This window comes from Podarcis pityusensis (genome assembly GCF_964106645.2).
Source record: "Podarcis pityusensis genome assembly, chromosome: 5".
NCBI lineage: Eukaryota > Metazoa > Chordata > Lepidosauria > Squamata > Lacertidae > Podarcis > Podarcis pityusensis.
Window position 1 is genome coordinate 88280950 of NC_138032.1, and position 61184 is coordinate 88342133.

At 47.3% G+C, this 61184-nt stretch overlaps 1 protein-coding gene across 1 annotated transcript; it reads right to left on the reverse strand.

Moving 5' to 3' along the window:
* Positions 1 to 38374: 38374 nt before the first annotated feature.
* Positions 38375 to 55259, reverse strand: HIF1AN (hypoxia inducible factor 1 subunit alpha inhibitor; the record flags this gene model as incomplete). Its single annotated transcript, XM_081005612.1, is given in 10 exon segments — positions 38375 to 40567; positions 42510 to 42620; positions 44382 to 44445; positions 45472 to 45578; positions 47240 to 47385; positions 48427 to 48575; positions 50766 to 51016; positions 54771 to 55102; positions 55105 to 55195; positions 55197 to 55259. Coding segments are annotated over 10 exon segments (1359 nt in total). The 3' UTR covers positions 38375 to 40522.
* Positions 55260 to 61184: the final 5925 nt, after the last annotated feature.

Here is a 61184-nt window from a genome sequence, read left to right on the forward strand (position 1 = left end):
CCCGCCTGCCTTCCCCCCGCCTGCCCCGGGCGATCTTAAAATGCTGGCGGGCGGGAGCGAAGCGTTCGCTGCCGACCCCCAGCATTTTAAAATCTCCCCGGGACAGCAGAGAAGTCTCTGCTGTCCCGGGGAGATTTTTAAATGCTGGGGGTCGGCAGCGAACGCTTCGCTCCCGACCCCCAGCATTTTAAAACGCTGTTTCGAAGCGGGGCGGGGGGCGGGAACACCTGCCCCAGCCGCCCCACTTCGGAACGCTGTTCCGAAGCGGGGCGGGGGCGGGAACACCTTCTGAAGGCGGGCGGGGGGCGAAAGTCTTTGTCCCCCCTGCCTGCCTTCCCAGGGGCTTTTAAATCGCCCCGGACAGCGGAGAAGTCCTCCGCTGTCCGGGGCGATTTTAAAATGCCGCCCGCCAGCATTTTAAGATCGCCCGGACAGCGGAGAAGTCCTCCGCTGTCCTGGGGTTTTTTAAAATGCTGGGGGTGGGAAGAAAAGCCCTTGTCCCCCACCCCCCCAGCCTTCAGAGGAGGTCCGGGGACAGACTGTCCCCGGACCTGGTCTGAAGGCGGTTTCCCTAGGAACGCATTGATTGATTTTCAATGCATTCCTATGGGAAACCGTGCATCGCAAGACGAAAAACTCGCAAGACGAAGAGACTTGCGGAACGAATTAATTTCGTCTTGCGAGGCACCACTGTACCGGAATTCTCCTGTAGGCCAATCAGGTTGCGGATTCACTTCCACCTGGAGCTGGATTGGGTGGCTCCTGCGGACCAATCATACTGCTGCATTGTTCTAGGACCAATCAGACTGCTGCATTTTGGATCCTATTCAACTCAGTACATAACATAATCCAAGCTCGGACCCTATGACGGACTTTTGTTCTCCCCCCCCCCGCCCACACACACACCCCTTCCTTTGGTTTGCTTTATTTCCCATCCTTGTGTAAAGTCATCCCTTCCTGGGCACAGAAAGCCCCCCACAGATGCCAGCTGGCTTGCCCTCTCCCACAACCCTTCTAGAGTTTGGCAGAGGGATGTGTGCATGTTGGCGCATGAAAAGCCACTGTTATCTTCCACATTTAAAACCTGGCTCCCCCCGGATTCATAAGCGATGCACACACATTGCAAAGGATCTAATAACTTGATCAAAGACCCATCGGAAACAAAAACAACAGGGTGCATTTTAGGCTCTCATTTGCACCGTGGATACACCATCTACCTTGGGACTAGCCAAAATGGTGCCAGCCAGCAAGCCATGTATCTAGAGAGGGTCTCCTCCCTAGCGGAAGCTGAGCCTCGAAAAGGCATTTTCTTGCAGCCAATAGACCAGATTGCCTTGTGTGCTTGGTCGTGGTTGGGGTGCTTGCAAATGGGACCATGGGACCCTGAAAGGCTGGTGACCCCTGGTCTACCTGTTCAAAGATGGGCAGTCAAGTCCTTAAGCACGGGTGGCGCTGTGGTCTAAAACACTGAGCCTCTTGGACTTGCCAATCAGAAGGTTGGCGGTTCGAATCCCCGCGACGGGGTGAGCTCCCGTTGCTCTGTCCAAGTTCCTGCCAACCTAGTAGTTTGAAAGCACGCCAGTTCAAGTAGATAAATAGGTACCACTGTTGCGGGAAGGTAAATGGTGTTTCCGTGCGCTCTGGTTTCCGTCACGGTGTCCCGTTGTGCCAGAAGCGGTTTAGTCATACTGGCCACATGACCCGGAAAGCTATCTGTGGACAAAAGCCAGCTCCCTCAGCCTGAAAGCGAGATGAGCGCCACAACCCCATAGTCGCCTTTGACTGGACTTAACCATCCAGGGGTCCTTTGTTGTTGTTGTTTAGTCGTTTAGTCGTGTCCAACTCTTTGTGACCCCATGGACCAGAGCACGCCAGGCACTTCTGTCTTCCACTGCCTCCCGCAGTTTGGTCAAACTCATGCTGGTAACTTCGAGAACACTATCCAACCATTTCATCCTCTGTCATCCCCATCTCCTTGTGCCCTCCATCTTTCCCAACATCAGGGTCTTTTCCAGGGAGTCTTCTCTTCTCATGAGGTGGCCAAAGTCTTGGCGCCTCAGCTTCAGGATCTGTCCTTCCAGTGAGCACTCAGGGCTGATTTCCTTCAGAATAGATAGGTTTGATCTTCTTGCAGTCCATGAGACTCTCAAGAGTCTCCTCCAGTACCATAATTCAAAAGCATCAATTCTTCAGCGATCAGCCTTCTTTATGGTCCTGCTCTCACTTCCATACATCACTACTGGGGAAACCATAGCTTCTACTATACGGACCTTTGTTGGCAAGGTGATGTCTCTACTTTTTAAGATGCTGTCTAGGTTTGTCATTGCTTTTCTCCCAGGGGTCCTTTACCTTATTCTTTTTTTTTTTTTACTTTCACGTGCTGTGCGGACCCTACATACCCAAGCATTTGCCTCTAACAGCCAGGCACCTGACGCCCCTGTTAGGCTGACCTGTAAGCTCAGGTGACCAAAATTCAGAGTCCAGCCTTCTAGATGCTCAGGGCAAAATTGTTTGCCTGCCTGGTGGCTCCCTGCTTTGGCCACAGATACCTGCTGGTGCATTGGGAACCTCTGGCAACCGCCTGGTGCAGAAAGACAAGCCTTGTTGAGCGTGGCTGAGTAATCCTGTCAGTGAAGCTGCATGAATTCTCATTCCGAAGCAAGGCCCACTGCCTCCCCGAATCACCCCATTAAATTGCTAATATCTTATTGTTTTTTAAGATTCTGCAACTTGCTGGGAAATGTTTATAATTTTTTTCCTCTCCCTGCCTGCAGTCACTGTGCCTAATGCCCAGTCATTGAGTGCCATATGTGTTTATATGCACTGCAATTTTCCACTTGATTACATTTTACCACAACCACTTTGAGCCACTCTGCAAAGGAGGCAAAACATCCATAACGCCCACAGCAGCCCAGGCAGATGAAGCCCAAAGATGTGAGCATCTTGGACGCCATGGCTGCTGGGCCTGCTTCAAACCCCCAAGGCTGGAGGAGTAGAGGGGGGGTGAGGTTACAGTAGACGACCAGCGACGGTCATGGAAAAGCAAAAGTCTGTAGCCTCTCCAGGTTTGCAGTTAAAACTCAGCTTTCCGCCCCCTCTGCAGTAGCATAAAAAGTCAGGGAACAACACTGGATTTAAGCAGGAAAAGTTGATGGCCTCATTATAAGCTTTCCAGCAGCTCCCAGTGGTCTAAACTCGCCCAAATAGGAAGGAGAATCGGGGCCAGAGCTCTGTGAAAAGAAAACAACGGAACAAAGCACACCATTACTCTTTTCCCCTAATTTACTATCTGGGAAAGCTTTTCTGCCATTCTTTAAAAAAAATAATTCAATGCATTAACGATGTTAACCTCAAGATAGATCCACCACAGAATGAGATTTTTCCTTTCCTTGCAAGAATATTTTAGGAATCACACAGTGCCGAGAAGACATCGTTTTAATTTTGCTCAACGTCCAGGTAAGCGGTTCTTTTTTTCAGCGCTCTGATCCTAAAGGTGGTTCTCCTTAGTTTTTTCCCCCCTTGTTTTTTTGTTGTTGCTCTACAACAGAGTAGCAAGTAAAATGTGATTTTCAAGAATAACCGAACGGTTTGCTTCCTGATTTGTCTTCCTGGCAGCCCATATGCACTTCTGCCCAAACTGAGGGCTCGCAGTGATCTCCCGATCGTGACTTTCAGCGTTTCGTCAAGCTCTGTACATTTCAACATCTCCTGATCGATATTGCGAAGCGTAGCCAGATTGTCACACTTCTCTGGGTTATCAAGGGGAAAAAACCTTCTACTTAATACTTGCAAAGATTTTGCTATCTTCTGTCGTAAGAAGGACATATTTTCCTGCTTCCTGAAGCTTCATCGAGTACCGCAGGGGTCGGTTGGTCTTATGAATCTGCGGTCAGTTGGTCTGTAGTTTTCCCCTCACAGAGTTATCGTTTCCAGAACCTTAGCAAACTACAGTTCCCGTGTATATATATAATGTTAGGGGAAAATCTAGGTGTGAGGCTGCTCAGTCACCCAGCTCGCGGAATAAAGGAAGGAGTCCAGCCCACCGGAGCAAATAGCTGTAGACCAAAGTTTATTGCGCAATAGGTTCAAAGAGCAAATTTGAACCCCGAGGATGGGGTGACAAAGACTTTTAAAACTTTCCCACCGTATCCCAGAATACAGTTCGTATAACGTCATTGCTACATCACTGACATGTCACAAAAGGGGAGGGGTTAACCTTGGCAAACATGTCCAGACAAGTCCTTGGTACAAGATTAGCATAAGCAGACATGGCAGAGCAAGACTCAGGTATAAGATTAGCATAGACAAAAATGTCTTAAGTACCCACCACCCAAAAGTACAATAGAACTTCCTTGGCATGTCTGGAGCCTGAGGCGAGTCAGGTGATGAGATTTGGCTTCCTTTGGCTAACAATGAGCCAATGGGAACTTCCTAGAGTCCTTTTTTAAGGGGAAAATAGCTTTGGAATGGAGGAAACTGGCAAAGGAGATGATTTTATATTATTTTTTAAAGCTAGGTAACTTCCCCGAGCTGTCAAGGATACATTCAGGCATAATATGTGTAATATTTAACTTTAAAGATGTGCCCCCCCCATAATTTCTGTAACTATATATATATATATATATATATATATATATATATATGGAGGAGGGGTAGTCATGTGCTCTAAATATGTGCTGAATATGTTTTTAATGTGTTGGTTGGGTCTGCCCATCTCTATAGGGGTGGGCATATAGGAGATCTAGCAACTAAGTTTGTCATGCCTGAGACTGACTAGATTTCTACTTTGAACTTGACAAGGAGCTGCACTGCCCTCTGCTGAATGGAAGGAGAAAACCGCAAACACACATTCCTCTTCTGTTGCAGGATAAGCTGTCAACGCAGTTCCAAGGCATGAGAATTCTACCACTTCCATCTATTTCTTACCATGTGCAGGTTGGCTGGCAGTTATGCAAGCAGTCACTAAGCTACCTCATGGTCAATGGCTGGCTGCGTACAACCAAGTGGTCAGGCTTTCTGCAAAGGAGGAAGAAATTAGGAATAAAAAAAACCTCAGAGTTGCAACCAGGAGCCACAATTGGGCTCTCCTGGGTGGCGCTGTGGGTTAAACCACAGAGCCTAGGACTTGCCGATCAGAAGGTCGGCAGTTCAAATCCGTGCGACGGGGTGAGCTCCCGTTGCTCGGTCCCTGCTCCTGCCAACCTAGCAGTTTGAAAGCACATCAAAAGTGCAAGTAGATAAATAGGTACCGCTCCGGCGGGAAGGTAAACGGCATTTCCGTGTGCTGCTCTGGTTCGCCAGAAGCGGCTTAGTCATGCTGGCCACATGACCCGGAAGCTGTACGCCAGCTCCCTCGGCCAGTAAAGCAAGATGAGCGCCGCAACCCCAGAGTTGGTCACGACTGGACCTAATGGTCAGGGGTCCCTTTACCCTTTACCTAGCAGCGCTTACAGATTTCCTGAAGCAATTCAGCCAGCAACGCTTGCCAATACACAGATATGATAAAGTTCTGTAGGTTGAAATCTCTCTCTGTAGCCATATATATTGTTCCTAGCGGGAAGCCGATGACCTTGCACACCTTGCCTCATACATTTTTATAAAGGAAATTAAGCATTGGGGGAGCCTAGCCAATTCTGAGACATAATTTAATGCATTCAAATGCAAGGTCACGCATTTAAAATTGAGATGGCAGTGTTACATCTATAGGAACAGCAAACTGTCTCTTGGAGGGCAGCCTTTCCTGGGAGAAGCTGGTCTCAGCAACGGACAGGCAAGCAAATGTACTCCCAGGGCATAGACTCAGGGTAAGCTCTGGCAGTGCAGCAAATTTGGGCATTGATCTCTCTTATCTGTAAAATGAGGGAAACTGACATCTACTTTATAAGACAGAAGTACTGTTTCTGGGGGACAGGGGGCAGGCTGGTGTGGGGGACTCACTGGTCCTAAATGGGGGTAAAGGTAAAGGGACCCCTGACCATTAGGTCCAGTTGTGGCCGACTCTGGGGTTGCGGCGCTCATCTCGCTTTATTGGCCGAGGGAGCCGGAGTACAGCTCACGTGGCCAGCATGACTAAGCTACTTTTGGCGAACCAGAGCAGCGCACGGAAACGCCGTTTACCTTACCACTGGAGCGGTACCTATTTATCTACTTGCACTTTGACTTGCTTTCGAACTACTAGGTTGGCAGGAGCAGGGACTGAACAATGGGAGCTCACCCCATCGCGGGGATTTGAACCGCCGACCTTCTGATCGGCAAGCCCTAGGCTCTGTGGTTTAAACTGTGCCCAAAAAGGACTGGGTGCACAGCCTGGGGGTTGTTTTGGACCCACAACTGTACATGGAGGTGCGGGTTGTTGTTGTTACGCAACTATTCTGAGGACGATTAAGACAAAGAGCTGTGCACATTAAATGCACTGCATACATTAATCATAAGACCAAAAGGAGAGAAGTTTACTTATGACATTGATATGACCATTGCAAGAGGACCCTAGAGATTCGCTCACATTTTTGAAAGATAATGAAGGATTAAAGGAGGGTTGGGTTGGGTTGGAGAACCTTTGGCCCCCCAGATGTTGTTCCACTCCAGTTCCCATCAGCCCCGACCAGCATGACCAATGATCAGGAACGACAGGAGTTGTATTACACAGTCAAAAAAATTTCAGATGTTAGAAAACAGGAGAAGTTCTTCAGCATCTTCAGATTGCAGAATCATGAAAGGGGAAATCAGATAGATCTTCAAGTTCAGGTTTTCCTCCTTAACCAGAGCTTTAAATATCTGCTCACTCTACAATGGAAAGTTGAGACATGGTGAGGATCCTGCATGAGGAGACCACATTCCATGCCCTGCAATATTGTTACAGACAGGTAGATTCCTTTTCCAGGCACCTGAAGCTCATGATACACAATAAAACCCTAGTCTTATAAGAAGCCACTGCAGATGATTCTGTGGGGCTCCTCTGTCTCACCTCAGCATCTGAAATAAAAAGAACACTTGTTTCCTTGACATTAAAAGGTAAAGGGACCCCTGACCATTAGGTCCAGTCATGGATGACTCTGGGGTTGCGGCGCTCATCTCGCTTTATTGGCCGAGGGAGCCGGCGTACAGCTTCCGGGTCATGTGGCCAGCATGACTAAGCCGCTTCTGGCAAACCAGAGCAGCGCATGGAAACACTGTTTACCTTCCCGCTGGAGTGGTACCTATTTATCTACTTGCACTTTGACGTGCTTTCAAACTGCTAGGTTGGCAGGAGCAGGGACCGAACAACGGGAGCTCACCCCGTTGCGGGGATTTGAACCACTGACCTTCTGATCGGCAAGCCCTAGGCTCTGTGGTTTAGACATTGACATTAGACAGCTCTAAAAACCACAAAATAAATAAGTAAAACCTAATGTGATCCTGGAACGTCCCACTTTTCCTTAGGATATCCCTATTTCCATGGGAGAACTGTTGGAAGGGACGCCTCCATTTTCACTGGAGAATTGTTGGAGGGTATGGAATAGGACGTTCCTGTTTTCATCGGAGAAATGTTGGAGGCAGGGCTTTCTTTCAGCCGGGACTCACCGGACCTGAGTTCTGGCACCTCTCAGGTGAGTGCCATTGCCATTACAGTGGTAAAAAGGTAAAGGTAAAGGTACCCCTGCCCGTACGGGCCAGTCGTGTCCGACTCTGGGGTTGCGCGCCCATCTCGCTTAAGAGGCCGGGAGCCAGCACTGTCCAAAGACACTTCCGGGTCATGTGGCCAGCGTGACAAGCTGCCTCTGGCGAGCCAGCGCAGCACACGGAAACGCCGTTTACCTTCCCGCTAGTAAGCAGTCCCTATTTATCTACTTGCACCCGGGGGTGCTTTCGAACTGCTAGGTTGGCAGGCGCTGGGACCGAACGACGGGAGCGCACCCCGCCGCGGGGATTCGAACCGCCAACCTTTCGATCGGCAAGCCCTAGGCGCTGAGGCTTTTACCCACAGCGCCACCCGCGTCCCTATTACAGTGGTACCTCAGGTTAAGTACTTAATTCGTTCCGGAGGTCCATACTTAACCTGAAACTGTTCTTAACCTGAAGCACCACTTTAGCTAATGGGGCCTCCTGCTGCCGCCACGCCACCAAAGCACGATTTCTGTTCTCATCCTGAAGCAAAGTTCTTAACCTGAAGCACTATTTCTGGGTTAGCGGAGTCTGTAACCTGAAGCGTATGTAACCTGAGGTACCACTGTATAAGAGAACAAGGGTTTGTAGTGCATTCTGGCACCTCTTTTTCTAGAAAAAATATCACTGCTTGGAGGGTATGGCACGCGTACAGAGATTTGTTCAAAGGCAAAGTGTATACAAGAGAAAGAGGCAGTGCCTGTATTCCTTTTGCACGGCCCTTTAGTGAAACCACAAACCACCATGTCTCCCGCAGCCTTTACAAACACGCTGCCTGTGTCAGCCTCTGTCCCCCGTGACTCTGCTGAGCTGAGAAATATTGCTTCCCCAGAACAACAATGGCAGGCATGCCAAACGCCCACAACCTACTCTTTAAATGCTGCTGTTTAGTGCCTGAGGCACAAAATCAATATCCCCAGCAATGTGGAACAAAGTAGTGGTGGCCTCAATGTCAGGCATCTTCCCCACTCCACCAGTGAGGGTCAACTGCCCGGTATTTGCAGCCAGGGAAGGAAAGGCTGAAAGACTGTCAGCAAGCAAAAGGGAAAGAAACTCGGCATTTAAACTTTGGGGGTCTGCTGCACTCTGCACATGCACAGAAGCCCTCTGGTGTCAGGGCAGGTAAACAAAGGCCTGTTTAATAAATATTCTACAGATAGTGGGTTCTTGCACTGAATTTCCCCCCCAGTATGGCTGATAAAGGTAAAGGTAAAGGGACCCCTGACCATTAGGTCCAGTCGTGACCGACTCTGGGGTTGCGGCACTCATCTCGCTTTATTGGCCGAGGGAGCCGGCGTACAGCTTCCGGGTCATGCGGCCAGCATGACTAAGCCACTTCTGGCGAACCAGAGCAGCGCACGGAAACGCCGTTTACCTTCCCGCCGGAGTGGTACCTATTTATCTACTTGCACTTGACGTGCTTTCGAAGTGCTAGGTTGGCAGGAGCAGGGGCCGAGCAACGGGAGCTCACCCCATCGCGGGGATTCGAACCACCAACCTTTTGATCGGCAAGTCCTAGGCTCTGTGGTTTAACCCACAGCTCCACCCGCGTCCCTAGTAAGGCTGATAGCCATGTTCAATTATCTAAAGGACCGTTACAAGGAAGATGGAGCAAGCTTGTTTTCTCCTACTCCAGAGGAGCCAATGGATTCAAGTCACAAGAAAGGAGATTCCGACTAATCGCCAGGAAGAACTTTCTGCCGGTAAGAAGTGTTTGACAGTGGAATGGATTCCCTTGGGAACTGGTGGGCTCTCCTTTCTTGAAAGTTTTTGAGCAGGGGCTGGATGGGCATGGTCATGGATGCTTTAGCTGAGATTCCTGCATCTCAGGGGGTTGGACTGGATAGCCCTCGGGGTCTCTTCCAACTCTACAATTCTATGATAGTATGATAGGTAAAGGTAAAGGGACCCCTGATCATTAGGTCCAGTCATGGATGACTCTAGGGTTGCAGCGCTCATCTCACTTTATTGGCCGAGGCAGCCGGCGTACAGCTTCTGGGTCATGTGGCCAGCATGACTAAGCCGATTCTGGCGAACCAGAGCAGCACACGGAAACGCCATTTACCTTCCTGCCGTAGCGGTACCTATATATAAACTTCGTGCTTTTGAACTGCTAGGTTGGCAGGAGCAGGGACCGAGCAAGGGGAGCTCACCCTGTCGCGGGGATTTGAACCGCCGACCTTCTGATCGTCAAGTCCTAGGCTCTGTGGTTTAACCCACAGCGCCACCCGCGCCCCTATGACAGTATGATAGTCCTGGATTAATAAAGCGAGATGAGCGCCGTAACCCCAGAGTCGGCCACGACTGGACCTAATGGTCAGTGGTCCCTTTATCTTTACCTTTTATGGCCACTGCACTAAGAGACAATTTCCTGGCCAGCTCTTGAAGCGACATACTCCTAATGCACTTGGAGGGTCTGTGATTTAGACCCTCCAATATCAACCTGTACAATAATGAATAACACAGCGTATCAAAAACATTGATGTCCTAAAAGACTGTGTGTATTTCAAATAGACTTTCAACAGTATTCCAACAACTAGATCGTATATGCTTTGTTTGACAGACTAAGCCAAGCATTGTTTTTATATGTGATTGGGTCTTGCCTGGATAGCTCAGTTATTTAGAGCATGGGTGTCAGAGTTGCTTCCAGATCCTAGCTCACAGAGGATCACGCTAGCCAGCGATCATTAAATAAAAGTCTTTATTGAGTTACAGTTTCCATTCTCAAGCTGCTGCGTGCAACCCTACGTCTAATGGTTAGATCGGCGAAGCTCCATCTGAGTCTCCGCCCCTTGTACACCAACTTAATATCCTAGCCTTGCTCCACCTTTTCCGCCTGACTGTTCTTCTCTGGGTCCCTCTGCCCCCCGGGGTCTCTTCCTTCCGGGATTCCTCTGACGCTGACGCTGACCCCCCTGACTCTTCTCCCTCCTTTCGGCGGGCTTTAGGACCTGGCTCCCTTTCCGGGCTGCCTACTGCGCCACCTTCCTGTGCATTTGAACTTGGCGCGCGCGCCCAACCTTCCACCTTCCGTCTGACCATTTCTTCGCTCCCCGATGGAGGTGTGGCCACTCCTGACTCGTGCCCTCCCCCCTGTTGTGAGCTGCCAGCGCTTGATCCCTGGCGCCCTTCCTCTTCCCTGCTCTCTGGCGGTGACGCTGGTCCTGATTTCCAACTGCTCCCCTCTGAGTCCCCTCTGGCTCTATCTTCCTGGGGTGTCCCCCTAGGCTCCCCCCTTGCCCTGGCCACTGGTGCTCCTTTCTGTGAATCTTCTGATTCACTGGAAAGACTCGGAGATCTCGGGTCGTCGTCATCACTCATCTTTTCTTCTGCCTCCTCTCCCTCGCTCTCTGTTTCCTCCCTTGCCCTTGCCTCTGCTCCTGAACCCCTGACATCCATCCCCCCCTCGAAGCCCCCTCTTCCCCCCTCCCCTCCTTCCGGTGCGGGATCTGGGTGCTGCCGTGTCAGGGGGACGAATGTCGGATACAGTTCGCTTCCCGTGGCGGGCCGCCATCCGAAGTCTTCCGGTTCTTCCTCCCTGCTCTCGTTGACGACGGTCACCTCCGCTTCCATCTCTGTGCCGCCGTGCTCGAAACCCGGGTCGTCCCCGAAAACGTCCATGTCCGTCTCTCCCTCGTTGCCTTCTGGAGACGTTGCTCGTCCTGGACCCTCCAGCCACCTTCTGCGGAACTGCTCCTCTGGTCGATCATCCCACCAATACGAGGGTTCTGAAGCAGATCCCGAGGGTGACCCCTCCGGGGAACGGGCGTCTCGTGTCGGTTCGTCGTCCGAGTCGAACCCCCGGAACGTGCTGGCTGAAAGCGTGGGCGTGAAAAGCCAGTCGTCGAAAAAGTCTGCTGGCATTGGCCTATGTGGGAAGAGGGCATGAAACTCTTCTTTGAGCAGAGGTTCGTCTAAAGCGTAGCCCGGCACCCAGCTGTTGGCACTGGCCGGGGTGCCCTCCTTGGCGAGAAGGTATTCTACCCCCTCTTCCCCCCATCTGGAGTCCAAAATCTCCGTGACTTCGTTGAAGCGCTCCTCCTGTGCCACTCCCCCTTGCCCGGTTCTCTCTCGGAGCGGACCCGGTGCCGTTCCTGGTTCCTGAAACCTGTGAGGTGCCTTGTAGGGAGTGAGCACCGATCTGTGGAACACCGGATGCATTCTGGAACCCTCCGGAAGAGCCAGCCTGAAAGCCACCGGGTTGACCTGTTCTTCGACTTGGTAGGGCCCCAGTTGTTTATGCCCTAGTTTCTTCTTCGCCAACGACCTGGCCGGCACTGCGTGGGCTGCTAACCAGACCCAGTCTCCCACATGGATCTCTTCGCCAACCCTTCTGTGTTTGTCCGCTTGTACCTTGTATGCGTGTTTAGCCAGCTCCAGGTGCCGCCGCAGCTGATCGTGGACCTCCTGCAACTCCGACGCGAACGCATCTGCTGTCTGCGGCTCCCCCTCCCCCATTCTTTCCAGTCCCGGGAAGGTTCTGGGGTGCCTCCCGTTGTTGGCGAAGAACGGCGTGACCCCCGTGGACACGTGCTTCGTGTTGTTGTAGGCGAACTCGGCGAGAGGCAGGTAATCCACCCACGTCGCAGGCTGTTGATTCGCATAACATCTCAGGTACTGCTGCATGATGGCATTGACCCGCTCCGCTTGCCCGTTGGTCTGCGGGTGTCTAGCCGACGCCAGGTTGATCTTGACGTTCAGGAAGCCCATCAGCCTCTGCCAGAAGTTCGAGATGAACTGTCGCCCTCGGTCGGACAGAATAGACCGCGGCAGACCGTGAACCTTGAACACGTGGTCTATGAACAGTTTGGCGGTTTGTTCCGCCGTGGCCACCTTTGCACACGGAATGAAATGTGCCATCTTGGAGAACAAGTCCACCACCACCAGCACAGCCGTCTTTCCCCTCGAGCTGGGCAGATCCGTGACAAAGTCCAGGGCCACTCTCTCCCATGGTTCGAACGGAGTTTGCAGCGGTTCCAGCAGTCCGGCCGGCGGTCTGTGCACTGGTTTGGCCCTCTGGCAGGTGTCACACCTCGCCACGTAGTCCGCGACTTCCCCTCTCATTCCGGGCCACCAGAAGTCTCTGGCTACTAATTCCACCGTCTTCTCCTTGCCAAAGTGCCCGGCAGTGGGCGCGTCGTGCAGCTGCTGCAGTACCTTGGCGCGAAGTTCGTCTCCCGGCACGTAGATGGCCCCTTTACGGATGAGCAAACCATCTCGCAGCTGGAACTCGTCGGTCGCTGCCGTGCCCCTGTGCACCTCTGCCATCTTTGCTTGCACGAAGGAGTCATCCTGCAACGCTCGTCGCACCGCATCCAGGTCAACTGTTGCCGCCGCGCACGCCCACACTGTCGGTGCGAAGATGTGCATGGCGGCCGCTGGCGTTGCCTCCTCCAGATACTGTGGCTTACGGGAGAGAGCATCCGCCATGATGTTGGTGTCCCCCGGGACATACTCTATTCGGAAGTCGAAATTCGCAAAGAACTCAGCCCAACGTATCTGCCTCTGGTTCAGGAACTGTGCCGTGCGCCAGTGCTCTAGATTCTTGTGGTCCGTGCAGACCTGCACCGTGTGCTTGGCGCCGATCAGGAAGTGCCTCTACGCTTTGAACGCTGCATGAATGGCCAGCAACTCCCTGTCCCAGATGGTGTAGTTCTGTTCGGACTTGCTGAGCTTCCTTGAGTAAAACGCTCCCGGCCTCCAAACCCCCTGCGGGTCTTTCTGCAGCAGGACTGCTCCCACCGCTCTGTCCGAAGCGTCTGTCTCCACCCTCATCGGCCTGCTGGGGTTGACATGAAGCAGCTGCTCTTCCGACGCGAAGAGACGCTTGAGTGCCTGAAAGGACTGCTCCGCCTGCTCTGTCCAGATGAACTTCTTTTTCTTGGAGCTGAGCGTGTCCGTGATGGCCGCTGTCTGCATCGCAAAGCCTTTGATAAACTTGCGATAGAAGTTCGCGAAGCCGACAAACCGTTGGACCTCCTTCCGGTTGCGTGGGCTTTTCCAATCCAACACTGCTCGGACCTTGGCGCTGTCCATGGCGAGCCCTTTATCAGACAACTTGTAGCCCAGGAAATCCACCTCCGTCACGTCGAATTGGCACTTCTCCAGCTTGGCGTAAAGCCTATGTTGCTGTAGCCTGCTCAGCACTTCCTTGACGTGTCTGTCATGCTCCTGCTGCGATTCCGAAAAGATCAGGATGTCATCCAAGAAACAGACGCACGTCTTGTAGAGGAGCCCCGCCAACACGTGATGCATGAAAGCTTGAAAAACGTGGGAGCCATTTTGCAATCCAAAAGGCATAACTCTATATTCGTAGGTGCCCAGGGGCGTGAACATGGCTGTCTTCCACTCATCTCCTTCCCGCATGCGAATGAGGTTGTATGCCCCTCGCAGGTCCAACTTGGTGAACACTCTGCCCTTCCGTACCTTTGCGAGGAGGTCGTCGATTCGGGGCATGGGGAAGTCCGATGGCTTGGTCACACTGTTCAAGATGCGATAGTCCACTACAAGTCTTTTTTGGGGCGTGTCCCGCTTCTTAACAAAGAATACCGGACTGCCCCCCGCTGCCTTGGACTCTCGGATGAAACCGCGCTCCAAATTATGATCTATGAACTCCTTGAGTTCCTGCAGTTCGTCCTCAGACATGGAATACAGCTTCCCTTTGGGCAGCGCCGCCCCCGGCAGCAGGTCAATTTTGCAGTCATATGGTCTGTGGGGGGGTAGCCTGTCTGCCTCCTTCTCGCAGAAAACCTCCAAAAATTCTGCGTACTTGTGGGGAACCGCTTGCAGCGTGCCTAGCTGCCGCTGTGACTCCTCTTCCTCTCCTTCCTGCCTGGGCACGATGCAGTGTTCAGCGCAAAAGGAAGAGCCGAAGGTCAGCTGCCTCTGGTACCAAGCCAGCGTCGGGCTGTGCTTGTCCAGCCAACTCATGCCCAATACAATGGGCGTGTCCGATAGTTGAGTGACATTGAAGCTGATGATTTCCCTGTGATTCCCAAGTCGCATCACCATTGGTGGCGTCTGCTTCACCACTTGCCCCCCTAGCAGCTCCCTGCCATCCACCGTGACAACCTGCAGGGGCAGCGTGGCAGGCAGCAACTGTATAGCGTGCCGGTCGACAAAGTCCTGCCCTATAAAGTCCGCATTGCTTCCAGAGTCAATGGTGATTGGCACGTCCATGGTGATTCCATCGGGCAGCTGGAGCGACGCGGTGAGCCTCACTACTGGTTTGGGCGGGAGGGGGTCCATGGGCTGTAAAATCTCTGGGGACTGCTTCACTGACACGTCTGGCTGGGCCCCAGTGCCTCTTCCTCCAACCAGACTCCGTCGTTTCCCTGCTGTGGTTGTCCTTGCTGCGTTGCTGCAGTTACCTTTGCTGAGGCTGCAGTGTGCTTGTGGAGCCTCTGGGGACACTCTTTCGCCATATGCTGTGGATCATCGCAGATGTAACACTTCCTGTTCCCTCTAGGAGGCTTCGCTTTCACTGCTGCCGGTGCTAGGGCTCTGGCTGCTGACTGAGCCCTTGCACCTCCAACCTCCATAGGTTCCGCTCCTCCTCCTGGCGGAGGCGTGGATTGCGCACGCGCTGCTTCTCTGGGAAGGAAGGAGGAGCCCCTGGCTGGTTCGCGCCCTCCACGCCCTTCGCCACTGCTCCACGGACGTTCTTCCAGCCGCACCCCCACCACCAGCGCCCTCTGAACGATCTCCTGCGTGGTCCGGGGTCTCTCCCCCCTCGCAATTTCATCTTTAACCGAGCCGTGCAATCCCTCCCAAAACAGGTCTCTTACAGGAGCCGAATCTCTGTCCCATTCCAGAGCACTGACCAAAGCGAAAAAGCGGGCATGGTACTGCCTTACGCTGGCCCTCCCTTGCTTCAGTCCATGTATCTGCTGCCGAGCAAGATCCACGTCAATGCTTGATAAAAAGCACCCATCCATCGCTTTAATAAAGGCATCCGCATTTTGGAGCGCCGGATCCTTATCTCTCCACAAATTGCGCAGCCATGCTTTAGCATCTCCATGCAAATGGGACATGATGAATCCCACCTTCTCTTGCTCATCTCTAAAGTCTTTGTTCAGCAGTTGCAGTGCACACATTACATCTGCTCTAAAGTTGGGGTACTGTTGCAAATTCCCATCGAAGTGAGAGACCAGACCGCCTGTTCGTCTCCTCAACCCAATCCCCTCCGGTTTGGGTGTCAGTTGCCCTTGCTTCGTAAGCACTTCCAACCTGACCTGGAGATCCCTGTAGGCGGCAGCTGCGTCCTCCTCCCTCTTCCTGGATGCAAGAGCCTCGGCATTCAGTCGCGACACTGCTTCTCTGAGTTCCGCTATCTGCTGTTCGGCCGTCATGTTGTCTGCCGTTCGTGAGCTCGCTAGTAGGCACCCGCTTTCTCTCCTCTCCGCGAGGCTGTAGATGCCCACAATTTATGAGATGGAGCTTACTGTCAGAGTTGCTTCCAGATCCTAGCTCACAGAGGATCACGCTAGCCAGCGATCATTAAATAAAAGTCTTTATTGAGTTACAGTTTCCATTCTCAAGCTGCTGCGTGCAACCCTACGTCTAATGGTTAGATCGGCGAAGCTCCATCTGAGTCTCCGCCCCTTGTACACCAACTTAATATCCTAGCCTTGCTCCACCTTTTCCGCCTGACTGTTCTTCTCTGGGTCCCTCTGCCCCCCGGGGTCTCTTCCTTCCGGGATTCCGCTGACGCTGACCCCCCTGACTCTTCTCCCTCCTTTCGGCGGGCTTTAGGACCTGGCTCCCTTTCCGGGCTGCCTACTGCGCCACCTTCCTGTGCATTTGAACTTGGCGCGTGCGCCCAACCTTCCACCTTCCGTCTGACCGTTTCTTCGCTCCCCGATGGAGGTGTGGCCACTCCTGACTCGTGCCCTCCCCCCTGTTGTGAGCTGCCAGCGCTTGATCCCTGGCGCCCTTCCTCTTCCCTGCTCTCTGGCGGTGACGCTGGTCCTGATTTCCAACTGCTCCCCTCTGAGTCCCCTCTGGCTCTATCTTCCTGGGGTGTCCCCCTAGGCTCCCCCCTTGCCCTGGCCACTGGTGCTCCTTTCTGTGAATCTTCTGATTCACTGGAAAGACTCGGAGATCTCGGGTCGTCGTCATCACTCATCTTTTCTTCTGCCTCCTCTCCCTCGCTCTCTGTTTCCTCCCTTGCCCTTGCCTCTGCTCCTGAACCCCTGACAATGGGTAGGCAAACTAAGACCAGATCCTGCCCAATCGCCTTCTCAGTCTGGCCCACAGACGGTCCAGGAATCAGCTTGTTTTTACATGAGTAGAATGTGTCCTTTTATTTAAAATGCATCTCTGGGTTATTTTTGGGGCCTGCCTGGTGTTTTTACATGAGCAGAATGTGTGCTTTTATTTAAAATGTATCTCTGGGTTATTTGTGGGGCATAGGAATTTATTCATTATTATTTTTTTCAAAATATAGTCCGCCCGCCCCCCCCCCACAAGGTCTGAGGGACAGTGGACCGGCCCCCTGCTGAAAAAGGTTGCTGACCCCTGATTTAGAGCACGGTGCTGAAAACGCCACGGTTGCAGATTCGATCCCTATCTGCATATTCCTGCATTGCAGGGGTTGGACTAGATGATCCTCAGGGTCCCTTCCAACTTTACAATTCTATGATTCTCTTTCTGACTGTTGGAGTCAAGGGGTGGATATAGACAGGGGACAACGACAGTATAAATAAGTCAGAAATTAGATTGTTATAACAAAAGAAAATTTTTCTATGGTAAATCGTGTTTAAAAAATTTCTGCTGTCTTGCGCCATCTGGTGTCGTATGTTTATAGTGCATTCAAATAGCTTTTTTTTTTATTTTACTAACGTACCTGAGTTCGAGATGGCAGAACATAAAAAAGCAGCAGCAGCAACAAAAAGTTTAGTGGTGAAAGATGACCAGCACAATTGCCATGTCCACATGCTCCCATTGAAAGGTGTGCTAACATTACTACTTCAAAGTGTGAGAAGTTGCTCCCTCCATGTGTTCTCCCCCTCCCCCCAGCTGCTCACATCAGCATGGGTTCAGTTTGTTTCTGCTTGGGTTCACATCAAGAGGCATTGACTGGCAGGGATGTCCTGATTCTTCGCAAAGGTGTTTACATTTTGTTTTTTTGCTGGTTAGTGTGGCCGTTGAATCATAGCTGTCAGCTTACAGATTTGAAAATAAGGGACCAGCAGCCTCGAAAATAAGGGATCAGCAGCCAAAATAAGGGATTTTCCAAGCACAGGTATGTTCGACTTCTGAGCCCCTCCAAGCCAAAGGCAGAAAGCCCAGCCAGCAGCCAAACGAAGCCTCATGCGGTGGTTCCCACAGCGCAGCAACCCGGCAAAGGGGATGCAGCAAGGAAAACTACAGTCACCTCTCTGCTGGGAAGCGCTGAGCAAAGGCGAGTCCCCAGGCAATGCGGCTGATTTGATCGGCACAAGGCATGCAAGCTCCACCCCCCAGTTATTCTTAGACTCCTTATTGGGTGAGCAACGCAGCCAAGCAACACAGTTGGAGCCTCCCTCCTCCCTGGCCAGCAGGGAGGGAGGGAGAGGAGCTGCTTCCTTTGAAACCCGGGAAATCTAAGGGACATCATCAATAAGGGACAGCAGCTGGACAATGCGCTGGGATAAGGGAGTTTCCCACCAAATAAGGGACGGTTGACAGCTATGGGTTGAATATGGCCAATATCCTGTAGCATCTCATGGGGAGATTGAGCTGGAATCAGCCAAGCTAAGAGGACAAGGAGAACTTCAACAGACCAGAAGGACCATTTTAATAATAATAATAATAATAATAATAATAATAATAATAATAATAAAAAAAAAATTTATAATGAACGATTTTAGAGTGTTGTTTATGCTATACTTTTATACTGTTTTATTGTTGTTAGCCGCCCTGAGCCCGGCTTCAGCTGGGGAGGGCGGGATATAAATAAAATTTATTATTATTATTATTAATAATAATAATTTATTATTTATACCCCGCCCATCTGGCTGCCCCCCCCCCCAGCCACTCTGGGCAGCTTTCAACAGAATATTAAAATGCAATAGTCTATCAAACATTAAAAGCTTCCCTAAACAGGGCTGCCTTCAGGTGTCTTCTAAAAGTCTGGTAGTTGTTTTTCTCTTTCACATCTGGTGAGAGTGCGTTCCACAGGGTAGGTGCCACTACTGAGAAGGCCCTCTGCCTGGTTCCCTGTAACCTCACTTCTCGCAGGGAGGGAACCGCCAGAAGGCCCTCGGAGCTGGACCTCAGTGTCCGGGATGGACGATGGGGGTGGAGACGCTCCTTCAGGTATGTTGCAGGAACACCCCCCCCCCGCCCAATCATTCAGTTTGTACAAACACGACACACACATACACTCACACACGACATACACAACGTTTCTGTTATAAATTCATAGTAAATCAACCGTACATCGGATTTACACCGGTCTGCTTTTATTTTGCTCCATGAAGGAAGGACTATCAAAGGGGGATGGTTTGATACAGGACGGCCATAATCCCTTAACCATACCAACACGTACTCAGAAGCCCTGCCCAGTTGGCATGGCAACCTTGATGGTCCCAGACAGAAGACCATCAAGGACACAATGGACTTGCATATGGGAGTGGATTCAATACGGACGGGAACAAAGGACAATGATCAGATATTTCCTCTGGGGGCAGGAAACTCCCAACTCCCCTTTGTCCTCTGGAAATGACTCATGGGGAGGGGGAAAGGAGGAACCAGCCAGGTGACAAGATACTCAGGTTACTTCCACAACCCCTCCCTCAACCCCTCCTTTTTGTGATGTGTCAATGATGTAGTCATGATGTAGTTGTGATGTAGTTCTAGGGGTGTAGCTTGGGGGATTAGTAGCTAATAAAAGTTGGGGTCTTCTTTTGTTCGGGACTTCCATCTTACTTCATCTTGTTGTGGGTGGGAGTCCTGTCACGACAGTTTCCAATAAAGGCCAAGCCTACAGGCTGCTGTTTTGCTCCAAATTGTCCTGGTTGGTGTCCTTCTCTTTTTGTCCAAGGGAGCCCTCAGATTCCTCCGTTAACAGGTATATTGGACCGAGGCCATTTAGGGCTTTAAAGGTCAGCACCAACACTTTGAATTGTGCTCGGAAACGGACAGGGAGCCAGTGTAGGTCTGTTGCTTGCCACACTTTAGCAACATGGACCATAAAGAAGGCTGATCGCCGAAGAATTGATGCTTTTGAATTATGGTGCTGGAGGAGACTCTTGAGAGTCTCATGGACTGCAAGAAGATCAAACCTATCCATTCTGAAGGAAATCAGCCCTGAGTGCTCACAGGTCGTGAAGCTGAGGCTCCAATACTTTGGCCACCTCATGAGAAGAGAAGACTCCCTGGAAAAGACCCTGATGTTGGGAAAGATGGAGGGCACAAGGAGAAGGGGACGACAGAGGACGAGATGGTTGGACAGTGTTCTCAAAGCTACAAACATGAGTTTGACCAAACTGCGGGAGGCAGTGGAAGACAGGAGTGCCTGGCGTGCTCTGGTCCATGGGGTCACGAAGAGTCAGACACGACTAAATGACTAAACAACAACAACAACTTTAGCAACACCTCAGCTCCTTCCTTTCAGTCCGTGGGTCTATCAAATCTCCAACTCTGCTCAATTTCCATGTGAACTCGGTGCACATGAACTGCCGCCAGCACTAACACAGCAAGCACAGATCCCTTCGATCAAGCTGGCGCAGCAAAAAGCAAGGAATGACATTGGAATGACTTTGAAGAAAGGAAATGGAATGGCACCTCAAAGCTTTCAGTGGTCCCTACATATGGCAACAGCCCAGTTGCCTCCATACCACCCATTTCCCAGTTTGCAGTGATCAAGGTTCCCCCCCCCCATTTGCAAATGTGTCAATCCAACACAAACGTCGAGGCTCATTGGTGGGAGAATGTGAGTGTCAGAAAGGTGCCAATAGACATTTCTTGGCTCCCTCAAGGAAATAAAGGCCATCGCTGAGACTGTCAAAATGATTAATAGCTTATGGAGTGTGGGAGGGAAAGAAATGGAAAGGAAGGCGAGGAAAACAAAATGGGGGGGTGGACAGCAGATGGGAGATCTATAAATAAACAGAGAGTTAAATAAATGCTGTATTATCTCAGTGCAGAGATGAGAAGGAGATCAACAGCAAAATGAAGGCAACTTTATTTTGCCAAGGCAGTGGAGTAAGATGAGAAAAGGTATAACGGCCGATTTGGCCTGGTGTCTTTTTTTAAAAAAAATAGGAAATTGAAGTTAATGTGAGGGAATAGTGGGCTTTCCCCACAACCCACCCTACCTGTGTTTCAGCACCTGCTTAATCAGAGATAATGGTGAGACTAAAAAAAACCCAATATGCAGACCACCGCTGTGAGCTCTTAAGAACTAGGGTCTGTTTCCAGCTAGACACAGCTGTAACAGGAAGGGATGCTAACCAAAGCCCAGGTGGACTCTTCTTAAAGCAGCAGACTACAGTGGTACCTTGGTTCTCAAATGCCTTGGTACTCAAACAACTTGGAACCCAAACACTGCAAACCCAGAAGTAAGTGTTCCGGTTTGCGAACATTTTTCAGAAGCCAAACGTGCTCCATTTTGAATGTTACGCTTCTGATTTGAGTGTCACACTTCCGTTTTGAGTGTGACGCTGAGGTCTGTCTGTTTTTGCTATTTATTTTGCATTCTTGTTGCCTCTTTTTGTTTTGTTTTTGTGACTGTGGAATCCAGCTCAGCTACTGATTGATTGATTGATTGATTGATTGTGTGACTGCAGCACATTGTTTATTGCTTTCATTTTATGGATCAATGGTCTCGTTAAATAGTGAAATTCATGTTAAATTGCTGTTTATGGGGTGGTTTTTAAAAGTCTGGAACGGATTAATCCGTTTTGCATTACTTTTTATGGGAAAGCGCGCCTTGGTTTTGGAACGCTTTGGTTTGGGAACAGACTTCCGGAACGGATTAAGTTTGAGAACCAAGGTACCACTGTAATATGCAGTTGAAAAGGTTGACAATAAGACCTATGGAGGGGTTCGTGGGAAGTCTGGAGATTCAGAGAAATCTCTAAATGTGAATATTGGTATTGTTATAACTCTGCGTTTGTAATATCAAATAAAAATTATTTTTAAAAAAAAAAAATAGCTCAGAAACGTCATTCTTTTTTGTGATTTTGCCACAGATTGCTCAACAACTTTGGGCAAAACTAAAAAATGCTTTTTTTTTACTTTTCAAAATATGGCAACCGTATACCTATTTCCTATTACCGCTGGGCAATGACAGAGGTTAAGAAAATAAAAGCCTGGATATTATAATTTACAGACAAAAGAGTGTTGGTTAGATTGGAAGCCCATTGGCCAGAGCCTGATTTTCTAATCTGTTTTCACGGTGACTAGTGTTTTATGCACTTCACAAGTACTAAAATAACAACATATAAAATATAAATAACTATTTTTAATATTTGTTTTCTCAATGAGCTGCCTCTTTTGTATGGTCCCTATTAAAATAAACCACACAGAGAAGGGCAATCTTGCTGTCCAATCCAAGATGATCCTTGCTACACTGGAACCTGGCTTATTCGTCTAAAAGCGTCTCTTAGCTCAAAAATGGAAACAACAGGAATTACCAACGATTGTAGAGTGGCAGATGAAGATGATGGAATATGCAGAATTTGCAAAGCTGGCTGGGAAAGTCCGAAACCAGCATCATCAAGCTTTCCAAAAAGACTGGGGTAAATTTGTACAATAATTGAAGGACAATTGCAAACAATTAACAACACTAGCAGGATTCATTTAAAAACACTTGTAACGATTATGACTCATACCTTTTTATATTTATTTAAAAACTTGATAATTGAATTGAAGCAAGATAAGCAGGAAAAGATAAAATGCTATGACATAGAAAGGAAGTATGGTAAAAGGAAGGCGGGAGAGAGGGAAGTCGAACAAAAAGTACAGTGGGACCTCAGGTTAAGGACTTAATTCGTTCTGGAGGTCCGTTCTTAACCTGAAACTGTTCTTAACCTGAAGCACCACTTTAGCTAATGGGGCCTCTTGCTGCCGCTGTGCCGCCGGAGCACGATTTCTGTTCTCATCCTGAAGCAAAGTTCTTAACTCGAGGTACTATTTCTGGGTTAGCGGAGTCTGTAACCGGAAGCGTATGTAACCTGAAGCGTATGTAACCCGAGGTACTACTGTACTGTGAAAAACAAGGATGCATTTAAATGTTATAAAATGGAAATTTAATAAAATATGATTAAAACAAAAACAACCTGGCTTATTCATATACCTTGCTTTCCCAGAAGCATTGTCAAACCATAATAGTCACAGAGAAAGAGTAATCATAGCGACATAGCCAGTCTCACAGAGACCCTACCCAACAGTACTGAAAGTGCCCAATCCCATATTCCTCTTGATGAAACTGCATTGCAATACCTTCCAAGTGTCCCTATTTCCACGGACAGGCCTGGAATTACAGAAGCCATCCCGGTTTCTGATTGGATCTCAGAATGTCCCGCTTTTCCTTTTTTCCTCTCCTCCACGTCTCGGAGAACAATTAAAAGTGGTTTGTGTGTGTAGGTGCAAAAATGGAGTCCTGTTTATGCTGCAAATAAAATTCCCGCACCAAATGAAGGAAATGGTGAAGCTGACCGATGATTTTGAAGGAAAATGTCACCCATCCAAATTTAAATTATTGAATTGCAGGCAGCCATTAATTTTTTAAGGAAATGCCTTTACTGCTTTTTCCTTTATTGTAAATGGAGCCTTACACTGTCTACTGAGAAGTTAAGTCCCACTGAATGGAGCTTACTCACAGGTAACTGGGTAAAGACAGGGCAGCCTTGCACTGCAATCCTAAGCATTTTTACTCAGAACTAAGTCCCACTGAAGGGACGCGGGTGGCGCTGTGGTCTAAACCACAGAGCCTAGGTCTTGCCGATAAGGAGGTCGGCGGTTCGAATCCCTGTGACGGGGTGAGCTCCCGTTGCTCGGTCCCAGCTCCAGCCCACCTAGCAGTTCAAAAGCACATCAAAGTGCAAGTTGATAAATAGGTACCGCTTCAACAGAAAGGTAAACGGCGTTTCCGTGTGCTGCTCTGGTTCGCCAGAAGCTGCTTAGTCATGCCGGCCACATGATCCGGAAAAACTGTCTGCGGACAAACGCCGGCTCCCTTGGCCAGTAAAGCGAGATGAGCACGCAACCCCAGAGTTGTCCACGACTGGACCTAATGGTAAGGGGTACCTTTACTTTTACCTTTTAAGTGCCACTGAGTTCAATAGGATTTAGTCTCTGGTATTTTCCTCATCATTCTCACAGTTTCCATGATTATGATTATTATATCCCACCTTTTTTCCTAACAGGCGTTAACGGAGAAATCCGAGGGCTCCCTTGGACAAAAAGCAAAGACACCAAGCAGGAATATTAGAGCAAAACAGCAGCCAGTAGGCTTGGTCGCGACAGGACTCCAACTCACAAAACGAAGCAAGATGGCAGCCTCGAACAAAAGAGCCCCCAAACTTTTATTAGCTGCTAATCCCCATATCACCCCCCCAAACTACATCACTCATACATCACGGTTACATCATGAAAGGGGAGGTCTGGTGGCAGTAATCTGAGCATCCTGGACCCTGCCCCATGGTTCTCCTTGCCCTCCACCAAACACCCATCAAGTGTAATAAAGACATATTTACATTTCCCTGTTTCCCAGCCAAGTTAATCACACCCTTTTGTCTTCATCTGGGTTTGTTATTTCTGGAATGGCTACCTGTCTGGCACTCGGGTATCAGGATGCCAGGAATTATCACTCAGGCAGAGGGGCTGCTGAGTAGCTGAGCTCACCTGCCTATATGAATTTCTGAAGTTTTCCCAGTGAGCCAGTACAGTGATACATTTATCAGTGAATTGTTACATTTGGTATCGTGCAGCAAAGGCCCTTTGAATAGATGTGTGTGATGAAATGTTTTGTGGGGACAAATCACAAAAGTCACAAAAGCGATTGTGCTGATTTTGGTAGTGGGCTGAATGTGCATGATATCTTTTTTTTTTATAAGATATTTATTAGGATTTTCAAAATATTACAAAATAGAAAAAGAAAAAAGAAAAATACAAAATAAAAATAGTTAAAAACAATTCAGTCTTTCAATCACTTATCTTTCATTTGCTTGTTTCCCGGACCTCCTTATACCTCCCTTTTTGTATTCCAGTTCAGTTTGTTGGTTCAGCAAATCCTTACCCTCTTTATTTGTCCTAATCTTTGGTCTTAAAATAGTAACGTTAGATTTTTACCTCTTAACAACCCATTTTTCATATTCCCTTAAAGCATTACAGCTGGAAACCACTTAATTTCTATCCAACATCGTTCTAACATTCATTAATTTTACAATATTTCTGTAGATAGTCTTTGAACTTCTTCCAGTCTTCTTCCACCGACTCTTCTCCCTGGTCTCGGATTCTGCCAGTCATTTCTGCCAGTTCCATATAGTCCATCAACTTCATCTGCCATTCTTCCAGAGTGGGTAGATCTTGTGTCTTGAATGTGCATGATATCTGCTGGAGGGGCAACCCCCCCCCCAACCTATACATAAATTCCTGCAACACAGAGACTTAAAGCAGCTAACAGCTCACATTTTATTTCATTACATTTATCTGTTGGAAGGTGTTGTACATGATCCCTTCCCTCACACATTTTTTTCTTTACAACCACCCTGAGAGGTAGGCAAGGTGGAGATGTTGTAATTGGCTCCAAGTGACATATATGTGCACAGGACATCTATGTTTGCAGCGAGATCAAACAGGGAAGAAGCTTCCTGATGTAGAATAGAGTATCTGAGAAATGTTGGAGGGTATGCTCCTTTATAAGACCGGCGCTGTGGGTTAAACCACAGAGCCTAGGACTTGCCAATCAGAAGGTCGGCGGTTCGAATCCCCGCGAGAGGGTGAGCTCCCATTGCTCCGTCCCTGCTCCTGCCAACCTAGCAGTTCGAAAGCACGTCAAAGTGCAAGTAGATAAATAGGTACCGCTCCGGCGGGAAGGTAAACGTCGTTTCCATGCGCTGCTCTGGTTCTCCAGAAGTGGCTTAGTCATGCTGGCCATGTGACCCGGAAGCTGTACGCCAGCTCCCTCGGCCAATAAAGCGAGATGAGCGCCGCAAGCCCAGAGTCGGCCACGACTGGACCTAATGGTCAGGCATCCCTTTACTTTTACCTATACTGTACACAGTTCATTATTGTTATATATATTTTCCGTTTCTTATCCAGAACATTCTATTATATACTTTCTTTGTAGTTCAAGATTCATTCTAATTCTGCCAGGAGTTTACCATTGTCACAATAGATTTTAAGATATTCTTGAAACATTATCAAATCTTTATTAACTTTCTGTACTGAATTTCCTCTTAATCTCCCTGTCATCCTTGCGAGTTGTAAATATTCTAGAATCATAGAATCATAGAATCATAGAGTTGGAAGAGACTACAAGGGACATCGAGTCCAACCCCCTGCCAAGCAGGAAACACCATCAGAGCACTCCTGACATATGGTTGTCAAGCCTCTGCTTAAAGACCTCCAAAGAAGGAGACTCCACCACACTCCTTGGCAGCAAATTCCACTGTCAAACAGCTCTTACTGTCAGGAAGTTCTTCCTAATGTTTTTTTGTTTTTTTTAGTTCTTCCTAATGTTTAGGTGGAATCTTCTTTCTTGTAGTTTGGATCCATTGCTCCGTGTCCGCTCCTCTGGAGCAGCAGAAAACAACCTTTCTCCCTCCTCTATGTGACATCCTTTTATATATTCTAACATTTTTGTTTGCCAGCCGGTTTGTGTGAGGATGTTATCACTTTTCCAATTCTTTGCTATTAAAATCCTAGCCGCTGTGGTTGCATACATGAAAAGAGGTCCACGATTTCTCTTGATTTCCATTGACATAATTCCTAATAGAAAGGCTTCAGGCTTTGGGGGCAAAAGAGAATTTAAATATCTTTTAAATTTCATTATATATGCTGTCCCAAAATGTAAAGCAGTACAATGAGAAGAATCGGAAGTTAGTGCCCAAGGTGTGTTGGTGTTGTAATGTGGGTAGTGTATATTGTCTGTATTATAAGTACCATATTTTTCGCTCTATAAGACGCACCAGACCACAAGACGCACCTAGTTTTTGGAGGAGGAAAACAAGAAAAAAAATATTCTGAATCTCAGAAGCCAGAACAGCAAGAGGGATCGCTGCGCAGTGAAAGCAGCAATCCCTCTTGCTATTCTGGCTTCTGGGATAGCTGCGCAGCCTGCATTCGCTCCATAAGACGCACATACATTTCCCCTTACTTTTTAGGAGGGAAAAAGTGAGTCTTATAGAGCAAAAAATACGGTATATTGCCTAAGTTAAAATTATGAGTGATGTGTAAACTGATGTTGATTGATGTTTAATAAAGATTAAAATTTTAAACAAAACAAAAAAATATAGGGCCAAACTATACAAAATGCGAAATGTGCTCTGAAAGTACATTTTTCTCAGTAGCATTGCTGTAAGGTAAAGGTAAAGGGACCCCTGACCATTAGGTCCAGTCATGACCGACTCTGGGGTTGTGGTGCTCATCTCGCTTTATTGGCCGAGGGAGCTGGCGTACAGCTTCCGGGTCATGTGGCCAGCATGACTAAGCCGCTTCTGGCAAACCAGAGCAGCACACGGAAATGCCGTTTACCTTCCCGCTGGAGCGGTACCTATTTATCTACTTGCACTTTGACATGCTTTCAAACTGCTAGGTTGGCAGGAGCAGGGACCGAGCAACGGGAGCTCACCCCGTCGCGGGGATTCGAACCGCCAACCTTCTGATCGGCAAGTCCTAGGCTCTGTGGTTTAACCTACAGCGCCACCCGCGTGCATGCCTCCAAATTCGCCAGGCACTACATGTGGAGGTGTGGAGGTTTAACCCTTTTCTTCCCAGCTGCAATCACTGCAACCCCCACTACTGCTCTTGGCTATGAACCCAAGTTGGGGGTACCTTCCATTGGCGCAATAGTTGCCAATAGTTGCAAGCTATTCAAGGAAGCTATAAGGTAGTGAAGCTGTAAAGAACATGTCTAAAAGTTGAGGTTTTATTAATAATGGAAACACTATGAATTCTAAGTAATTCAGAGTATTTTATCCACCACTTAAAACGCAAGCACTAAAAATACAGCAATTCAAAGGGTGCTCAAGGCAGTCCTAGTGCTTTCTCACTAAATTTCAAGAATTCTGCTAGAGCTGTGTGTAACAAGAACCATTTATCAGCTGTTTCCTCCAGTTATCGGACGCAGAAAGAGGGAGATTTGCCCAAAATTGTTTCCCTCCCCGTCCAACTAACGGAATTCTTACCATCTACCGAACAACACTTATTTTTAAAAAAATATTCATGTTGACACCACACAGATGGAGTCTATCTGTTTCCCAAACATCTCTCTCACTAGCAATGTGTCTGAAGAACTCCCAAGAGGAAATTTCCACTTTTTTTAAAAAAATAGCTATACAAAATGTCTATATTTCTCTCACACACACCTCCCCCCACCCACTTTCTTCACTGTTCTCCTTCAGCTGAGTGCGTTTAAATACAAAAGCATGGGCACTGCCAATTATTGCACTCATCTCAACTCTGTACTATCCAAGTAGCAAATACCGTATTTTTCGCTCCATAAGACACACCTGACCATAAGGCGCACCTAGTTTTTAGAGGGGGAATGCAAGGGGAAAAAATTCTTTAAAGGGAGCGCTGAGCGGAGCCTGTATGCATCCCAGGCTCTGCTCAGCGCTCCCTTTCACAAGCTGCGTGGAGCATGTGTGCGGTGCTTGCAGGCTTTTCCCCAAGGAGGGAGAAGGGATGCTCCCCGTGCCCTGCGGAGGCTTCGTGCGAAGCTAGAACAGCTAGAGAGAGCGCTGCGCAGTGCTCCCTCTAGCTGTTCTGGCTTTGGGATACCCCCGTGAAGCCTCCGCAGGGCAGCAGGATGAAGGCTCCCCGTGCCCCGCGGAGGCTTCCTGCGGCTAAGCCAGAAGCTAGGACAGCAAGAAGGAGCGCTGCGCAGTGCTCCCTCTAGCTGTCCTGGCTTCTGGGATAGCCGTGCAGCCTGCATTCGCTCCATAAGACACACACACATTTCCCCTTACTTTTTAGGAGGGGAAAAGTGTGTCTTATAGAACAAAAAATACGGTATGTTCTTCAACCTCACATACTGTGCCTACAACTTAGCTGTCATCCTGTTTCCAGGGTTACCAGGCTCAAAACTTGCTGCTCTTTTAAGTGTCCCTCTAAGCACCTTGACTAGGTCCCGTCCCCCCCGAAAAAAAATTGCTTTGGAAGGGCTAAGCACAAAGCTTAAAAACTGAGGGCAGAAAAGTTTTTGTTTGTATTTGCTGAACTTGATTTATGTTGCTTAATGTGATGTTCTCCCTGGGTACGACATGCAAATGCCTCTTATTTCCTCACCATGATGAAATCTGTAAGTTAAATAAAAAAATCCGAGAGCACGCACTGAATGTGATCCTCTTACGATCCCGGTTGCAACAAAGCATCACCCTTAAGACACCACCCCTGTCAGTCAACCCATATTAAAGCTATTAACCTGTCTTAACAACAGCAAGGATGTCAACACCAGGAACATGTGCAGGAACCAAATTTTGTAATTCATTCTGCGCCTGTGGCAAATCCTAGCTACCTATCAACACCCTTTCCCTTCTCTCTTATGTAGAGAAAAACCCCTCCAGGTTTAATTTGACCAATAAGAGGGATTTCCAGTTAGGTTTTGGTGAGGTCTTACTGGGTCCCTGCTCAGGCTGTTTACAAGGCACTTGTGCTGCTCCCAGTGGCGTAGCCTGGTGGGGGCACAGGGGTGGTTGCCCTGGGGCACAAAATTGTTAGGGGCACACAATTTCAGCGCCCGGTACTGCCTCAATACAGCCTCCATCACTGGGCTCCATTGAAAACAGCTTCTCTGTGCAAACCAGGAAATGACCACTCCAGACACTCTTATCTCTGTGCCTGCGATTTCCTAGGTGACACATATGCTGTTAGGTAGTTGAATGTGCATGTGTACTGCATCTGTTTCCCTCCCTCCCATCTGCTCCTTGTTGCCCCGGGTGCTAGCAACCCACGCTATGTCACTGGTGCTGCAGATGCAATTTAGCGCAGTGTGAGAACAGGCAGCTTGGTTCAGGGGTGGCTCGTGGGCCAGGGGAAAAAAAAGAATATGTAAGGAAATCAGTGGGATGCTTCTGGCCCATGGGCCTTAGGTTGCTGACCCCGTTCCTAGTGGCTGCATTGTCACACATTTCCCTTACTCCCCCAATTCAAGGAAACTTCAGGATGATCCAGGCTCCAGGGACCTACAAACTCAGGGAGCTCCAGCTCTCCACTCCCAGGGACCCTCAACAGTCTGGTGCTAAGGGCTCAGCCCTCTTTTCATCAGGCCCAGGAGAAATAAAGTTGGTGCTGCTCTCTTCTAATTCATCTCTTCTCTTTCCCCCCTGACTTTCTGAATTTAGCCACTCTACTGCTAGCTCCTTTCCTTCTACCAGTCATAGCTGTCAACTTACAGATTTGAAAATAAGGGACCAGCAGCCTCGAAAATAAGGGATCAGCAGCCAAAATAAGGGATTTTCAGAGCACAGCTATGTTCAACTTCTGAGCCAAAGGCAGAAAGCCCAGCCAGCAGCCAAACAAAGCCTCAAGCGGTGGTTCCCACAGCGCAGCAACCCGGCAAAAGGGATGCAGCAAGGAAAACCACCGTCACCTCTCTGCTGCGAAGCGCTGAGCTAAGGCGAGTCCCCAGGCAACGCGTCCGATTTGATCAGCACAAGACATGCAAGCGCCACCCCCCAGTCATTCTTAGACTCCTTATTGGGTGAGCAACGCAGCCAAGCAACACAGTTGGAGCCTCCCTCCTCCCTGGCCAGCAGGGAGGGAGGGAGAGGAGCTGCTTCCTTTGAAACCCGGGAAATCTACGGGACATCATCAATAAGGGACAGCAGCGGGACACGGCGCTGGGATAAGGGAGTTTCCCGCCAAATAAGGGACGGTTGACAGCTATGCTATCACTGGGGCTCTGTTTATGTGGCCTGGCACCTTTGGCCATCCCATTTTCTCCAGGTTTGGCAGCTGGTTCTTGTACCCAAACTGTCCCAGCCATAGCCTAGTTGGTGGCCTGATCTGAATGTTGTTTGCTTAACCATTAATCTTTTCTTCTTCTGTAAACAAGCTGTCCTACTCATCAGATGTTCTGTGTCCTAATAAAAGAGCACAATCTCTGCAATAAAGCCCTACGTTATTTGATTCTTAGTGCTGAGGAAGCGGATCAGAGCTAATTCCCTCACGCTAGTGTCAATAGTAATCTGGCGCATTGTGACACTGAACGAAAGATCTTGTTCCAAGTACGGGTGCAATGCAAGAAGGACACGTGAAGTTGAGAAGGCAGGTTCAAGAGCCACCCTGGGAACTATGTCTGTGGGAGAATATGTTTTTGTTAGGCAAAGGGAAAGACAGGGCTGGAAGCTACAACTGGATTCCTTCCATCCTCATGTGCGCCTGGAAGTTGTCCCTGGCAAAAGGCCTGCTACTATGAAGCCCTTCTTAGGCTTCAAGGTTTTGAGAAACTATTATCTGCGGGTGTGGATGAATTTTCCCTTAACCTGTTGAGCTGTACCATTTTTTGTCCGGGCATATATTTTGGCACCTGAGGCAAACCACAAAACAGAGCTCTCCCTGCCAGGGAAGAAGTGAGGGGAGTGAAGATGTGTATTGGAAACTGGAGTTGGTGGGTAAAGATCTACATGCAACACATTCCTTATGAGGCTGGATCTTCTGCCCCTATAGATCCTGCCACCTGAGGAGGTCACCTCACTTTGCCTCATGGATGGCCAGGCCCTGGGTGAACTATTTTTGGACAGCAGAGTTAATGTGAAATGGGTTGAGTGATGGTTATCAGGGTAGTGATAAAGCGGGATATCAAATCCAAACTCCTCCTCCTCCTCTTCTTCTTCTTCTTCTTCTTCTTCTTCTTCTTCTTCTTCTTCTTCTATCTGCCATCAGCACCTGCCAACAGTGGGTGCTTTTCCATGCATGACCTCTGCATGTCCTCCAATATTTCCCCGATGAAAACAGGGACAAGTTATTTTCTTGGAACACAGTGGGTCCAAGTGGTTGTCAAAGAAGCTCTCCTCCCAATGGCAAACGCAAAATGTGACAACTTTGCTTTGATTGGTGGAATTGGCACTGCTACAGGTGCCAGGATGCAGGTGGCGCTGTGGTCTAAACCACTGAGCCTCTTGGGCTTACCAATCGGAAGGTCGGCGGTTTGAATCCCCGCATCAGAGTGAGCTCCCGTTGCTCTTTCCCAGCTCCTGCCAAACTAGCAGTTTGAAAGCATGCCAGTGCAATTAAATAAGTAGGTACTGCTGTGGCGGGAAGGTAAATGGCATTTCCGTGCACTCTGGTTTCCGTCACAGTGTCCTGTTGCACCAGAAGCGGTCTAGTCATGCTAGCCACATGACCTGGAAAAGCTGTCTGTGGACAAACGCCGGCTCCCTTGGCATGAAAGCGAGATGAGCGCCGCAACCCCATAGTCACCTTTGACTGGACTTAACTGTCCAGGGGTCCTTTACCTTTACCTACTACAGGTGCCACACAATTTCCATTCTGCATTTATTTATTCAATTGTTTAGTGTGGCAGCACCTGCACTTGGGAACTCCTTGCTTATTGAGATCAAGCAGGCGTCTTCACGGCACTCTTTTTGGTAAACATTCTTGTTTAGACAAGTCTAGCCAGATGCTTAGAAAGTTGATGAGATTTTAATGTTTTTGTATTTTAACTTTTGCATGTTTTAAAGTATGATTGTGAATTTTCCTTGACTTTTATCTTTCATAAGCTGCTTTGAGGGTTGTTGTTTTTTTTACAATCAAGCAATATATAGATTTTATGAAATAAATGACAAAATAAGAAAGGAAGGGAACAAACTCTGGCTGCTTGGATAGCTGAACCAGTCATTCATGTAGCAAGGTTTGAGTACAATTCTTTGTGTTTTCCATTTCCATTTCAGATACCAAGTGTTCCGACAGCGAGATCTGCATGTAGTTTGACTTGTGTGGATAACATTGTTGTATCATTAAATACCGTATTTCTCTTTCTATAACACTCACATTTTTTCTCCTAAAAAGTAAAGGGAAATGTCTGTGCGTGTTATTGAGCGAATGTGTGGTCCTTGGAGCCGACTGGCCCGAGTGCAGGGGCAAAAATCAGGCAAAAATCAGATCGCGCGCTGCAGAGAGGAGGCTGCTGCTATCCTGCATTCTGCCTCAGGGTCTTATTGCCCACCCTCTTCTGTTTTCAGTTGCTTTGTTTACAAAGTTGTAAAAGCTGTTTTCGGTTGCTGTGGTTACAAAGCACAGATCCACATGGATTCTCAGGATTTTTGCATTGGCCTACCCCAAACTCACCGTCAAATCACATCTCTGTGGCCACAGCATGAAGCACCAAAATGATACATCCACTGTTTCATTCAGATTTTTTTTTCTTGTTTTCCTCCTCTAAAAACTATGTGCGTGTTATGGTCAGGTGCGTGTTATAGAGCGAAAAATACGGTAACCACAGCAAAACGAACACATTGCTTGCTTTTTAACAATTGAAATCTTGAGTTTGTCCAAACGTGAGCATCTGAACATGATTGCTATGGATCTTGAATTTCTGAAATACCATGATTTTTACAATGAACTGCAAACCTAAGATCAGCTGATGAAAGACCTCCAGCGATGCAACTGGTTTACAACTCAAAGCTAGAGTTCTTTGCATGGGGAAACATTTTCTAGTATACAACTGCAATCAAAGAGAAAACGTCACCTTTTTGACATTCTGCCTGCCAAGCATCTTATTACCTGCGTGTGGCCGATTTATTTTGGGGCCTCCATGCCACCTGTAAGAGAGGAAACAAATTTGCCCATGACACAAAGGGCATTCAATTGTTATGCAACTTCTTACCGCCTTTTGCAGGTTGAGCACAGGACCCAATCCACATAGAGTGTACTGGGCCCAGAAAATCCCTGATGCAAAGATTGACAGGGTTGCAAAATGGTTTTTACTGCTTGCACATTTTTAATGAAACACCTATCCAAGTTTTATTGGCCTGGAAGTAGTTTGGCAACCCTATGGGGACTTTGTTTGCTTTCCCCTCAAAAAACACACCATCCTACATGGCAGATTACTTGAGAAACTGAATTTCTCAGGAGCAGTTTATGATCTGGAGCAGTCAGCAGTCCGCGGCAGTGTAGCAGGAAACCCCCCCCCCCCAATCATTCAGTTTGTACAAACTTCACACACATTCACACTCACACACTACATACGCTACGCTTCTGTTATAAATTCATAGAAAATCAACCATACATCGGATTTGCACTGTTCCACTTTTATTTTACTCCATGAAGGAAGGACTACAAAATGGGGAAGGTCTGATACAGGGCAGCCATAATCCCTTCAGCATACCAACACATCCACAGGAGCCCTGCCCAGTTGCTATGCCAACCCTGATGGTCCTAGACAGAAGACCATCAAGATCACAAAGAACTTGCATATGGGAGTGGATTCAGCACGGACTGGAACAAAGGACAATAATCAGCTCTTCCCTCTGGGGGCAGGAAACTGCAAACTCCCCTCTGTCACCTGGAAAGTACTCATGGGGAGGGGGAAAGGGGGAACCAGCCAGGTGACAGGACACTCAGGTTACCACCACAACTCCTCCCTCAACCCCTCCTTTCTGTGATGTATGCATGATGTTTCTAGGGGTGGGCTTGATCTACAGGATGGGAATTTCAAAAGTCTTTATAAGACCTTGCAAAACATTTTTTCTGTGTCCTTCCTCTCTCCTGCAAGTGAGGGGAGCACCCCGTTGCAACAGTTCAATAAAGGCCAAGCCTACAGGCTGCTGTTTTGCTCCAAGTTATCCTGGTTGGTGTCTTTGTTTTTGTCCAAGGGAGCCTTCGGATTTTTCCGTTAACAGCAGGAAGGGGGCTTTTTACTGGGTTAACATGAGCCAAAATAGTCCTTAAGATTTTAGCGCTTTGCTTTGCTTTTAGGATGGAGAAGAGCAAGACATTTCCCTTGGGTTTTTCAGATGCTGACAAATAACTCCCGGACATTATCTACTTGCAGAATTCTTCTGAACAGGCCGTCATACATTGGAGAACGAGTTTCTGCGCCCCCATCTATGGGCCATCGGGTACAAATGTCTGCCACCGCGGAACACAAGCGAGGTTGTTCCCTATTGTCTGTGGGATATTATTTCCCCTTCTCCTAACCAAGTTTCTGATTAATGATCATTCATTCCTAATTGTCAAATTTCTTTTCTTTCATCCTCTGTCTAATCAGCAGTGACAGAAGCCATTACGCAAATGAGAGCAGACGACTTCCCACAACTGTTGGCATCAGTAAAAGCCTTGTAATTTAAAGCTCTGATTTGTAGGAGAAAGCTGTGCTTCCCCAAGGCATTCAGGCATCTGTTCCTGTTATTCTGCGAGAGCCTCCACTGTCTCTCCCTTCCCCTGCCAATTAATCCTCTGCTTGCAACAAATATTTGACTTTGCGAGGCAGTAATTAGAGCTTACGTTTCATTGTCGTGGCGAGATGAGAGCTCCTCCGCCTCTCGCACAAGGGCTGTCCACCAAGCTGGAGCAATAAATTACACAGAGGAGACCTACCAGCTTCTCAGCAGTTAACTCTAAACTAAACCCCAAAGACTAGGTGGACGAGGCACTGGAAAAGACCAAAGCTTTTGGGTAGCGGGTGCGAATCCTTCACCCCTTCCAAGATGCACCCACTCCTACAGACTTGGACCTTGCTTCTAAGATGGAAGCGGTGCAATTGTTGCTTCTTGCATGATCCCTTCCTAAGCGCCCCCCCCCCCCCGCCCAAGACATAACCTTTAAAATGTGCTTACTAAAACAGGGCTTGGTATAGACCAGGGGTCAGCAAACATTTTCAGTAGGGGGCCGGTCCACTGTCCCTCAGACCTTGTAGGGGGCCGGTCTATATTGGGGGGGGGGGGACGAATTCCTATGCCCCACAAATAACCCAGAGATGCATTTTAAATAAAAGCATACATTCTACTCATGTAAAAACACCAGGCAAGCCCCACAAATAACCCAGAGATGCATTTAAATAAAAGGACACATTCTACTCATGTAAAAACACACAGATTCCTGGACTGCGCACAGGCCAGATTTAGAAGGCGATTGGGCTGGATCAGGCCCCCAGGCCTTAGTTTGCCTACCCATGGTATACAGACGCAACGTGTGGCACTGTGGTGTAAACCACTGAGCCTCGGGCTTGCTGATTGGAAGGTCGGTGGTTTGAATCCCCGCGATGAGGTGAGCTCCCGTTGCTCGGTTCCAGCTCCTGCCAACCCAGCAGTTTGAAAGCACGCCAAGTGCAAGTAGATAAATAGGTACTGTGCCGGTGGGAAGGTAAACGGCGTTTCCATGCGCTGCTCTGGTTTCGCCAGAAGAGGCTTAGTCACATGACCCAGAAAAACTGTCTGCGGACAAATGTCAGCTCCTTCGGCCAGTAAAGCGAGATGAGCGCAGCAACCCCAGAATCATTCGCGACTGGACTTAACTGTCAGGGGTCCTTTACCTTTTTATGTGCATGCCGGGTTGTTTTTTAGCTACATAATTCAGCCTGTGGAAACCTGTAGTCTCTACAGCATTTACTGGCTTGAACTGGTGTGGCGGCAGGGAATGTTCAGTCGCCCAGGGGATCAGAGTTTGCAGCCGAGCTACAAAGCCAGCGAGGGGAGAGCGAGTTGTCAGCTGAGTTGCTATTGAAAATCTCACACAGGGGTGATGCTGAAGGGAAGAGTGCAAGGGACTGAGAAACAAGAAACAGAAGGGTAGGTGGAAGAGAAGTGAAATGGCAAAGAAGAGGAGGAGGCTAGATGCAACTTCACAGTGCTTAAGTTCCCATGGGAGGAAGAGAGGAGGATTAGAAAGGTTGGCCAAGGAACAGGGTGGCAAAACACTGGAATTCTGCCAGCTGTGGCTTCTGTTGTGAAAGCAACACTGAGACCTGGCAATCACGAGAGGGGTCAACAAGGGCCAAAAAACCAGATTAGGATACGTATATTGATTTGAACATAGGACGTGGGTGGCACTGTGGGTTAAACCGCAGAGCCTAGGACTTTCTGATCAGAAGGTCGGCGGTTCGAATTCCCGCTACGGGGTGAGCTCCCGTTGCTCGGTCCCTGCTCCTGCCAACCTAGCAGTTTGAAAGCACGTCAAAGTGCAAGTAGATAAATAGGTACCGCTCCAGCGGGAAGGTAAACGGTGTTTCCCTGCGCTGCTCTGGTTCGCCAGAAGTGGCTTAGTCATGCCGGCCACATGACCTGGAAGCTGTACGCCGGCTCCCTCGGTCAGTAAAGCGAGATGAGCGCCGCAACCCCAGAGTCGGTCACGACTGGACCTAATGGTCAGGGGTCCCTTTACCTTTATTGATTTGAACTAAAGCAGCCCATTCTTTGCCTGCAAGCTACTAATTCACACAGTCTCTTGCATGCCCCCCCCCCGCAAAAAAAGGCACACTCTTGAATTGTAGCCCAATCAAGACTTTTATGATTTATTTCATATTAAAGTTTTGCAAGTTATAATACTTGCTGGAGGGTCAGCCTTCTTACTGGTAGAGATGATGAACAGAATCTTCTGGGATGTCAGGGAAGGAAAGTCAGGCCCCTGTGCGACAAGCTCCCTCCCAACCACAACCAAATAAAGGCCCTCGCAGAGGTGAGCCAACAAGGGAGATATGAAGGAAGCACCAAGGTAAACATACCCACCATGTGGCAAGACCTGCTGTAAAAGGGATACAGCTCCCTCCCTATAAGCTGTTGCTCTAGAGCCAATGCTCTATTGAGCTGGGCTGATAACCAGCAAAGATTTCTCAATGTCTAGATTGGGGTTTCCCAAACTTGGGTCTCCTGCTGTTTTTGGACTGCAACTCCCATCATCCCTGACCACTGGTCCTGCTAGCTGGGTATGATGGGAGTTGTAGTCCCAAAACAGCTGGAGACCCAGGTTTGAGAAGCCCTGGTCTAGATACATTGCCAAGACAGGGGTGGGTTTGTACGTACACTCCAGGAGGCCACAGGCAATGAACCTCCTTTGGAAGGGCTCTGTATGTTAGTTCCTGTTTACCACTGAGCAGCTGCTTGGAGTCACAAGGCTCTGTTTACATTCCAGAGACAGTCCAGGCTGTTGGAAATCTCATGGGAGACTAGAGACGGATGTGACGTTACTGGTTTCCTGTTTCCTTTGTTTCGGTTGCTCTCTGCTTTCATAGAGAGAGGATGTATATTTCTTTGTTGTCTGCATAATAAGAAAGAAAGCATAGCATGTAGCCATAAATCTCATCACTTCCCTGTGCTGGATTCTCTGCTGAATGGGAGAACGTGCCTTAGAGCCTTATGAAAGGCTCAGGTCGTTAATTATTCGTCGGGAGGGCGATTCTGAAGGACTTGGATGAAGATGAGCTTTATCAGCTTGGCCGAGCGGAGATCCCAACAGCGTAGGCAAAAATTGTAGTTCTAGAGATCTACAAACACAAGGTTCTAGCAACAGCATCAAGAGTCTGAGCACTACACAGCGAGCCTATGCCACAGCCCTCAAAGGGATAGCCATTCCCACACTCCTGATCGAGTTCTCTGATAGAGAGGGCCATTTGTTGGGCAGAACAAAGGAAACGCCATACTTCTCTTTTTGGACAGTTTTATTTTAAGAACTACGCTTCAGGATGCATTACGCCTTTCCCACATGTCCTCACACATCATCACAGAAAACGCACACACACACACAGCTTTCCCCAATACCACAGCAGGGCATCAAAAGCATAGGATTAAAAAAACACAAAAAAACACAAGAGAAGACAGTAACTTAATCAGTCCATCAGTGCATTGTAAACGGAGTTCTTGCACCGGTCAGGCGCAATGATTTATTTTTCTTCTTTTTTTAAAAAAACCAACCGTTAAAAAACTTTCAAAAGTTACCTTTGGCAAAAAGAAATGAGAGATCCGAAGGTTGTGTTTAAGTCCCATCCTCTCCATTCCAAGCGAGGCGAGTGGCCCCTTTCCGCATGGGCTCTATGCAACAGCAAAATTCCACAAATTGCTCCAGTCTCTGTTGGCACCCTGGCCAATACTGCTGCACATCCAGGGCACTTTCCGTGAAGCACAAGAATTGCTTTTGCCCTCAGGCAAAGGCAGAATGCATTTATTAGTACTACCATTTGCCAAGTCCAATCTTGCTCTTCAGAAGCCATTCCATCCCCTTTCCCGATCTATTATCAATGGCAAGAACTCTGGCATTCCACTGCTTCTATGTGGCTGGCAGAGCTAAATCAAACAGTAGGTTTGGCTTATGACAAAGCTCCATTGCTCCCTCATTAAAGAGTCTGACCTGCCCAGTGAAATCTGAACCACTACCCAGCTTTCTCCAGAAGGTCTTCAGCTACTGCATTCTCAATTCACAGTAAAAGATTAGGTGTGTGATCCGTACTATAAAAGGATAAGAGCGTGATCTGTCCCAGAAAAGGTGAAGTCATGCTCAGGTGTTGTCCCAGCAAGCTGGTCATGACCTCTCTCCTGCTGGGACAAGCAAAGCTTTTGCAGCGAGGTCTTCTCAAAACTCTCCATTTCACAGAAAAGCACCTCTGTGGCAAAGGAACAAAGCTGGGATCTCAACTCAGCACTCTCGTCTTGATGAAACACAGCCAGAATCACCCACATTTCCTGCCAAGCAGGGAAAAGTGGAATAGAATGGACCCTACATAGAAGTCTGTCGAAAAAATCACTGCAATAAAGTGTTACTGTAACTTTGCTGTTCCCCTTCTCCACCTATTTATCCATTATAATCCAGTATGCAGAAGGCTGAGGATGGAGTGAAATTAACATTTCCATGTATGGAAAGAGAAACACAACACAAAGGTGTTTTTTACTGACAAAGGGCACTGGTGCTCATTGTGGAAAAGCCGTCCGGAGTGTAGCAAAGGGAATCTGTGTGTATGGGGATTTCAGCCCGGACTTTCAACAGAATTAAGAGGTCAGGCCCTCCAAAACGCTGTTTTCGATGTTAATTTGGCACAGCGGACTTGGAAGACTTTATTGTCTCCATCCCTACCTCCTCCCTCTGTGTACTTGTAACCATAATTTTGCTTTACATTAGAAAATTGTGCCATCAGAGAGAAGGCGACCTTTGACAAACACGGAAGCTAAACCTCAGAGAAGGGGTGGCGGGGAGATTTCTAATGCCAAGGTGCAGAGGGAAGATCTAAATGGCTTGTCTAGTTGCTTCTCACACACAGGCAACTATGCAGATGCCAGCATGCAATTGCTTTCACTTCCCAGGCAAAATAAGCAGACAGTGGAGTCTTACATGGCCAAAGGTTCTCTCCCGCTTCGGGAGACTCTCAAGACTTTGAGACTTACTGCGTCCACCCCTCACGCAACATCATACAATTCAGCTGGTGGGATGAACGCAAAAGACTGGCAGGACCAATCTAAACTCTGCTCCCTCCCCAAAAAAGTATTTTGCAATGTGACAGGTGGCAGGCAAGTACCAGGCGCCAATCTCTGTATACTGGCAGGCTGCAGACACATGAGTCCTTGGCAGCTAGGTTCCTACTTCGTAAAGCACGGGATCCTCTGGAAGGTTAAGTGAAGTTGAAAGAGGGATGGATGGGAGTGTTTGATAGTACCAGTCACTGCCTACGTTGGAGCAGGACAGGGCAGAGTTGTGCCAGGAGCACCTCAGTCTTTCAATTTCTGCGTGCGATACTAGCGCCTAGTATCTTCCACTTGTCTGTGAAGCGGCTCGCAACATCCACCACTGCAGAGGCCGAGGATTAGTCATACCGCCCCTTAATCATCATATTCAACAAGGGGCCCACCTGTTGAGACAACAACAAAGGAGTAAAACCACAAAAACTGTTGGCTATAGACATATGCCGAATGGAGTGATGTTTGCACAGCCAAAAATCTTCCCAAGATGAAAAACTGTAAACACAGCTGGAAAGAGCAGAACACCGTTGAAGTCAACACTAGAAGTTAATTCTGTGTCCAGGGCAGCTCCACCTGGTACGCAGGCTGAGACCCTACCTGCCTGCGGACTGTTTTGCCAGAGTGGTGCATGCTCTAGTTATCTCCCGCTTAGACTACTGCAATGCGCTCTATGTGGGGCTACCTTTGAAGGTGACCCGGAAACTGCAATTAATCCAGAATGTGGCAGCTAGACTGGTGACTGGGAGTGGCCGCCGGGACCACATAACACCAGTCCTGAGAGATCTGCATTGGCTCCCAGTACGTTTCCGAGCACAATTCAAAGTGCTGGTGCTGACCTTTAAAGCCCTAAATGGCCTCGGTCCTGTATACCTGAAGGAGCGTCTCCACCCCCATCGTTCAGCCTGGACACTGAGATCCAGCTCCGAGGGCCTTCTGGCGGTTCCCTCATTGTGAGAAGTGAGATTATAGGGAACCAGACAGAGGGCCTTCTTGGTAGTGGCACCCACCCTGTGGAACGCCCTCCCTTCAGATGTGAAGGAAATAAGCAGCTATCTTCTCTTTAAAAGACATCTGAAGGCAGCCCTGTTTAGGGAAGTTTTTAATATTTAATGCTGTACTGTTTTTAACACCTGATTGGAAGCCGCCCAGAGTGGCTGGGTAAACTCAGCCAGATGGGCGGGGTATAAATAATAAATTTATTATTATTATTATTATTATTATTATTATTACTGTGCATCTTCCCACCCATTCTCTTTTTTTTAAAAAAATAATTTTTATTAAGTTTTACAATTTTATAATCACCACAATCAACATTGTCTCAAAAGTAAAAAGGAATATAAATCCCCAGGCGCTCCCCCGACTTCCCTCAACTTCCTCTTATGGTTCTTTTGTCTATTTACTTCCCCTGCCTGTTTTATTCTACCTTAATATTGCAATCTTTAACTTAAATGTTGTTATATGCTTCACTTTTTTATACCATACTTATTTTCGCATTTCCACTTACACTTTGTTATTCTCCAATTTTTACATCTTAACGACTATATTTATTTTGTTAATTGTAAATGTTTACTCAAACCCTGCTAGTGAGTCCCCTTCTTTACAATATTTCTGTACATACAACATAAATGGTTCCCAGTCTTTTAAAAAGTCTCTATTGTCCTTGTCTATCTTCCAACCCATTCTCAGTAAAGGATAACAGGCTTGGAACTCAAGATTAATGTTTGGAGCCCTCGCCCCAGTAGAACAAGCAGCCTTAAAATCGCTGTCAATTGTCACTTGTTTGCAACACCAGTGTGCAATTGTTTACAGAGGTTTTCCTTAATAGTAACATCTATTGAACTCCGAGGCCCTTTGAAACCCTGGGCGAATCAGCCTACTTTTGAAATCCGCCACGTTTCCTGATGTATATAGAAGATCTTATTGTATCTTAAGTTTTGAGAGATGTCAATTTGCCAACGACATAGTGCTGAACCTCAAAAGTTAAACCGGAATGTCACTTGGCTTTGGGCAAATAGTACCAGAGATACCTCAAATTTGTATGACTCTATTAAAATCCACATTTTGTGGTGGATTTGCTTGTATTCCTTTTCATTTTAATACCACCCTAGCATCTTCGTAGATGATGTTCGGAGATATTTTATAATAAAAACATAAATACATGGCATAATTTATCGCCCTTCTTTTCTCCCAGGGTTAACCCTTCCTGCATATCTAAGGAACTGCAAACGACGGACAGAATTAGGCTGTTTTGGTGTTCTCAGGGCCTAATTAGAACTCGTGGGTTTCTGTGCAACTTAGCCCCCTAAAACAGTTTCCAGGTTTGTCCTGTACCTCTTGTGGGTTTCCAAGCGCCTCGCCCAGCATTTTCTCTATGTTCCTCATTATTGCCACCTTCTGATGAGCCTTTAGGGGATATTCAATCCTTTTGGGAGTTGGGGCACCCTGGGAAGAACACAAACACATATTTACATTACAGGCAGGTAGCCGTGTTGGGTCTGCCGTAGTCGACACACACACAAACACACACAAAATTCCTTCCAGTAGCACCTTAGAGACCAACTAAGTTAGTTATTGGTATGAGCTTTCGTGTGCATTCAGTGTATCTGAAGAAGTGTGCATGCACACGAAAGCTCATACCAATAACTGACTTAGTTGGTCTCTAAGGTGCTACTTGGGACGCGGGTGGCGCTGTGGGTTAAACCACAGAGCCTAGGACTTGCCGATCAGAAGGTCGGTGGTTTGAATCCCCACGACGGGGTGAGCTCCCGTTGCTCAGTCCCTGCTCCTGCCAACCTAGCAGTTCGAAAGCACGTCAAAGTGCAAATAGATAAATAGGTACCGCTCTGGCGGGAAGGTAAACGGCGTTTCCGTGTGCTGCTCTGGTTCACCAGAAGCGGCTTAGTCATGCTGGCCACATGACCCGGAAGCTGTACACCGGCTCCCTCGACCTATAGAGCAAGATGAGCACCGCAACCCCAGAGTCGGTCACGACTGGACCTAATGGTCGGGGTCCCTTTACCTTTACCTTAAGGTGCTACTGGAAGGAATTTTTTTAATTTTGTGTCGACATATTTACATGTGCTCATACTCTCAAAGAGGATTCCCACACACACACACTTAGGAAGCTTCCAAATCAAAAGAAACCCAGCCAGATGGGCGGAGTATAAATAATAAATTTTATTTTTATTATTATTATTATTATTATTATTATTATATAGACATAGAGACTAGCATCAAACTTGCAGTGTTCACTCTGGTTTCTGGTTTGGGAGGTAGCAGAAAAACCAAAAGGAAACAGCAGGATCATAAGTTTGTAGCACTTCATGTTACTTGAAAAAACTAACACACACACACACACAAGCACAATAAAACAGTGGCCAATAAAACAGTGGGGAACAGGAGGATGGTTGGTATTCTATTAGCAGCCAAATGGTACACAGTCATACTAGAGGTCATTGCACAAATGCTGGTCTAGGAAAGGGCTCCCTAAAAGAACCATCACCATTAAACAGTTAGGCATTATTTCAACCCAAGGAACTACATACTTCACAGAGGGAATATCTATGGACCGCCTCTCCCAATGTGAACCAGCTCTGACCCTGTGATCATCACTGGAAGCCCTTCTTTGTGTGCCTCCTCCACGGTAGCTCCAGAGGGTGACAACATGAGAAGGGGGTCCTTTCTGCAGCGGCTCCCTTTTGTGGAATGGGCTCCCCAGGAGTCTTCATTACATATCTTTAGGTGTCAGGTGAAAAAGTTTCTCTTTAACTAGACCTTTGGCTAATTAGCATTCTATGTCCTTTAAAATATGTTTGCGGGGGGGGGGGGGTATTGGTTTGTTTTGCTTTTGTTCTGTTATGTACTTTGTGTTCTCGTTTCGTATTTTTATGTTGTGATCTGCCCTGTGATCTTTGGATGAAGGGTGGTATGCAAATTTACTGAACAGCACCCATGCAGCCATACAAATCCATTAAGAGATGGAATTAAGAACACAGGCCAAGTTCGGCAGAGTTAATGTAACTCTAGGGAACCTTAAGCAGCCCTCAGAGGTGTGTAGGATGAAGAGGACAGATTTTATAATGTAGTACCATCAATACTGCATTACACCACACAATAAATATTTCAAGTAGCAGCTCTCTGTTTCTGTTCTGTTCATGCACAAAGTTCTCTTCTGCCAGCAACAAAAGCTAGAGGCATGTTTACCTTGTACCAAAAGTTTACAGTGATGGTAATTCCTCCGTTCAGCAGAGACTCGATGTGATGCCACCTGAATAGAATAACAGAAAGGCCAGGGAAATTGTATACGTTTCCAATTCTAGCCACAGAGAATTTAAGAATTAACAACATCAGTGCTACAGCATCAATGCAGACATCTCAGCTTGAGTCTTTGTTATTCTTTTATCCCCCTGGCTTCTATCCTATTTGCACTTCGTGCCAGGAAACTATGCTATGACTATCCGTGACCTCCTCTCGCTGTTTGTATCTGTCCTTATTTTAAGTTGCTCAATAGATCACACTCCCATGAATGGGTGCTCTCTTGAATGTGTATACTTTATCTCAGAATACAAACAAAGCATGCTTCCCGCCTTCAGTACCAACCTGACAAAGGTAGGTTCACTTTCATTCTAAGTTGAAAGGGCTACGGGAACTGAAGGCAGGCACTTTCTGCCCCTTTCCCCTATACTTTTACTTCCTGTGGGATGTGCGCCATTTCCCATTTAAGTCCCATAGAGATTGGTACATGGACAGATCCACACCCGACTTGGGTCAGACTTACTCTACCCTTACAGTAAAGGAGAACTCACCCAATGAGATTAGCCTCCGCTACTTGGGGTTTTTTTTTTTAGAAACTCAATGGAGACGGACTAAAATATTACACAGTTGTGTATGAAATTTTCAGTGGTTGGAACAGTTCGATCCTGTGTTGAACTGCCATGGTGAGAGTGCAAAAGGATAAGCCTCACCTTGCCTAAACCCACCCACCCAAATCCAAGCTACTAGCAAATGTCAAGGATGTTTTTATTTTTCCTCTCTCTTCTGGCATGAGAACACCTTAAAACACAAAAGCCTATTTATCCTCCATATCTTGAGGATAAAGGAAGCGCTCTCTCCCTTCTGAATACACAGAGAAGGTAAAAAGTGTAGGCCTTACAATACATCTGAGTCAAAAGAGAAAGAGCCACAGGCCTCTTGTGAGCCCAAGGTTCCTGTACCTTAATCTGGGGCCCTGGTTTCTGCTGCAGTTGTCCCATTCCCACCCCACCCTGTCCAATCCTCCGTCTATGATCCTTACCAATACATGGGGATATAAAGCACATCGCCTGGGCCCACCACTGTCTCATAGCCAACTACGTTCTGGAAATTGGGAAAGCGCTCATAGTCAGGATTGTCGAAGTCAACCTAGCAAAACAGGAAAAAAGAACATGTCACTGAAGAGGCTGAAGTCACAAAGGTCATCTAGAGAGTTCCCCAGAGAATGGTCCTTCCCATCCCCCAATTCCCCTCAGGTAAACCTGCACGAGCTCAGGTAGAGACAACAACCTGTTGCATACTAGTCACAAAAGTTAATCTGGAAAGTCAAGTGCTAGACTAAATTCTACATTTAACCCAATTTGTTTTCTTCAAAGCAAAATCAGTTAACGCAGTATTAAGTAAGACAGTAATAGACTGGGTTTGTCTCCTAAGTGCACATCAGTAAATGGTAGAAAAGAGGTCTGTGTTGCATGTCTGTACTATAGGTAGACAGTAAGCAAATGAAATGGGGAAGGTTGGGTTCAGGCTGAAGTCCAATCATGAGCTAGAATCTTGCTTTTACATTTTTTTTTTAAAAAGATAGGCTACCTAGAAATTTGGTAGGTTGTTTAGATACAGTGGTACCTCGCAAGACGAATGCCTCGCAAGACGAAAAACTCGCAAGACGAAATAGTTTTTCGTTTTTTGAGTTGCTTCGCAAGACGAATTTCCCTATGGGCTTGCTTCGCAAGACAAAAACGTCTTGCGAGTTTGTTTCCTTTTTCTTAAAACCGTTAATACCGTTAAAACCGTGCTTCGCAAGACGAAAAATTCACAAGATGAAAAAACTCGCAGAACAAATTAATTTCGTCTTGCGAGACACCACTGTACCTTGGTGGAAGGCGAATTCCATCCCATTAATTTGTTGTCCCTGGACAAGACTACACATACGGTTCTAAAAACTGTTTTCTCATGCCAATGTGGAGTGTACACGTTCAGAGGACAATGCACTACTCACATTGCATCCAATAGTATAGTGCTTTCTTAGTACAGTGTATAGTATGGATGCTGCATACTGGAGAGCCAACGTGATACAGGGGTTAGAGCGTTGGGAGTAGGAGTTGGGTCAAAGCTCCGATCAGCCACAAAGTTCAGTGTGTGACCTTGGGCCAGCCACTCTCTCGCTTGGAAAAACTTGCCTCAGAGAGTTGTTGAGAGAGTAAAATGGGGAAGAACCATCTTGAGTTCCTCAGAGAAGAGGCAGGATGCAAACGCAATAATGTGGGACGTTGCTGCGTTTAATCTGGAGCACAGCCACACTTTTCCCCATGGCACTGAATCACATGCAATCGTTTGAAAAGAAAGCAGGGCGTGTTTGTGTGCAGAAACCCCACATATAAGCACCTGCTTGCACACTGGGGTTTCTTTGCAGCAAAGTTGTTGCTTTTCATGTCTCTCTCCTTCAACATCAAGGGGTTAGGCTAAATTATCAGACTAAACACCAGCAAGTAAGGCCTGAACAGGACAAAGAGACGTTGACCACAAATAACAGGAGGAAAATACAGATCACGTTTTGCTTGTGACCTCTTTCAGGCTGGTCATTGTTAGACAGGACACAGAAGCCTGTGTGAATCTTCCATCTGATCAGAACAAAGGATAGTATTCAACTCAGTTTTACTCAGACCCACTGAAATTAAAGAATGTGAATAAGTTAGGTCCATTCATTTCCATCAGTTTACTCTGTGTAAAACTAAGTTGAATGCCACCCAAATATTTAATATCACATACTCCTACAAAGTAGGGGCCATTTGGCACAGATGTCGCCTTACCTGGCTCTGCCGATCACATGGGTGGTGCACAGGATAAGGATAGAGGCACTCAAACTGGTCAGGGGAAAACAGGATGCAACGCTTGTATCCCTTAATCTGAGCAAAGAAGTTCTGCTGCTCGTCATAGTGTGCTGGAGTCACATTCCCTTCATAAAAAGAAACAGAGACAGTGTAAACCTGACAGCCCTCTAAACACAAGTATTAATAATGAGGGCGTGCCTACATTACAAGTAAACCGTTAGAAAATAAAGTTTTAAGAGCATGTTGGGCAATTTAACAACACTCTCAGGACCCACTGAAGGCAACAGCTCCCATCATTGCGTAACGAAAGCCACTGACAAACCAATTCAAAACCAGTTTAACGGCTGTGGTTTAGAGGTTTTCTGAATAATAGTTATCCATACAGAGAGCTATCCAAAGCAAGGGAGGTAGTGTAACGGTTTTACTGTAGGCTGTCTTGTGAGAGATTGCCCTGAAAGGCAGGATAGAATCATTACCTTACAATGGGTGATCTGCATCGGTCATGCACCAAAATAAATCAAGTTCTACGTAGGGGGAGATCTAAACAGTGTATTCAGTTATACAGAGGACACTTATGAATGTATGTCATTGGTTTATAGCACTTGCATCATCTGGGTCCTCGCAACAAGACAGTAGTACACGTTACAGGACAAGGAAGAATTAGTTACATGCAAAAAGTCCTTCTCACTAGAGCAGTCAGATAACTGCCATGCGGCCTATTTGTGCAGCCAGAGGGAATGGATGCATGTGAAAGAAGTAAGAACCAAATAAGAAAAGTGTGGTTTATCTTTTCAGATGTAACCTGTGAACAAGAGGCCCTCGGGTAGCCAAAGTTATGCCCTCGAGACGTTTGGACTCCAACTTCCATCATCCCTGCTCGCTGGCCATGCTGCCTGGAGTCCAACAAGATCTGGGAGGCATAATGTTGGCTATCCTGGCATCTATGGACCACATCCCTGACACCGCTTCTTTGAATCAGGCCTCTGAATCACCTACATCAGATTTTTCATATATGAGATAACAGGGGCTAGATGTTGGATGTTTGTGCGCAAAAGGAATCCCTAAGAAGTTGTCTATCCTAAAAAATACCAAAAACAATAAAAGCAAAATGCAATGAGTTGTCCAAAGACCTTTAGGCACATTTAAGTCTAAGAAAGATCTGCTACCTTCCATGCCAATCAGTAACAAGTTGGATGTCAGCTGACCCCAGCCTCGCTTTGCCTGCTGCCTGTTAATCCAATTCCAATTGAAGCCCAGGAAATCCACCACGATTTTCCTCCCAACTGTGTCGTTCAGAGTCTGCTGCAGATAAAGCCTGCACATGGCAGAAAACAAGGGGAAAAGGAGGATTTTACATGTACGTCTGCAAAAAGGAAGATCTTGCTTGCCATCTTTCATTCATTTTTAGCCAGTGCCTCAAAAATACATTCACTTATATAGAAACCTGATAAGCAAAGGCTAACTTCACCCAGAGGACTGCAGATTTAAGGAAAGGATTCAATTGAGCAGTACCAAGTCAATAGAAATTGGGCAGGTATACACATGCAGGATGACCCATCTGTTCCCTGATGCACAAAACACATGGTTTCAGGTACTCTCATTCTCAGAGATCAGTCTAGAAGCTGTCCTATCTTTGTATCCTTTCAGACAGGATGCAAAACCTATCTTCCAAAAGACCTACAGCAGTGGATTAGGGACTGTGACCTAGTGTTAATACTGCTGTTGATTATACTGATTATGATAATAGGTTCCTAGCCTGCCTTTTAGGGTGTATGTCCTCCAGATGGGTTGCAACAAAGTAAGATACACCATTAAAATAGCAGTAAAAATAGCTAGCATTAAAATAGCAGTAGCAGAGTAAACAGTTCTCATATATAACCAACCATAAAACAACCCATAAAAAGCCCTTGTTTATGATGCTCTTATTTTCAAAACTGCATCTTTTTATTATTTTTATTCTATTATTTTTATAGAAAGCTGCTTTGAGCATTGGGGAGGATGGACAAAAATGCTAAACAATTTTTCAAAAAGGAAAAAACCACACACATCCAGTTGTACAACTGGCGAATGAGCGACTCCTTGATTCGGCTCACTGCAATCAACAAAGGAAGCAAAGGGTCTCTTCTCCCGAGCTGTGCAGCACTTTCTTCGTTGTAGCCTTTTTCTTGGCTTTAATTACACAGCCACTTTCCAATTAATTTAATAGGAGGGGGGACACTAGAACCAGCCCCCCACTAAGTCCAGAATCCAATTTCTTTTCCCCATCACCTCGAGTGCTGCCCAAAGGAACACACTTATTGGATGTCTTCAGCAGCAATACTAGCACAATAACTACGAGATATGATCCTGCTGCTTCAGGAAGACGCTTGTAAATGGTAAAAGGGGGATGAACAGGAAAGGGGGGAATTCCCTAGAAGGTAGGAAGTACAGGATTTGACCATGTGAAGAAAGAAATATATTCTGTTTTGGATCAGTCTGCACTATGACAGAATTTCTGTATGACGTAGAATGTCTCACTGTTTTCTTCAGTTTAAAACCCTGCAAGCAGCTAGCCAGGGATATCTCAGACTAGCCGCTTAGAACAGAGGTAGAGAACCGCAGGCCTGGGGGCCAAATGAAGCCCTCTCTATCTGGCCCTCTTCCTGCCCTCAGGACTCAAGGGGCTGCCCTTGAGACTGACCCAGAAACTCCAGCGGGTGCAGAATGCCGCAGCGAGACTCCTTACGGGGTCCTCACTGCGAGATCACATTCACCCGGTGCTATACCAGCTGCTCTGGCTCCCGGTGGAGTACAGGATCAGGTTTAAGGTGTTGGTTTTAACCTTTAAAGCCCTATACGGCCTAGGACCCTCGTACCTACGGGACCGCCTCTCCTGGTATGTCCCACAAGGAACTTACGGTCTTCAAACAAAAACATCTTGAAGGTCCCAGGCCACAGAGAGGTTAGGCTGGCCTCAACTAGAGCCAGGGCTTTTTTGGCTGTGGCTCTGAACTGGTGGAACGCTCTGTCACAAGAGACTAGGGCCCTGCGGGACTTGACGTCTTTCCACAGGGCCTGCAAGACAGAGCTGTTCCACCAGGCCTTTGGTCAGGGCACAGCCTGACTCCCTCCTTTGGCAATCTTCACAGAACTCTAGCCCAATGGTTGCCATCAATTTGATTTGAATTAATTTTATAATGAAATGATTTTAGAATGTTGTACTATTTTATTGTTGTTAGCCGCCCTGAGCCCGGCTTCGGCTGGGGAGGGCGGGATATAAATAAAATTTTTTATTATTATTATAATATTCCTATGTCACACCCTTCACCAGTCCTGCTTCACAACTTACATGAGATAAAACTTACACCAGTTGCTCCATCCACTCTGGCCCCACCCACCACTGAAATGTGTCCCCTAAATGAGAATGCAGTCTTTAGGCTGAAAAAGGTTCCCACTCCTGCCTTAGAAGAACTCAGTCCATGTCTCACAATAGAACCTAAATCACCAAGCCACCAACCGATGTTACCTTTCTCCACTATCCTGCTGTTCTATTTCTTGGAGCTGCTCAACGAAGTCGCTGAATTTCATCTCTTCCCTGCTTGATTTAGGCTTGAAGTTCTTAACGTTTGCCATTTTCTTCTCATCGTAATACAGGAACTTGTGTGTGCTTGCTCTATATACCGAAAAGTCCCCACTCCCAATGTTCTCCTGAAGATAGTCCAGGTCCCATTTTAGAGCAGGAAACACCAGATTTGTATCTGTCAACACCACTGGCTCCTAGGAAAGACAAGAAAAAAGCACAAGGCATAGCAATGCAAAATCCCAAGATAAGGTAGGAGGTATCAGCCACAAATATTCAGGTTGATTTTGCAACTAGGAATAAGCAATGGAAGGAAATAGAGACCCACACACACAAAGTAGCTGCAACTATTCATTGCCGTCACTCATAAAGCACAGCCTTACACACTGATGACAGCCCAATATAGCGGAACACTAGAAGTCAAAAAGCAGAATGGTGATGGGTTTACCTTTCTGCTTAATGCTCAAGCCATGAAACAAAATGCTTAACTCTTCCATAAGGATACTTAAATAGTGTTCAAAACTGAGATATACAGGCATACCTCGGGTTGAATATGCTTCATGTTGAGCGCGTTCGAGCTGCACTCCACGGCAACCCGGAAGAAACGGAGTGTGTTACTTCTGGGTTTCGCTGCTCGCGCATGCACAGACGCTCAAAATGACGTCACATGCATGCGCAGAAGCGGCGATAAGCGACGTGTGAGTGTGCAGACGTGCCGTCGCTAGTTCCGTTTGATTCTGGATGCAAATGGGGCTCCGGAACGGATCTCGTTCGCATCTCAAGGTACCACTGTATAAGCTAGGCACCAAATGGCAGCTTAAACCTAAGTTATGGTCACAACACAATGCTTATTTGCCAGGGGGTTGGACTAAATGACCCTCAGTGTCCCTTCCAATGCTACAATTCTACGATCTCAACTACATTGCTTGACTGTAGCTTGCCCTTACAATTCATTTCCCCAGTATGCAAGAGGGAGAAGAACACACAGTGGAAATGGAAATGGTATTAACTATGGTCTAAGGCAGAGGTTTTTTCACTGGCTCAATGGAGATGCTGGCTGCCAACCTGGTGCCCAGAAATCTCCATATAGTCACAACTGGGCCTGAGACAGAAACAAAATATGCCTGGCGCCCAGGAAATTTCTAACACTGTACTCAAATATTAGAAGCAAACACAGATTTGCCTCCAAATACCTCTATTGAGAGGTCTTTGAAGAACTTAAAGAGTTGTTTGAAAGGGAACAAGGCCTATCTCATCCATCATTCTATTCTCACAGTGGCTAACCAAGGACCTAAAGCAGGCTTCCTCAACCTCGGCCCTCCAGATGTTTTGAGACTACAATTCCCATCATCCCTGATGAGTGGTCCTGCTAGCTAGGGATCATGGGAGTTGTAGGCCAAAAACATCTGGAGGGCCGATGTTGGGGAAGCCTGGCCTAAAGGGACACCTATAATGGCACTCTCCCTTGTGAACCCCAACAGCTGATGTTCAGAGGAACACTGCCAATTACTAGTAGCCTTATTCTCCAAGAATGTGCCTAATCCCCTCTTAAAGTCACCCAAGTTAGTGGCTATCACTCCAATGATGAGAATACACCAGCCTTAGAAATAAATTATTGGGGAGCAGAAGACGGGCAGCAGAAGGGCATACTTTTCCTGCCTATCCTAAAGCTGCTCACTTTCCATTCCGCAATCAAACCACTATGGTGCTGCTTCTAGTCTTGCAGACACCCAAAACCTTGCCTTCAGCCCAATGCCCCAGTTTACCACAGCAGTGTCACTTGCTATTTCAAAGCCCTTTTTTAGTTGTAAATGCACAGGAACTGTAATGCTGAAACAGGAACAATATCAGCAGGTTTTTCATATAGCAACTGCAGAATAAAGTATAATGAGTAAAAAGGGGATCCAGGTGACTAAGAAATATTTTGCAAACAAAAATAATATAAAAACCACCCTCTTCTTTCCTCAGCCTATGTACCACAAATCACTAACCTGTGCATGCGTGGGCCAGCTTGCCTTTATTTGAAGGTTGCTTGTCAAAATTGAATATTCCTACCATGGGGATGTTTAAAAGAGGAGGTAGGAAAACTTCCCTCTATGCCCCCCCTTTCCCCCCTATTTTTTCAAGGTTGAAGCCTCCTGATCCAGCAACCCTACTCCATCATGTGAACCTTCTCAGGATCTGAGATCTTTGAGGAAGGCCCTCTTCTTGGTCCCGCTACCCTCATAGATACAGAGAGGGCCTTCTCTGTGGTGGCTGCTCCCAGGCAACTTTGGAACACCCTCTCTGGCTCCCTCCTTCCTATCCTTCTGCCGGCAGGTGAAGACCTTCTGGAAACTGACCGCTTTTAATTAAAGGGCTGGTGCCATGCTGTTTTGATTATAATTCTGTGTGTGGTTTTAAGCATATGTGTAATTAGTTTTAATTCTATCAATGTTTAATGGTTTTTATAATGAAAGCTTCTTTCTCTGTTTTTAGCTGATTTGTTTTTAGCTGTAAGATGCCTTGAGTCTCTGTTTGGGGAAAAGGCAAGGTGTATATTTAAGAATGTATATGTATAATAATACTGGAGGCACACTAACGAAGGCTGGTGGCAAAGCGGAGGGAAGCAGACAGGTGGGCCTGGGTGGGTTGCTCTCAGCAGAGGGGACCCCCCACTTCCTCCAGGAAGGAAACTCAGGCCTCCATCCCTCTCACTGTAAGCTGCCTTAAGTCACTGTCAGGGGAAAAGGCAGGGTATAGAGTATTACAGAACTGTAGAGTTGGAAGGAACCCCAAGGATCATCTAATATAACCCCTGCAATTCATGTGTGTGTGTATGGTAGGAATAGACAAGAATGTACAAATGCATATACATACATGTGTATGTGTAATAATAATAATACAGTGGTACCTCGCAAGACGAATGCCTCGCAAGACGAAAAACGCGCAAGACGAAAGAGTTTTCCGTTTTTTGAGTCGTTCCGCAAGACGAATTTCCCTATGGGCTTGCTTCGCAAGACGAAACGTCTTGCGAGTTCTTGCGAGTTTGTTTCCTTTTTCTTAAAGCCGCTAAGCCGTTAATAGCCGTTAATAGCCGCTAATAGCCGTGCTTCGCAAGACGAAAAAACCGCAAGACGAAGAGACTCGCAGAACGGATTAATTTCGTCTTGCGAGGCACCACTGTACTGGAGGCACCCTAACGAAGGCTGGTGGCAAAGCGGGGGGAAGCAGATGAGTGGGCCTGGGTGGGTTGCTCTCAGCAGAGGGGACCCCCCACTTCCTCCAGGAAGGAAACTCAGGCCTCCATCCCTCTCACTGTAAGCTGCCTTAAGTCACTGTCAAGGAAAAAGGCAGGGTATACGGAATTGGAAGGGACCCTGATGATCATCTAGTTAGTATAACCCCTGCAATGCATATATGTGTGTGTGTGTGTGTGTGTGTGTACACCCCCCCACCCCACCCATTTGGGGGTATGGATAGACAGATAGGAATGAATGTATAAATACATATACATATTTGTGTGTGTGTAATAATAATAATAATAATAATAATGCTAGAGGCACCCTAACCAAGGCTGGTGGCAAATCGTAGGAGAGGAGGCCAGGGCGTTTGCAACCCTCCCTACCCCTCTCCGGGTCTCAGCACCGGGGACCCTTCCCCCCTTCCGCGTATATATATATATATATATATATACACCCCCGACCCCCCCCCCACATTTGGGGGTATGGATAGACAGACAGGAACGTATAAATGCATATACGTATTTTTGTGTGTGTAATAATAATAATAATGATTGAGGCACCCTAACCAAGGCTGGCGGAAAACCGTAGGAGAGGGGGCCAAGCCCCACACCCTACCCCTCTCAACCACCCCCCCCCCGGGTCTCAGCACAGGGGACCCCTCCCCCCTTCCTCCGAGGGGGGGGGCGCGCGTGTGTTTTGTGTCTGGGAAGGAGCCCGACCCCCTCACCTCGTTCTCGATGAGCTCCTCGGCCCGGGGGTCCCCGTGGCGGAGCCTGGGGATGGGCCGCGTGGCGAAGCCGTAGCGCCGGAACTGGGCTTCGCTCCAGCCTCGGTGGGGGCGGCCCCCGACCTCCCGCTCCTCCTCCTCTTCCTCGCCGCCGCCGCCGCCTTCGGGGCCCCTGGAAGGAAGGGGGGGCGGAGAAGGGCCCCCGTTCTCCTCAGCAGCCGGGGAGGGGGAGGAGCAGGACGCCATCGCCCACCTCGCGACGCTGGGCAGCCCGGGGACTCTCGGCGGCGGCAGCGGCGCCTCGCTCGCTCCCTCAGGCGGAAACGGCGGCCAGGAACATCCGGGTACGCCAGGACGTGCCCGTTGTTGTTGTTGTTGTTGTTGCCGGCGTCGTCGTCCGCTGGGAGAGGGGAAGACTTCCGGTCCGGCCCGAACGCAGCGGCGACCCCTGGCGGGCGGCCGAGGAAACGCGCCCTGAGCCATCAGCATCTCAGCTTGGAGCACCTTTGGTAAGCAGCAGGGCCGGCGCAGGCAGGCAGTTTTTGGGTGCCTGAGGCCAGAGGGCGCATGCGCGCATCCTGCCAGGGCAGAGCGTGTGAGTGAATAGCTGCCCCGGGAGCAAGAGGGCAGGGAGGCAGCTACAGATTTGGCTTTTCGATCTGGCTTGATTTGCATCCCAAAGCGGATAACGACAATGTACAGTGGTGCCCCGCAAGACGGAAAACCCGCTAGACGAAAGGGTTTTCCGTTTTGGAGTTGCTTCGCAGGACGAATTTCCCTATGGGCTTGCTTCGCAAGACGAAAATGTCTTGCGAGTCTTGAGATTTTTTTCCCGCCTCCCCCCCCCCTTTTCTAAGCCACTAAGGCACTAATAGCCTTTTAGCAGCTAAGCCGCTAAGCCGATAAGCCTTTAATAGCCGCTAAACCGCTAATAGCGCTAATCCGCTAATCCACTAATAGGGTTGCTTCGCAAGACGAAAAAACCGCTAGACGAAGACACTCGCGGAACGGATTAATTTCGTCTTGCGAGGCACCACTGTAATGAAATGGAACAAATCCTTCCAGTAGCACCTTTAAGACCAACTAAGTTAGTTCTTGGTATGAGCTTTCGTGTGCAAGCACACTTCTTCAGATACACTGAAACAGAAGTTGCCAGATCCTTCTATATAGTGAGAAGGTGGGGAGGGGTATTACTCAGAAGGGTGGTGGGAATGGGAGATTGGCAGATAGCTGAGATGAGCCTGCTGACGACTCTTAACGACTGTAATGGGTCTTACATTAAGAGTCGTCAGCAGGCTCATCCCAGCTATCTGCCAATCTCCCATTCCCACCACCCTTCTGAGTAATACCCCTCCCCACCTTCTCACTATATAGAAGGATCTGGCAACTTCTGTTTCAGTGTATCTGAAGAAGTGTGCTTGCACACGAAAGCTCATACCAAGAACTAACTTAGTTGGTCTTAAAGGTGCTACTGGAAGGATTTTTTTTATTTTGACTATGGCAGACCAACACGGCTACCTATCTGTAAATGAAATGGAACGTCACAAATGCAGCGCAAATCAAGTAAAATAATTAAGGTGGGGTATAAGAGAGAGAAAGTGAGAGAAATCTGCTCTTGGCATGCTTAGGAAATTATTTGCAACTAAGATGGCTGTCTTTTCTATTTTTCTTTACAGTGGTACCTCGGGTTAAGAACTTAATTCGTTCCGGAGGTCCGTTCTTAACCTGAAACTGTTCTTAACCTGGAGCACCACTTTGGCTAATGGGGCCTCCTGCTACCACCACGCTGCCGGAGCACGATTTCTGTTCTCATCCTGAAGCAAAGTTCTTAACCTGAAGCACTATTTCTGGGTTAGCGGAGTCTATAACCTGAAGCGTCTGTAACCCGAAGCGTATGTAACCCAAGTTACCACTGTATTTCATTAAAAAAGATACACCACTTGGGTGTTGTTTTTAAAAGAAAACCTTTAAAAAGAGAATAAAACCATAATGTTAACTAGCAATCCTACGCTGTACACTCTTGAGTTTTAGTCAATTAAGTTCTACTCAAAATAAACACATTGACATTAACTAACCTAAGTTAGCCAGGTCTGTTAACTCCAGCAGGTCTGCTCAGAGTAGGACTGGCATTGTGTAAACGTATGTTGATAATGAGTTTTATTTTGGCGTTCCCCTCTCAAAAACTTTCTGGCTGTTTTCAGGCTTGTGGAGGTGGCTGGGAATCATTCTGTATTTGGATGGTTAGGGAATGTTTTTTCCCCCTGTTTTATTAAATTTGCTTAGTAACATAACATTATTATATATTCTATAAAACAAAGAATACAGAACAAAATTCATTCATACTACAATGCCTAACTACATAACATTAATATATATGGTTTCTGAAAAAAGGGCTTACGTGACAAAATCACTTCAAAATACCATCCAGGGGGTTTTTTTGTCCATCCCCCCCACTCCAGCCCTCCCCAACCCCTGTCAGGCCTTCCTTCTTCATATCTTTATCCATGTACACAGTCTGTTCATTCGAGCTTGTATGTTAGGGTTGGCTTCCCCTCTTTCTATCCAGTTCCTGTAAAATACCCATTTATTTGTAATTCTTTGGCATTTATTTTCCCATCTATCCTCTACCACTATCTGTGCGAATATTTCTGATTGTACGTATTCAAAAACATAATCATTCCATTTTTCCATATTCCATTTGGTCTTTTCTTTCCATCCCAAAGCAATAACTGCCATTCCAGCTAGAATCATAATCTTGTACAACTCTTGCTTATTACTCTTTACTTTGTTATTTCCCAGTATTCCCGAAAATAACAAATCCCTATTAATTTCTATGTTTATTTGAAATAGTCCAGAAATTACCTTTATAATCTTTTGCCAGTATTCCTTAACCAGATTACATTCCCACCACATGTGTGAATATAATCCTTTTTCCTGACCACAATGCCAGCATTTGGGACTAAACCCTTTCACTATGTACGCCATTTGTGCCAGAGTTCTATACCATTTTAATAAAAAATTTCTACTTAATTCTTTATACTTTTCTATTTTAATATTGTTTATATTCTTCATCAGTTCTTGAGCCGTGTTTGGATGGATCATACCTTCCTGCTCCCATTTAATCTGAATTATCCTTATCATTCTTTCTTTGTCGCTTATCATCAGTTTATATAACATCCCTGCTACCCCTTTCTCCGTTATTTGTCTTTTGTTCAGCACCATATCTATTTTCATTTCTGTCCTCATCATTTCCTCTGCTCTTTCCGTTTTTATTAAATCATAAAGTCCTTGCACTTTCAGCCAATATTGTTTTCCTATTTTTTCTAAAAAAACTTTTTTTGTAGTTAAATTCCCTTCTTCATCAAACATATCTTTTAATTTATAAAATCCCTGATCTTCTAATTTCTTCCACCAACCCGGTTCCCTTTGACCCTCCTGCATATATTTTAATGGCATCCACCTTGAGTATGTTGGCATCCATTTTGTTTTCCAATTCTTCCAAATTCCTAACGCAGTTTTCCGGATGGTTAGGGAATGTGATATACAGTGGTATCTCAGTTTAAGAACGATTTGGTTTACAAATTCTGCAAAACCAGAAATAGTGTCTTGGTTTGAGAACTTTACCTTGGTCTAAGAACAGTGGAAGGGCACCGAGGGTGGGAGGCTTCATTAGGGAAAGAGAGCCTCAGTTTAAGAATGGATTCGATTTAAGAATAGACTTCCGGAACGGATTAAGTTCATAAAGGAGCACTTTTAATTTGGCTTGGAAGCATACGGGCAACCGGTGTTGCTGCAACAGAATTGGAACTATATGCTATTGTTACATAAGTTGGGATCCTCCCCCTCTGTCTGCCGAGTGGTAGCGAGAGTCTGTGGCAGGCATAGGCAAACTCGGCCCTCCAGATGTTTTGGGACTACAACTCCCATCATCCCTGACCACCGGGCCTGTAGCTAGGGATGATGGGAGTTGTAGTCCCAAAACAGCTGGAGGGCTGAGTTTGCCTAGGCCTGGTCTATGGGGTTCCAGGCATTCATGCAGGGTCTGTGTTTCTTTGGAGAATTGAGACACAGCAGGGACTGTCGTGGCTTTAAGAAATAAAAAGACCTTCACTCTGTATGGAGGGAGTCCAGATCTTACAACATGGTCATTGTGGGGCTTGTACCCCACAGCAGTGCAGCCATGGAGTGCAAGGCATCGCTCCCAGCCAGCCTTCAGCCAACCTGTCCAAGATGGATCCCAGTCTTTCTTTCTTTCTTCCTCCTTCTTTTTCCCAGAACACCTTGCTAAAAATTCTCTTTTCCTGTCCCTTCAAACACCCCCCCATTGGTCTTTCCAGGCCAAAAGATTCCTCTCAGATGGCCCATCAACTCCTTTTGTCATGTTAACAGATTTGCTCTTCCCTAGGCCAGCCAGGCTGGTTTGCATAAGCTAGCCAAGGGATTCATTGTCTCACACAGTTCTGCAGCTTGTACTTTCATCTATACCAGGCATGTCCAACAGGTAGATCTTTGATCTACGGGTAGCTCACTGGACATCTGTGGTAGATCACTGGCTCCCCTCAAAGAAGTTCAACAACTTTGGCTCCCCTAAAAAAAGCTCAACATATTTGCCCTGCACCCCCCAAAAACAGGGCTTTCCTCATTCCTAAAAGTAGCTCAACAGCTTTGACCTGAACCCCCCAAAAGGGGGTAGATCACTGCCAGTTTTTAACTCTGTGAGTAGATCGCAGCCTCTTGAGAGTTGGCCACCCCTGATCTATACGTATCTTGATTAATCGAAATTCTACCATTTAAGAATTTCTAGGGTTTAGGTGGTTCCGCCCCAAATTATGGGACGCGGGTGGTGCTGTGGGTTAAACCACAGAGCCTAGGACTTGCCAATCAGAAGGTTAGTGGTTTGAATCCCCGCGACAGGGTGAGCTCCCGTTGCTCGGTCCCAGCTCCTGCCAACCTAGCAGTTCGAAAGCATGTCAAAGTGCAAGTAGATAAATAGGTACCGCTCCAGCGGGAAGGTAAACGGCATTTCCGTGCGCTGCTCTGGTTTCGCCAGAAGCGGCTTAGTCATGCTGGCCACATGACCCGGAAGCTGTACGCTGGCTCCCTTGGCCAATAAAGCGAGATGAGCGCCGCAACCCCAGAGTCGGCCACAACTGGACCTAACGGTCAGGGGTCCCTTTACTTTTACCCCAAATTATAACAATATTTTTGCCCCGAGTTGATCAGCGGTTGATCAGCTGCATTGCACACTAGTTGAAGTTTCCAAAGAGTCCTCAAAGGCTGTCCCATATAACTTAAGCTCCATGTGATAGGAATTTTATGGTTTTAGATATATGGCAACGTTCATAACCACACGTACATAGATCAGCACAGGAAAGCCAACCTGGAACCATTTTGATTCCTAAACTGAGCAAATGTTTCTCTGCATGGTAAAAATGGAAAAGCCTCCCCATTGTCTCTTCCTTCACAAATCCTGTCTTAATCTGTGTTTGAATAAGGGTGTGAGCCTTATCATTACAAAAGACTGCCAAGGCTCCCCAAGAAATCCAATCAAGTAACCTGCCAGACAGGAAATAAACAAAGCGACAGGAGAAAACAACATGCAAATGTTCTGTTTTAGACCGCCTTATCTGAGGGGTGGTCTTAGGTTACACCCCTTCTGTGATGAATGCATAATGTTTCTGGGGGTGGTCTTGATCTAGAGGATGGGAATTTCAAAAGTCTTTATAAGCCCCTGCAGAGCATTTTGGGGGGCCTCCTCCTCTCCTGCGTGTGAGGGGAGTACCCTGTTGCAACAGATCAATAAAGATCAAGCTTACTAGCTGCTTTGCTTCTCAATATTCTCTGGTTGGCCTCTGTTATTTTCTCCTACCAATAGGGAACCTATGTAAGGACTCTATACGGGCTCTTGGATACCCCATAAGGGAAAAGGGCATATTTTTATTTACAACATCCACAGTATTCCACTCTTAAGGTTACCAGAGGACACTTTACTGCAGCCAAGGTGTAACTCCATCCAATAGTCTTAAGGTCATTGTTGAGACACCAGCCTAAGCTTAATTCTTCCTGTGGTCTGCCCACTCAGAACCACCTAAGCTGTTTTTCTCTCACACCTTATTTAGTTTGGCCAAAGGTGAGTCTCTCCACAGCAGGAAGATTGCCAGGTTGGTGCAGCAGCTACATCTTCTCCTCCCGCTGGGTTTTAAAGTAGATGGTGCAATACTTTGAAACATTCCCTGAGGCAGTTCCATGGAGCCTCCTTCCAGGTCAGCCGACATGAGATTGCAGCTTTGAAAAAGTGGAGAAACTTGCATCTGAGTGGGGATTCATCAGGGATTATGGTGTTACGGAAATATTACAAATATTATGCCTGAATGTATCCTTTCAATATAAAATCATCTCCTTTGCCAGTTCACT